The following is a 72,089-nucleotide window of genomic DNA, read 5'->3' as shown; positions in this document are numbered from 1 at the left end:
GTGCTCACCCGGGCTGGGACATTGAGTCCCAACATGGGATCCCATGGGACAGGGCACGCTGGGATTCGCCCCTGCAGCTCCCCAGTGTGTCCAGAGAGACAGCAAGGAGACAGTGACCTCTGTCAGCGGAACCCTCTGAGTGGGACAACCACTGCTGGGGTGGCTGTGCCAGCTCCCCCATGAACCTCCAGCCCTGGGAAGCGGGAGCAAGTGGAAAACACAACTTGGCCAATACTGCCTGTGCCGGAAGCAAATGGAAAGAGAACTGGGGTGTGAAAACCCAAGGCTGTTTATTTACATAAGAACAGCAATGAAAACACAGAACACATTTACTTTTGTAAGAATATTTGTAATAACAACAATTTATAGAAGGTATATTCCTAAGAACATATCTAACAACAATATTTGAAATGTATTTACAGAAGACAAAACGAAGCCCTAAAACCTATATGCCAAAAAGAAGAACAAACTCTAAAAACTATGTACAAAAAGGTGCCATTTCAGTCCAGGATCTCCATCAGTCCGGGAAGAAAAGCAGGTGCCATGGTCACTCCAGTCAGGCACAGAGGGCTCTTCCGTGTGTCCCCAGGCTGGCACACTGGGACTCTGCTGCCAGAGCTGAGGCTGGCTGGGTCTGGGGGCTGGGCCCCAGGCACTGCCATGGGGCTTGTGTGGCCCAAAGCAAGAACAGGACAGGCTGGGCATGGCCACCAGAACCCAAGGCACTGGGTACCACGTTCCTGAGCAGGGACCAGCCAGCCCAATCCCGCCCCAGCCTGGCTGCAGGGAACCCATTGTGCCTGTGGGGACCACATGCCTGTCCTGCTGCTGGCATCACTCTTCATCCCAGGACCATGGCCTCCTCTTCATCTTCCTCATCAATGTCCATCTCCTCGGTGTACTCTTCCATTTCCACGTCCATCTCCTCATCCTCATCAACCTCCATCTCTTCCTCTCCAGACTGTTCTCCATCCACCTCCATCTCCTCCTCCGTATCCATTATGGTGTCCACCTCCATCTCTTCCTCTCCTCTCTCTTCTCCCTCCACTTCCATCTTCTTCTCTCTATCAGTCTGTCTGTCCACCTCCATCTTGTCTTCTCTACCTGCAACAGCCTGCAGAGGTAGCAAAACCTCAGAGTGGGGTCCCTGTCCCACCCCATCCCCCCAGAACTCCAGCCCACACCCGGGCAGCTGGGGGGATCCACCTCCATGGAATGGCACCGTACCTTCCTCAGGACAAATGTGAGCATCCTGCAGGGATGGATGACACAATCCAGGCCTTAGGCAGCTTTTGAGACTGATGAGATGAGGTCTCGGGGGCAGGAACAAGAAGGGTGACAGGGGCAGCAGGAGCAGCGTGCAGCGTGTGCTGAGCCCAGGGCCAACGGCTGTGTTGTGCTGCTTGCTGGCTGCTGGCAGTTCCAGATGGGACATGGATTGTGACATGACCACTGAGCTAGAGAGCCTTTGGTTCCATGCTTAGCAACGTTCCCCCAGACCATGGTGCTCAGAGCCCTGTTCCCAAGGATGGAGCATCCACAGCCTGGGCCAGTGCCTCAGCACCCTCAGTGGAAGAGAGCAGCTTCCTCAGATCCAACTTCAATCAGCCTCCTGCAGCTGAAAGCCGTCCCCCCCTTGTCCTGTTGCCACAGGCCCTGTGGAACACCCTGTCCCAATCTTTCTTGTGGCACCCTTGCAGTCCTGCAGAGCTGCAGTGAGGCCTCCCCAGGGTCTCCTCTTTCCAGGTTGAGCATCCCCAGCCCCACGTGGAAAGCAGGCAGTGTGATCTGGGGGAGTCCAGGCTGGAGTCAAATCGCATCAGGAACTGAGAGACGGAAGCTTTAGGCCCAGGATTGCCTCTCAATGTACAAAATTAATAAGAGTGGAGGGCAAGATGGTGGGACACTGCTTCTGCTCTAATTGGTGAATATAGTCTCTGTTTTTTTCTTTTTTTCTCTCATGCCGTTGCAGTTTTGGCTGTTTGAAAGGAAGCTTGGCACAATATCCATTGTCTTCTCCATTTGTGAATCACTGAGCAGAGTCTGGGCAAGCTGATGTTGCAGAGCAAATCCTGCAAATGGACTGGTCATTCTGAGCCTGGAGAATGCAGTTAAACCCAGCCAAAAGTAATTTCTGGAAAGTCAAGCCTGGTGTACATTCTCTTGACTTCGGCTATGCCAACTTCACCTGAGTCTTATGAAAAAGCAAACAAAAGACTCAAACCAAAACAGACAAAACCTAGAAACAAACGAACCCATGCAAACCAATCAAACAAAGAGACTAAAAAAACCCCAAATAAAACCAAAGGGAATGAAGAGTTAGTATTAGTTTTGAGTTCATCACAGCAGGTAAATGGCTGCTTTCCACAGGATCACCATAAAAAGCCACAGATAACAGCTGCTCCAAAATACACCCAACAGGAGAACCATCAAAGTGATACATAGCAACTCTGGGGGCAGCTCCCCATGAAGGTGAGGGATGAGCACACAGTGCTACAGCTCCAGCCTTCCCCACCCTGCAGGCTGCTCTTTGCTCCTGATGTAAGAGCCTTGCAGGACTGTGGCCCCTCTCGGTGCATTATAAATCATTCCCACAGCTGTCACTGGAGCCACTGGCATGTCCAGAGCGAGATGCAGGCACAATCCTACTGCCCGCTGAGCCTCTCTGGGAGATCCTGAGCATCTTCCTGCCCAGAGCCACAAAAGAGCTCAGGCTCTGCCTGAACTGGGTTTTCAGGGGAGGTTTCCATATCCCTGCAAGATGTGCTCATCCTTCATCAGGCTGTGCCCAGCCTGGATCAGGGCAGGTTGGATGCCACATGGGATCCATCCTTTGCCCTGCCATGTGATCCTCCATGCAGTGGGGATAAAAAGCCCAGCACTGGGGAACCCCAGGTGCTGCAGCAGTGATATTTTTGGGAGAAACACGGAGCTGTGCATGGCCAGCTTGAAGTCTGCACTGCTGTGAGCACCAGGCCTGCCATGCTGAGCCCAGGGCCACAAGCAGTGCTCACCCGGGCTGGGACATTGAGTCCCAACATGGGATCCCATGGGACAGGGCACGCTGGGATTCGCCCCTGCAGCTCCCCAGTGTGTCCAGAGAGACAGCAAGGAGACAGTGACCTCTGTCAGCGGAACCCTCTGAGTGGGACAACCACTGCTGGGGTGGCTGTGCCAGCTCCCCCATGAACCTCCAGCCCTGGGAACCGGGAGGAAGTGGAAAACACAACTTGGCCAATACTGCCTGTGCCGGAAGCAAATGGAAAGAGAACTGGGGTGTGAAAACCCAAGGTTGTTTATTTCCATAAGAACAGCAATGAAAACACAGAACACATTTACTTTTGTAAGAATATTTGTAATAACAACAATTTATAGAATGTATATACCTAAGAACATATCTAACAACAATATTTGAAATGTATTTACAGAAGACAAAACGAAGCCCTAAAACCTTTATGGCAAAAACAAGGGCAAACTCTAAAAACTATGTACAAAAGGGTGCCATTTCAGTCCAGGATCTCCATAAGTCCGGGAAGAAAAGCAGGTGCCATGATCACTCCAGTCAGGCACAGAGGGCTCTTCCGTGTGTCCCCAGGCTGGCACACTGGGACTCTGCTGCCAGAGCTGAGGCTGGCTGGGTCTGGGGGCTGGGCCCCAGGCACTGCCATGGGGCTTGTGTGGCCCAAAGCAAGAACAGGACAGGCTGGGCATGGCCAGCAGAACCCAAGGCACTGGGTACCACGTGCCTGAGCAGGGACCACCCAGCCCAATCCCGCCCCAGCCTGGCTGCAGGGAACCCACTGTGCCTGTGGGGACCACATGCCTGTCCTGCTGCTGGCATCGCTCTTCATCCCAGGACCATGGCCTCCTCTTCATCTTCCTCATCAATGTCCATCTCCTGGGTGTACTCTTCCATTTCCACGTCCATCTCCTCATCCTCATCAACCTCCATCTCTTCCTCTCCAGTCTGTTCTCCATCCACCTCCATCTCCTCCTCCGTATCCATTATGGTGCCCACCTCCATCTCTTCCTCTCCTCTCTTTTCTCCCTCCACTTCCATCTTCTCCTCTCTATCAGTCTGTCTGTCCACCTCCATCTTGTCTTCTCTACCTGCAACAGCCTGCAGAGGTAGCAAAACCTCAGAGTGGGGTCCCTGTCCCACCCCATCCCCCCAGAACTCCAGCCCACACCCGGGCAGCTGGGGGGATCCACCTCCATGGAATGGCACCGTACCTTCCTCAGGACAAATGTGAGCATCCTGCAGGGATGGATGACACAATCCAGGCCTTAGGCAGCTTTTGAGACTGATGAGATGAGGTCTCGGGGGCAGGAACAAGAAGGGTGACAGGAGCAGCAGGAGCAGCGTGCAGCGTGTGCTGAGCCCAGGGCCAACGGCTGTGTTGTGCTGCTTGCTGGCTGCTGGCAGGACCAGATGGGACATGGATTGTGACATGACCACTGAGCTAGAGAGCCTTTGGTTCCATGCTTAGCAACGTTCCCCCAGACCATGGTGCTCAGAGCCCTGTTCCCAAGGATGGAGCATCCACAGCCTGGGCCAGTGCCTCAGCACCCTCAGTGGAAGAGAGCAGCTTCCTCAGATCCAACTTCAATCAGCCTCCTGCAGCTGAAAGCCGTCCCCCCCTTGTCCTGTTGCCACAGGCCCTGTGGAACACCCTGTCCCAATCTTTCTTGTGGCACCCTTGCAGTCCTGCAGAGCTGCAGTGAGGCCTCCCCAGGGTCTCCTCTTTCCAGGCTGAGCATCCCCAGCCCCACGTGGAAAGCAGGCAGTGTGATCTGGGGGAGTCCAGGCTGGAGTCAAATGGCATCAGGAACTGAACGACGGAAGCTTTAGGCCCAGGTTTGCCTCTCAATGTACAAAATTAATAAGAGTGGAGGGCAAGATGGTGGGACACTGCTTCTGCTCTAATTGGTGAATATAGCCTCTGTTTTTTTCTTTTTTTCTCTCATGCCGTTGCAGTTTTGGCTGTTTGAAAGGAAGCTTGGCACAATATCCATTGTCTTCTCCATTTGTGAATCACCGAGCAGAGTCTGGGCAAGCTGATGTTGCAGAGCAAATCCTGCAAATGGACTGGTCATCCTGAGCCTGGAGAATGCAGTTAAACCCAGCCAAAAGTAATTTCTGGAAAGTCAAGCCTGGTGTACATTCTCTTGACTTTGGCTATGCCAACTTCACCCGAGTCTTATGAAAAAGCAAACAAAAGACTCAAACCAAAACAGACAAAACCTAGAAACAAACAAACCCATGCAAACCAATCAAACAAAGAGACTAAAAAAACCCCAAATAAAACCAAAGGGAATGAAGAGTTAGTATTAGTTTTGAGTTCATCACAGCAGGTAAATGGCTGCTTTCCACAGGATCACCATAAAAAGCCACAGATAACAGCTGCTCCAAAATACACCCAACAGGAGAACCATCAAAGTGATACATAGCAACTCTGGGGGCAGCTCCCCATGAAGGTGAGGGATGAGCACACAGTGCTACAGCTCCAGCCTTCCCCACCCTGCAGGCTGCTCTTTGCTCCTGATGTAAGAGCCTTGCAGGACTGTGGCCCCTCTCGGTGCATTATAAATCATTCCCACAGCTGTCACTGGAGCCACTGGCATGTCCAGAGCGAGATGCAGGCACAATCCTACTGCCCGCTGAGCCTCTCTGGGAGATCCTGAGCATCTTCCTGCCCAGAGCCACAAAAGAGCTCAGGCTCTGCCTGAACTGGGTTTTCAGGGGAGGTTTCCATATCCCTGCAAGATGTGCTCATCCTTCATCAGGCTGTGCCCAGCCTGGATCAGGGCAGGTTGGATGCCACATGGGATCCATCCTTTGCCCTGCCATGTGATCCTCCATGCAGTGGGGATAAAAAGCCCAGCACTGGGGAACCCCAGGTGCTGCAGCAGTGATATTTTTGGGAGAAACACGGAGCTGTGCATGGCCAGCTTGAAGTCTGCACTGCTGTGAGCACCAGGCCTGCCATGCTGAGCCCAGGGCCACAACCAGTGCTCACCCGGGCTGGGACATTGAGTCCCAACATGGGATCCCATGGGACAGGGCACGCTGGGATTCGCCCCTGCAGCTCCCCAGTGTGTCCAGAGAGACAGCAAGGAGACAGTGACCTCTGTCAGCGGAACCCTCTGAGTGGGACAACCACTGCTGGGGTGGCTGTGCCAGCTCCCCCATGAACCTCCAGCCCTGGGAACCGGGAGGAAGTGGAAAACACAACTTGGCCAATACTGCCTGTGCCGGAAGCAAATGGAAAGAGAACTGGGGTGTGAAAACCCAAGGTTGTTTATTTCCATAAGAACAGCAATGAAAACACAGAACACATTTACTTTTGTAAGAATATTTGTAATAACAACAATTTATAGAATGTATATATACTTAAGAACATATCTAACAACAATATTTGAAATGTATTTACAGAAGACAAAACGAAGCCCTAAAACCTTTATGGCAAAAACAAGGGCAAACTCTAAAAACTATGTACAAAAGGGTGCCATTTCAGTCCAGGATCTCCATAAGTCCGGGAAGAAAAGCAGGTGCCATGATCACTCCAGTCAGGCACAGAGGGCTCTTCCGTGTGTCCCCAGGCTGGCACACTGGGACTCTGCTGCCAGAGCTGAGGCTGGCTGGGTCTGGGGGCTGGGCCCCAGGCACTGCCATGGGGCTTGTGTGGCCCAAAGCAAGAACAGGACAGGCTGGGCATGGCCAGCAGAACCCAAGGCACTGGGTACCACGTGCCTGAGCAGGGACCACCCAGCCCAATCCCGCCCCAGCCTGGCTGCAGGGAACCCACTGTGCCTGTGGGGACCACATGCCTGTCCTGCTGCTGGCATCACTCTTCATCCCAGGACCATGGCCTCCTCTTCATCTTCCTCATCAATGTCCATCTCCTCGGTGTACTCTTCCATTTCCACGTCCATCTCCTCATCCTCATCAACCTCCATCTCTTCCTCTCCAGTCTGTTCTCCATCCACCTCCATCTCCTCCTCCGTATCCATTATGGTGCCCACCTCCATCTCTTCCTCTCCTCTCTTTTCTCCCTCCACTTCCATCTTCTCCTCTCTATCAGTCTGTCTGTCCACCTCCATCTTGTCTTCTCTACCTGCAACAGCCTGCAGAGGTAGCAAAACCTCAGAGTGGGGTCCCTGTCCCACCCCATCCCCCCAGAATTCCAGCCCACACCCGGGCAGCTGGGGGGATCCACCTCCATGGAATGGCACCGTACCTTCCTCAGGACAAATGTGAGCATCCTGCAGGGATGGATGACACAATCCAGGCCTTAGGCAGCTTTTGAGACTGATGAGATGAGGTCTCGGGGGCAGGAACAAGAAGGGTGACAGGAGCAGCAGGAGCAGCGTGCAGCGTGTGCTGAGCCCAGGGCCAACGGCTGTGTTGTGCTGCTTGCTGGCTGCTGGCAGGACCAGATGGGACATGGATTGTGACATGACCACTGAGCTAGAGAGCCTTTGGTTCCATGCTTAGCAACGTTCCCCCAGACCATGGTGCTCAGAGCCCTGTTCCCAAGGATGGAGCATCCACAGCCTGGGCCAGTGCCTCAGCACCCTCAGTGGAAGAGAGCAGCTTCCTCAGATCCAACTTCAATCAGCCTCCTGCAGCTGAAAGCCGTCCCCCCCTTGTCCTGTTGCCACAGGCCCTGTGGAACACCCTGTCCCAATCTTTCTTGTGGCACCCTTGCAGTCCTGCAGAGCTGCAGTGAGGCCTCCCCAGGGTCTCCTCTTTCCAGGCTGAGCATCCCCAGCCCCACGTGGAAAGCAGGCAGTGTGATCTGGGGGAGTCCAGGCTGGAGTCAAATGGCATCAGGAACTGAACGACGGAAGCTTTAGGCCCAGGTTTGCCTCTCAATGTACAAAATTAATAAGAGTGGAGGGCAAGATGGTGGGACACTGCTTCTGCTCTAATTGGTGAATATAGCCTCTGTTTTTTTCTTTTTTTCTCTCATGCCGTTGCAGTTTTGGCTGTTTGAAAGGAAGCTTGGCACAATATCCATTGTCTTCTCCATTTGTGAATCACCGAGCAGAGTCTGGGCAAGCTGATGTTGCAGAGCAAATCCTGCAAATGGACTGGTCATCCTGAGCCTGGAGAATGCAGTTAAACCCAGCCAAAAGGAATTTCTGGAAAGTCAAGCCTGGTGTACATTCTCTTGACTTTGGCTATGCCAACTTCACCTGAGTCTTATGAAAAAGCAAACAAAAGACTCAAACCAAAACAGACAAAACCTAGAAACAAACAAACCCATGCAAACCAATCAAACAAAGAGACTAAAAAAACCCCAAATAAAACCAAAGGGAATGAAGAGTTAGTATTAGTTTTGAGTTCATCACAGCAGGTAAATGGCTGCTTTCCACAGGATCACCATAAAAAGCCACAGATAACAGCTGCTCCAAAATACACCCAACAGGAGAACCATCAAAGTGATACATAGCAACTCTGGGGGCAGCTCCCCATGAAGGTGAGGGATGAGCACACAGTGCTACAGCTCCAGCCTTCCCCACCCTGCAGGCTGCTCTTTGCTCCTGATGTAAGAGCCTTGCAGGACTGTGGCCCCTCTCGGTGCATTATAAATCATTCCCACAGCTGTCACTGGAGCCACTGGCATGTCCAGAGCGAGATGCAGGCACAATCCTACTGCCCGCTGAGCCTCTCTGGGAGATCCTGAGCATCTTCCTGCCCAGAGCCACAAAAGAGCTCAGGCTCTGCCTGAACTGGGTTTTCAGGGGAGGTTTCCATATCCCTGCAAGATGTGCTCATCCTTCATCAGGCTGTGCCCAGCCTGGATCAGGGCAGGTTGGATGCCACATGGGATCCATCCTTTGCCCTGCCATGTGATCCTCCATGCAGTGGGGATAAAAAGCCCAGCACTGGGGAACCCCAGGTGCTGCAGCAGTGATATTTTTGGGAGAAACACGGAGCTGTGCATGGCCAGCTTGAAGTCTGCACTGCTGTGAGCACCAGGCCTGCCATGCTGAGCCCAGGGCCACAAGCAGTGCTCACCCGGGCTGGGACATTGAGTCCCAACATGGGATCCCATGGGACAGGGCACGCTGGGATTCGCCCCTGCAGCTCCCCAGTGTGTCCAGAGAGACAGCAAGGAGACAGTGACCTCTGTCAGCGGAACCCTCTGAGTGGGACAACCACTGCTGGGGTGGCTGTGCCAGCTCCCCCATGAACCTCCAGCCCTGGGAACCGGGAGGAAGTGGAAAACACAACTTGGCCAATACTGCCTGTGCCGGAAGCAAATGGAAAGAGAACTGGGGTGTGAAAACCCAAGGTTGTTTATTTCCATAAGAACAGCAATGAAAACACAGAACACATTTACTTTTGTAAGAATATTTGTAATAACAACAATTTATAGAATGTATATACCTAAGAACATATCTAACAACAATATTTGAAATGTATTTACAGAAGACAAAACGAAGCCCTAAAACCTTTATGGCAAAAACAAGGGCAAACTCTAAAAACTATGTACAAAAGGGTGCCATTTCAGTCCAGGATCTCCATAAGTCCGGGAAGAAAAGCAGGTGCCATGATCACTCCAGTCAGGCACAGAGGGCTCTTCCGTGTGTCCCCAGGCTGGCACACTGGGACTCTGCTGCCAGAGCTGAGGCTGGCTGGGTCTGGGGGCTGGGCCCCAGGCACTGCCATGGGGCTTGTGTGGCCCAAAGCAAGAACAGGACAGGCTGGGCATGGCCAGCAGAACCCAAGGCACTGGGTACCACGTGCCTGAGCAGGGACCACCCAGCCCAATCCCGCCCCAGCCTGGCTGCAGGGAACCCACTGTGCCTGTGGGGACCACATGCCTGTCCTGCTGCTGGCATCGCTCTTCATCCCAGGACCATGGCCTCCTCTTCATCTTCCTCATCAATGTCCATCTCCTGGGTGTACTCTTCCATTTCCACGTCCATCTCCTCATCCTCATCAACCTCCATCTCTTCCTCTCCAGTCTGTTCTCCATCCACCTCCATCTCCTCCTCCGTATCCATTATGGTGCCCACCTCCATCTCTTCCTCTCCTCTCTTTTCTCCCTCCACTTCCATCTTCTCCTCTCTATCAGTCTGTCTGTCCACCTCCATCTTGTCTTCTCTACCTGCAACAGCCTGCAGAGGTAGCAAAACCTCAGAGTGGGGTCCCTGTCCCACCCCATCCCCCCAGAACTCCAGCCCACACCCGGGCAGCTGGGGGGATCCACCTCCATGGAATGGCACCGTACCTTCCTCAGGACAAATGTGAGCATCCTGCAGGGATGGATGACACAATCCAGGCCTTAGGCAGCTTTTGAGACTGATGAGATGAGGTCTTGGGGGCAGGAACAAGAAGGGTGACAGGAGCAGCAGGAGCAGCGTGCAGCGTGTGCTGAGCCCAGGGCCAACGGCTGTGTTGTGCTGCTTGCTGGCTGCTGGCAGGACCAGATGGGACATGGATTGTGACATGACCACTGAGCTAGAGAGCCTTTGGTTCCATGCTTAGCAACGTTCCCCCAGACCATGGTGCTCAGAGCCCTGTTCCCAAGGATGGAGCATCCACAGCCTGGGCCAGTGCCTCAGCACCCTCAGTGGAAGAGAGCAGCTTCCTCAGATCCAACTTCAATCAGCCTCCTGCAGCTGAAAGCCGTCCCCCCCTTGTCCTGTTGCCACAGGCCCTGTGGAACACCCTGTCCCAATCTTTCTTGTGGCACCCTTGCAGTCCTGCAGAGCTGCAGTGAGGCCTCCCCAGGGTCTCCTCTTTCCAGGCTGAGCATCCCCAGCCCCACGTGGAAAGCAGGCAGTGTGATCTGGGGGAGTCCAGGCTGGAGTCAAATGGCATCAGGAACTGAACGACGGAAGCTTTAGGCCCAGGTTTGCCTCTCAATGTACAAAATTAATAAGAGTGGAGGGCAAGATGGTGGGACACTGCTTCTGCTCTAATTGGTGAATATAGCCTCTGTTTTTTTCTTTTTTTCTCTCATGCCGTTGCAGTTTTGGCTGTTTGAAAGGAAGCTTGGCACAATATCCATTGTCTTCTCCATTTGTGAATCACCGAGCAGAGTCTGGGCAAGCTGATGTTGCAGAGCAAATCCTGCAAATGGACTGGTCATCCTGAGCCTGGAGAATGCAGTTAAACCCAGCCAAAAGTAATTTCTGGAAAGTCAAGCCTGGTGTACATTCTCTTGACTTTGGCTATGCCAACTTCACCCGAGTCTTACGAAAAAGCAAACAAAAGACTCAAACCAAAACAGACAAAACCTAGAAACAAACGAACCCATGCAAACCAATCAAACAAAGAGACTAAAATAACCCCAAATAAAACCAAAGGGAATGAAGAGTTAGTATTAGTTTTGAGTTCATCACAGCAGGTAAATGGCTGCTTTCCACAGGATCACCATAAAAAGCCACAGATAACAGCTGCTCCAAAATACACCCAACAGGAGAACCATCAAAGTGATACATAGCAACTCTGGGGGCAGCTCCCCATGAAGGTGAGGGATGAGCACACAGTGCTACAGCTCCAGCCTTCCCCACCCTGCAGGCTGCTCTTTGCTCCTGATGTAAGAGCCTTGCAGGACTGTGGCCCCTCTCGGTGCATTATAAATCATTCCCACAGCTGTCACTGGAGCCACTGGCATGTCCAGAGCGAGATGCAGGCACAATCCTACTGCCCGCTGAGCCTCTCTGGGAGATCCTGAGCATCTTCCTGCCCAGAGCCACAAAAGAGCTCAGGCTCTGCCTGAACTGGGTTTTCAGGGGAGGTTTCCATATCCCTGCAAGATGTGCTCATCCTTCATCAGGCTGTGCCCAGCCTGGATCAGGGCAGGTTGGATGCCACATGGGATCCATCCTTTGCCCTGCCATGTGATCCTCCATGCAGTGGGGATAAAAAGCCCAGCACTGGGGAACCCCAGGTGCTGCAGCAGTGATATTTTTGGGAGAAACACGGAGCTGTGCATGGCCAGCTTGAAGTCTGCACTGCTGTGAGCACCAGGCCTGCCATGCTGAGCCCAGGGCCACAAGCAGTGCTCACCCGGGCTGGGACATTGAGTCCCAACATGGGATCCCATGGGACAGGGCACGCTGGGATTCGCCCCTGCAGCTCCCCAGTGTGTCCAGAGAGACAGCAAGGAGACAGTGACCTCTGTCAGCGGAACCCTCTGAGTGGGACAACCACTGCTGGGGTGGCTGTGCCAGCTCCCCCATGAACCTCCAGCCCTGGGAACCGGGAGGAAGTGGAAAACACAACTTGGCCAATACTGCCTGTGCCGGAAGCAAATGGAAAGAGAACTGGGGTGTGAAAACCCAAGGTTGTTTATTTCCATAAGAACAGCAATGAAAACACAGAACACATTTACTTTTGTAAGAATATTTGTAATAACAACAATTTATAGAATGTATATACCTAAGAACATATCTAACAACAATATTTGAAATGTATTTACAGAAGACAAAACGAAGCCCTAAAACCTTTATGGCAAAAACAAGGGCAAACTCTAAAAACTATGTACAAAAGGGTGCCATTTCAGTCCAGGATCTCCATAAGTCCGGGAAGAAAAGCAGGTGCCATGATCACTCCAGTCAGGCACAGAGGGCTCTTCCGTGTGTCCCCAGGCTGGCACACTGGGACTCTGCTGCCAGAGCTGAGGCTGGCTGGGTCTGGGGGCTGGGCCCCAGGCACTGCCATGGGGCTTGTGTGGCCCAAAGCAAGAACAGGACAGGCTGGGCATGGCCAGCAGAACCCAAGGCACTGGGTACCACGTGCCTGAGCAGGGACCACCCAGCCCAATCCCGCCCCAGCCTGGCTGCAGGGAACCCACTGTGCCTGTGGGGACCACATGCCTGTCCTGCTGCTGGCATCGCTCTTCATCCCAGGACCATGGCCTCCTCTTCATCTTCCTCATCAATGTCCATCTCCTGGGTGTACTCTTCCATTTCCACGTCCATCTCCTCATCCTCATCAACCTCCATCTCTTCCTCTCCAGTCTGTTCTCCATCCACCTCCATCTCCTCCTCCGTATCCATTATGGTGCCCACCTCCATCTCTTCCTCTCCTCTCTTTTCTCCCTCCACTTCCATCTTCTCCTCTCTATCAGTCTGTCTGTCCACCTCCATCTTGTCTTCTCTACCTGCAACAGCCTGCAGAGGTAGCAAAACCTCAGAGTGGGGTCCCTGTCCCACCCCATCCCCCCAGAACTCCAGCCCACACCCGGGCAGCTGGGGGGATCCACCTCCATGGAATGGCACCGTACCTTCCTCAGGACAAATGTGAGCATCCTGCAGGGATGGATGACACAATCCAGGCCTTAGGCAGCTTTTGAGACTGATGAGATGAGGTCTTGGGGGCAGGAACAAGAAGGGTGACAGGAGCAGCAGGAGCAGCGTGCAGCGTGTGCTGAGCCCAGGGCCAACGGCTGTGTTGTGCTGCTTGCTGGCTGCTGGCAGGACCAGATGGGACATGGATTGTGACATGACCACTGAGCTAGAGAGCCTTTGGTTCCATGCTTAGCAACGTTCCCCCAGACCATGGTGCTCAGAGCCCTGTTCCCAAGGATGGAGCATCCACAGCCTGGGCCAGTGCCTCAGCACCCTCAGTGGAAGAGAGCAGCTTCCTCAGATCCAACTTCAATCAGCCTCCTGCAGCTGAAAGCCGTCCCCCCCTTGTCCTGTTGCCACAGGCCCTGTGGAACACCCTGTCCCAATCTTTCTTGTGGCACCCTTGCAGTCCTGCAGAGCTGCAGTGAGGCCTCCCCAGGGTCTCCTCTTTCCAGGCTGAGCATCCCCAGCCCCACGTGGAAAGCAGGCAGTGTGATCTGGGGGAGTCCAGGCTGGAGTCAAATGGCATCAGGAACTGAACGACGGAAGCTTTAGGCCCAGGTTTGCCTCTCAATGTACAAAATTAATAAGAGTGGAGGGCAAGATGGTGGGACACTGCTTCTGCTCTAATTGGTGAATATAGCCTCTGTTTTTTTCTTTTTTTCTCTCATGCCGTTGCAGTTTTGGCTGTTTGAAAGGAAGCTTGGCACAATATCCATTGTCTTCTCCATTTGTGAATCACCGAGCAGAGTCTGGGCAAGCTGATGTTGCAGAGCAAATCCTGCAAATGGACTGGTCATCCTGAGCCTGGAGAATGCAGTTAAACCCAGCCAAAAGTAATTTCTGGAAAGTCAAGCCTGGTGTACATTCTCTTGACTTTGGCTATGCCAACTTCACCCGAGTCTTACGAAAAAGCAAACAAAAGACTCAAACCAAAACAGACAAAACCTAGAAACAAACGAACCCATGCAAACCAATCAAACAAAGAGACTAAAATAACCCCAAATAAAACCAAAGGGAATGAAGAGTTAGTATTAGTTTTGAGTTCATCACAGCAGGTAAATGGCTGCTTTCCACAGGATCACCATAAAAAGCCACAGATAACAGCTGCTCCAAAATACACCCAACAGGAGAACCATCAAAGTGATACATAGCAACTCTGGGGGCAGCTCCCCATGAAGGTGAGGGATGAGCACACAGTGCTACAGCTCCAGCCTTCCCCACCCTGCAGGCTGCTCTTTGCTCCTGATGTAAGAGCCTTGCAGGACTGTGGCCCCTCTCGGTGCATTATAAATCATTCCCACAGCTGTCACTGGAGCCACTGGCATGTCCAGAGCGAGATGCAGGCACAATCCTACTGCCCGCTGAGCCTCTCTGGGAGATCCTGAGCATCTTCCTGCCCAGAGCCACAAAAGAGCTCAGGCTCTGCCTGAACTGGGTTTTCAGGGGAGGTTTCCATATCCCTGCAAGATGTGCTCATCCTTCATCAGGCTGTGCCCAGCCTGGATCAGGGCAGGTTGGATGCCACATGGGATCCATCCTTTGCCCTGCCATGTGATCCTCCATGCAGTGGGGATAAAAAGCCCAGCACTGGGGAACCCCAGGTGCTGCAGCAGTGATATTTTTGGGAGAAACACGGAGCTGTGCATGGCCAGCTTGAAGTCTGCACTGCTGTGAGCACCAGGCCTGCCATGCTGAGCCCAGGGCCACAAGCAGTGCTCACCCGGGCTGGGACATTGAGTCCCAACATGGGATCCCATGGGACAGGGCACGCTGGGATTCGCCCCTGCAGCTCCCCAGTGTGTCCAGAGAGACAGCAAGGAGACAGTGACCTCTGTCAGCGGAACCCTCTGAGTGGGACAACCACTGCTGGGGTGGCTGTGCCAGCTCCCCCATGAACCTCCAGCCCTGGGAACCGGGAGGAAGTGGAAAACACAACTTGGCCAATACTGCCTGTGCCGGAAGCAAATGGAAAGAGAACTGGGGTGTGAAAACCCAAGGTTGTTTATTTCCATAAGAACAGCAATGAAAACACAGAACACATTTACTTTTGTAAGAATATTTGTAATAACAACAATTTATAGAATGTATATACCTAAGAACATATCTAACAACAATATTTGAAATGTATTTACAGAAGACAAAACGAAGCCCTAAAACCTTTATGGCAAAAACAAGGGCAAACTCTAAAAACTATGTACAAAAGGGTGCCATTTCAGTCCAGGATCTCCATCAGTCCGGGAAGAAAAGCAGGTGCCATGATCACTCCAGTCAGGCACAGAGGGCTCTTCCGTGTGTCCCCAGGCTGGCACACTGGGACTCTGCTGCCAGAGCTGAGGCTGGCTGGGTCTGGGGGCTGGGCCCCAGGCACTGCCATGGGGCTTGTGTGGCCCAAAGCAAGAACAGGACAGGCTGGGCATGGCCAGCAGAACCCAAGGCACTGGGTACCACGTGCCTGAGCAGGGACCAGCCAGCCCAATCCCGCCCCAGCCTGGCTGCAGGGAACCCACTGTGCCTGTGGGGACCACATGCCTGTCCTGCTGCTGGCATCGCTCTTCATCCCAGGACCATGGCCTCCTCTTCATCTTCCTCATCAATGTCCATCTCCTGGGTCTACTCTTCCATTTCCACGTCCATCTCCTCATCCTCATCAACCTCCATCTCTTCCTCTCCAGTCTGTTCTCCATCCACCTCCATCTCCTCCTCCGTATCCATTATGGTGCCCACCTCCATCTCTTCCTCTCCTCTCTTTTCTCCCTCCACTTCCATCTTCTCCTCTCTATCAGTCTGTCTGTCCACCTCCATCTTGTCTTCTCTACCTGCAACAGCCTGCAGAGGTAGCAAAACCTCAGAGTGGGGTCCCTGTCCCACCCCATCCCCCCAGAACTCCAGCCCACACCCGGGCAGCTGGGGGGATCCACCTCCATGGAATGGCACCGTACCTTCCTCAGGACAAATGTGAGCATCCTGCAGGGATGGATGACACAATCCAGGCCTTAGGCAGCTTTTGAGACTGATGAGATGAGGTCTTGGGGGCAGGAACAAGAAGGGTGACAGGAGCAGCAGGAGCAGCGTGCAGCGTGTGCTGAGCCCAGGGCCAACGGCTGTGTTGTGCTGCTTGCTGGCTGCTGGCAGGACCAGATGGGACATGGATTGTGACATGACCACTGAGCTAGAGAGCCTTTGGTTCCATGCTTAGCAACGTTCCCCCAGACCATGGTGCTCAGAGCCCTGTTCCCAAGGATGGAGCATCCACAGCCTGGGCCAGTGCCTCAGCACCCTCAGTGGAAGAGAGCAGCTTCCTCAGATCCAACTTCAATCAGCCTCCTGCAGCTGAAAGCCGTCCCCCCCTTGTCCTGTTGCCACAGGCCCTGTGGAACACCCTGTCCCAATCTTTCTTGTGGCACCCTTGCAGTCCTGCAGAGCTGCAGTGAGGCCTCCCCAGGGTCTCCTCTTTCCAGGTTGAGCATCCCCAGCCCCACGTGGAAAGCAGGCAGTGTGATCTGGGGGAGTCCAGGCTGGAGTCAAATCGCATCAGGAACTGAGAGACGGAAGCTTTAGGCCCAGGATTGCCTCTCAATGTACAAAATTAATAAGAGTGGAGGGCAAGATGGTGGGACACTGCTTCTGCTCTAATTGGTGAATATAGTCTCTGTTTTTTTCTTTTTTTCTCTCATGCCGTTGCAGTTTTGGCTGTTTGAAAGGAAGCTTGGCACAATATCCATTGTCTTCTCCATTTGTGAATCACTGAGCAGAGTCTGGGCAAGCTGATGTTGCAGAGCAAATCCTGCAAATGGACTGGTCATTCTGAGCCTGGAGAATGCAGTTAAACCCAGCCAAAAGTAATTTCTGGAAAGTCAAGCCTGGTGTACATTCTCTTGACTTCGGCTATGCCAACTTCACCTGAGTCTTATGAAAAAGCAAACAAAAGACTCAAACCAAAACAGACAAAACCTAGAAACAAACGAACCCATGCAAACCAATCAAACAAAGAGACTAAAAAAACCCCAAATAAAACCAAAGGGAATGAAGAGTTAGTATTAGTTTTGAGTTCATCACAGCAGGTAAATGGCTGCTTTCCACAGGATCACCATAAAAAGCCACAGATAACAGCTGCTCCAAAATACACCCAACAGGAGAACCATCAAAGTGATACATAGCAACTCTGGGGGCAGCTCCCCATGAAGGTGAGGGATGAGCACACAGTGCTACAGCTCCAGCCTTCCCCACCCTGCAGGCTGCTCTTTGCTCCTGATGTAAGAGCCTTGCAGGACTGTGGCCCCTCTCGGTGCATTATAAATCATTCCCACAGCTGTCACTGGAGCCACTGGCATGTCCAGAGCGAGATGCAGGCACAATCCTACTGCCCGCTGAGCCTCTCTGGGAGATCCTGAGCATCTTCCTGCCCAGAGCCACAAAAGAGCTCAGGCTCTGCCTGAACTGGGTTTTCAGGGGAGGTTTCCATATCCCTGCAAGATGTGCTCATCCTTCATCAGGCTGTGCCCAGCCTGGATCAGGGCAGGTTGGATGCCACATGGGATCCATCCTTTGCCCTGCCATGTGATCCTCCATGCAGTGGGGATAAAAAGCCCAGCACTGGGGAACCCCAGGTGCTGCAGCAGTGATATTTTTGGGAGAAACACGGAGCTGTGCATGGCCAGCTTGAAGTCTGCACTGCTGTGAGCACCAGGCCTGCCATGCTGAGCCCAGGGCCACAAGCAGTGCTCACCCGGGCTGGGACATTGAGTCCCAACATGGGATCCCATGGGACAGGGCACGCTGGGATTCGCCCCTGCAGCTCCCCAGTGTGTCCAGAGAGACAGCAAGGAGACAGTGACCTCTGTCAGCGGAACCCTCTGAGTGGGACAACCACTGCTGGGGTGGCTGTGCCAGCTCCCCCATGAACCTCCAGCCCTGGGAACCGGGAGGAAGTGGAAAACACAACTTGGCCAATACTGCCTGTGCCGGAAGCAAATGGAAAGAGAACTGGGGTGTGAAAACCCAAGGTTGTTTATTTCCATAAGAACAGCAATGAAAACACAGAACACATTTACTTTTGTAAGAATATTTGTAATAACAACAATTTATAGAATGTATATACCTAAGAACATATCTAACAACAATATTTGAAATGTATTTACAGAAGACAAAACGAAGCCCTAAAACCTTTATGGCAAAAACAAGGGCAAACTCTAAAAACTATGTACAAAAGGGTGCCATTTCAGTCCAGGATCTCCATAAGTCCGGGAAGAAAAGCAGGTGCCATGATCACTCCAGTCAGGCACAGAGGGCTCTTCCGTGTGTCCCCAGGCTGGCACACTGGGACTCTGCTGCCAGAGCTGAGGCTGGCTGGGTCTGGGGGCTGGGCCCCAGGCACTGCCATGGGGCTTGTGTGGCCCAAAGCAAGAACAGGACAGGCTGGGCATGGCCAGCAGAACCCAAGGCACTGGGTACCACGTGCCTGAGCAGGGACCACCCAGCCCAATCCCGCCCCAGCCTGGCTGCAGGGAACCCACTGTGCCTGTGGGGACCACATGCCTGTCCTGCTGCTGGCATCGCTCTTCATCCCAGGACCATGGCCTCCTCTTCATCTTCCTCATCAATGTCCATCTCCTGGGTGTACTCTTCCATTTCCACGTCCATCTCCTCATCCTCATCAACCTCCATCTCTTCCTCTCCAGTCTGTTCTCCATCCACCTCCATCTCCTCCTCCGTATCCATTATGGTGCCCACCTCCATCTCTTCCTCTCCTCTCTTTTCTCCCTCCACTTCCATCTTCTCCTCTCTATCAGTCTGTCTGTCCACCTCCATCTTGTCTTCTCTACCTGCAACAGCCTGCAGAGGTAGCAAAACCTCAGAGTGGGGTCCCTGTCCCACCCCATCCCCCCAGAACTCCAGCCCACACCCGGGCAGCTGGGGGGATCCACCTCCATGGAATGGCACCGTACCTTCCTCAGGACAAATGTGAGCATCCTGCAGGGATGGATGACACAATCCAGGCCTTAGGCAGCTTTTGAGACTGATGAGATGAGGTCTCGGGGGCAGGAACAAGAAGGGTGACAGGAGCAGCAGGAGCAGCGTGCAGCGTGTGCTGAGCCCAGGGCCAACGGCTGTGTTGTGCTGCTTGCTGGCTGCTGGCAGGACCAGATGGGACATGGATTGTGACATGACCACTGAGCTAGAGAGCCTTTGGTTCCATGCTTAGCAACGTTCCCCCAGACCATGGTGCTCAGAGCCCTGTTCCCAAGGATGGAGCATCCACAGCCTGGGCCAGTGCCTCAGCACCCTCAGTGGAAGAGAGCAGCTTCCTCAGATCCAGCTTCAATCAGCCTCCTGCAGCTGAAAGCCGTCCCCCCCTTGTCCTGTTGCCACAGGCCCTGTGGAACACCCTGTCCCAATCTTTCTTGTGGCACCCTTGCAGTCCTGCAGAGCTGCAGTGAGGCCTCCCCAGGGTCTCCTCTTTCCAGGCTGAGCATCCCCAGCCCCACGTGGAAAGCAGGCAGTGTGATCTGGGGGAGTCCAGGCTGGAGTCAAATGGCATCAGGAACTGAACGACGGAAGCTTTAGGCCCAGGTTTGCCTCTCAATGTACAAAATTAATAAGAGTGGAGGGCAAGATGGTGGGACACTGCTTCTGCTCTAATTGGTGAATATAGCCTCTGTTTTTTTCTTTTTTTCTCTCATGCCGTTGCAGTTTTGGCTGTTTGAAAGGAAGCTTGGCACAATATCCATTGTCTTCTCCATTTGTGAATCACCGAGCAGAGTCTGGGCAAGCTGATGTTGCAGAGCAAATCCTGCAAATGGACTGGTCATCCTGAGCCTGGAGAATGCAGTTAAACCCAGCCAAAAGTAATTTCTGGAAAGTCAAGCCTGGTGTACATTCTCTTGACTTTGGCTATGCCAACTTCACCCGAGTCTTATGAAAAAGCAAACAAAAGACTCAAACCAAAACAGACAAAACCTAGAAACAAACAAACCCATGCAAACCAATCAAACAAAGAGACTAAAAAAACCCCAAATAAAACCAAAGGGAATGAAGAGTTAGTATTAGTTTTGAGTTCATCACAGCAGGTAAATGGCTGCTTTCCACAGGATCACCATAAAAAGCCACAGATAACAGCTGCTCCAAAATACACCCAACAGGAGAACCATCAAAGTGATACATAGCAACTCTGGGGGCAGCTCCCCATGAAGGTGAGGGATGAGCACACAGTGCTACAGCTCCAGCCTTCCCCACCCTGCAGGCTGCTCTTTGCTCCTGATGTAAGAGCCTTGCAGGACTGTGGCCCCTCTCGGTGCATTATAAATCATTCCCACAGCTGTCACTGGAGCCACTGGCATGTCCAGAGCGAGATGCAGGCACAATCCTACTGCCCGCTGAGCCTCTCTGGGAGATCCTGAGCATCTTCCTGCCCAGAGCCACAAAAGAGCTCAGGCTCTGCCTGAACTGGGTTTTCAGGGGAGGTTTCCATATCCCTGCAAGATGTGCTCATCCTTCATCAGGCTGTGCCCAGCCTGGATCAGGGCAGGTTGGATGCCACATGGGATCCATCCTTTGCCCTGCCATGTGATCCTCCATGCAGTGGGGATAAAAAGCCCAGCACTGGGGAACCCCAGGTGCTGCAGCAGTGATATTTTTGGGAGAAACACGGAGCTGTGCATGGCCAGCTTGAAGTCTGCACTGCTGTGAGCACCAGGCCTGCCATGCTGAGCCCAGGGCCACAAGCAGTGCTCACCCGGGCTGGGACATTGAGTCCCAACATGGGATCCCATGGGACAGGGCACGCTGGGATTCGCCCCTGCAGCTCCCCAGTGTGTCCAGAGAGACAGCAAGGAGACAGTGACCTCTGTCAGCGGAACCCTCTGAGTGGGACAACCACTGCTGGGGTGGCTGTGCCAGCTCCCCCATGAACCTCCAGCCCTGGGAACCGGGAGGAAGTGGAAAACACAACTTGGCCAATACTGCCTGTGCCGGAAGCAAATGGAAAGAGAACTGGGGTGTGAAAACCCAAGGTTGTTTATTTCCATAAGAACAGCAATGAAAACACAGAACACATTTACTTTTGTAAGAATATTTGTAATAACAACAATTTATAGAATGTATATATACTTAAGAACATATCTAACAACAATATTTGAAATGTATTTACAGAAGACAAAACGAAGCCCTAAAACCTTTATGGCAAAAACAAGGGCAAACTCTAAAAACTATGTACAAAAGGGTGCCATTTCAGTCCAGGATCTCCATAAGTCCGGGAAGAAAAGCAGGTGCCATGATCACTCCAGTCAGGCACAGAGGGCTCTTCCGTGTGTCCCCAGGCTGGCACACTGGGACTCTGCTGCCAGAGCTGAGGCTGGCTGGGTCTGGGGGCTGGGCCCCAGGCACTGCCATGGGGCTTGTGTGGCCCAAAGCAAGAACAGGACAGGCTGGGCATGGCCAGCAGAACCCAAGGCACTGGGTACCACGTGCCTGAGCAGGGACCACCCAGCCCAATCCCGCCCCAGCCTGGCTGCAGGGAACCCACTGTGCCTGTGGGGACCACATGCCTGTCCTGCTGCTGGCATCGCTCTTCATCCCAGGACCATGGCCTCCTCTTCATCTTCCTCATCAATGTCCATCTCCTCGGTGTACTCTTCCATTTCCACGTCCATCTCCTCATCCTCATCAACCTCCATCTCTTCCTCTCCAGTCTGTTCTCCATCCACCTCCATCTCCTCCTCCGTATCCATTATGGTGCCCACCTCCATCTCTTCCTCTCCTCTCTTTTCTCCCTCCACTTCCATCTTCTCCTCTCTATCAGTCTGTCTGTCCACCTCCATCTTGTCTTCTCTACCTGCAACAGCCTGCAGAGGTAGCAAAACCTCAGAGTGGGGTCCCTGTCCCACCCCATCCCCCCAGAATTCCAGCCCACACCCGGGCAGCTGGGGGGATCCACCTCCATGGAATGGCACCGTACCTTCCTCAGGACAAATGTGAGCATCCTGCAGGGATGGATGACACAATCCAGGCCTTAGGCAGCTTTTGAGACTGATGAGATGAGGTCTCGGGGGCAGGAACAAGAAGGGTGACAGGAGCAGCAGGAGCAGCGTGCAGCGTGTGCTGAGCCCAGGGCCAACGGCTGTGTTGTGCTGCTTGCTGGCTGCTGGCAGGACCAGATGGGACATGGATTGTGACATGACCACTGAGCTAGAGAGCCTTTGGTTCCATGCTTAGCAACGTTCCCCCAGACCATGGTGCTCAGAGCCCTGTTCCCAAGGATGGAGCATCCACAGCCTGGGCCAGTGCCTCAGCACCCTCAGTGGAAGAGAGCAGCTTCCTCAGATCCAACTTCAATCAGCCTCCTGCAGCTGAAAGCCGTCCCCCCCTTGTCCTGTTGCCACAGGCCCTGTGGAACACCCTGTCCCAATCTTTCTTGTGGCACCCTTGCAGTCCTGCAGAGCTGCAGTGAGGCCTCCCCAGGGTCTCCTCTTTCCAGGCTGAGCATCCCCAGCCCCACGTGGAAAGCAGGCAGTGTGATCTGGGGGAGTCCAGGCTGGAGTCAAATGGCATCAGGAACTGAACGACGGAAGCTTTAGGCCCAGGTTTGCCTCTCAATGTACAAAATTAATAAGAGTGGAGGGCAAGATGGTGGGACACTGCTTCTGCTCTAATTGGTGAATATAGCCTCTGTTTTTTTCTTTTTTTCTCTCATGCCGTTGCAGTTTTGGCTGTTTGAAAGGAAGCTTGGCACAATATCCATTGTCTTCTCCATTTGTGAATCACCGAGCAGAGTCTGGGCAAGCTGATGTTGCAGAGCAAATCCTGCAAATGGACTGGTCATCCTGAGCCTGGAGAATGCAGTTAAACCCAGCCAAAAGGAATTTCTGGAAAGTCAAGCCTGGTGTACATTCTCTTGACTTTGGCTATGCCAACTTCACCTGAGTCTTATGAAAAAGCAAACAAAAGACTCAAACCAAAACAGACAAAACCTAGAAACAAACAAACCCATGCAAACCAATCAAACAAAGAGACTAAAAAAACCCCAAATAAAACCAAAGGGAATGAAGAGTTAGTATTAGTTTTGAGTTCATCACAGCAGGTAAATGGCTGCTTTCCACAGGATCACCATAAAAAGCCACAGATAACAGCTGCTCCAAAATACACCCAACAGGAGAACCATCAAAGTGATACATAGCAACTCTGGGGGCAGCTCCCCATGAAGGTGAGGGATGAGCACACAGTGCTACAGCTCCAGCCTTCCCCACCCTGCAGGCTGCTCTTTGCTCCTGATGTAAGAGCCTTGCAGGACTGTGGCCCCTCTCGGTGCATTATAAATCATTCCCACAGCTGTCACTGGAGCCACTGGCATGTCCAGAGCGAGATGCAGGCACAATCCTACTGCCCGCTGAGCCTCTCTGGGAGATCCTGAGCATCTTCCTGCCCAGAGCCACAAAAGAGCTCAGGCTCTGCCTGAACTGGGTTTTCAGGGGAGGTTTCCATATCCCTGCAAGATGTGCTCATCCTTCATCAGGCTGTGCCCAGCCTGGATCAGGGCAGGTTGGATGCCACATGGGATCCATCCTTTGCCCTGCCATGTGATCCTCCATGCAGTGGGGATAAAAAGCCCAGCACTGGGGAACCCCAGGTGCTGCAGCAGTGATATTTTTGGGAGAAACACGGAGCTGTGCATGGCCAGCTTGAAGTCTGCACTGCTGTGAGCACCAGGCCTGCCATGCTGAGCCCAGGGCCACAAGCAGTGCTCACCCGGGCTGGGACATTGAGTCCCAACATGGGATCCCATGGGACAGGGCACGCTGGGATTCGCCCCTGCAGCTCCCCAGTGTGTCCAGAGAGACAGCAAGGAGACAGTGACCTCTGTCAGCGGAACCCTCTGAGTGGGACAACCACTGCTGGGGTGGCTGTGCCAGCTCCCCCATGAACCTCCAGCCCTGGGAACCGGGAGGAAGTGGAAAACACAACTTGGCCAATACTGCCTGTGCCGGAAGCAAATGGAAAGAGAACTGGGGTGTGAAAACCCAAGGTTGTTTATTTCCATAAGAACAGCAATGAAAACACAGAACACATTTACTTTTGTAAGAATATTTGTAATAACAACAATTTATAGAATGTATATACCTAAGAACATATCTAACAACAATATTTGAAATGTATTTACAGAAGACAAAACGAAGCCCTAAAACCTTTATGGCAAAAACAAGGGCAAACTCTAAAAACTATGTACAAAAGGGTGCCATTTCAGTCCAGGATCTCCATAAGTCCGGGAAGAAAAGCAGGTGCCATGATCACTCCAGTCAGGCACAGAGGGCTCTTCCGTGTGTCCCCAGGCTGGCACACTGGGACTCTGCTGCCAGAGCTGAGGCTGGCTGGGTCTGGGGGCTGGGCCCCAGGCACTGCCATGGGGCTTGTGTGGCCCAAAGCAAGAACAGGACAGGCTGGGCATGGCCAGCAGAACCCAAGGCACTGGGTACCACGTGCCTGAGCAGGGACCACCCAGCCCAATCCCGCCCCAGCCTGGCTGCAGGGAACCCACTGTGCCTGTGGGGACCACATGCCTGTCCTGCTGCTGGCATCGCTCTTCATCCCAGGACCATGGCCTCCTCTTCATCTTCCTCATCAATGTCCATCTCCTGGGTGTACTCTTCCATTTCCACGTCCATCTCCTCATCCTCATCAACCTCCATCTCTTCCTCTCCAGTCTGTTCTCCATCCACCTCCATCTCCTCCTCCGTATCCATTATGGTGCCCACCTCCATCTCTTCCTCTCCTCTCTTTTCTCCCTCCACTTCCATCTTCTCCTCTCTATCAGTCTGTCTGTCCACCTCCATCTTGTCTTCTCTACCTGCAACAGCCTGCAGAGGTAGCAAAACCTCAGAGTGGGGTCCCTGTCCCACCCCATCCCCCCAGAACTCCAGCCCACACCCGGGCAGCTGGGGGGATCCACCTCCATGGAATGGCACCGTACCTTCCTCAGGACAAATGTGAGCATCCTGCAGGGATGGATGACACAATCCAGGCCTTAGGCAGCTTTTGAGACTGATGAGATGAGGTCTTGGGGGCAGGAACAAGAAGGGTGACAGGAGCAGCAGGAGCAGCGTGCAGCGTGTGCTGAGCCCAGGGCCAACGGCTGTGTTGTGCTGCTTGCTGGCTGCTGGCAGGACCAGATGGGACATGGATTGTGACATGACCACTGAGCTAGAGAGCCTTTGGTTCCATGCTTAGCAACGTTCCCCCAGACCATGGTGCTCAGAGCCCTGTTCCCAAGGATGGAGCATCCACAGCCTGGGCCAGTGCCTCAGCACCCTCAGTGGAAGAGAGCAGCTTCCTCAGATCCAACTTCAATCAGCCTCCTGCAGCTGAAAGCCGTCCCCCCCTTGTCCTGTTGCCACAGGCCCTGTGGAACACCCTGTCCCAATCTTTCTTGTGGCACCCTTGCAGTCCTGCAGAGCTGCAGTGAGGCCTCCCCAGGGTCTCCTCTTTCCAGGCTGAGCATCCCCAGCCCCACGTGGAAAGCAGGCAGTGTGATCTGGGGGAGTCCAGGCTGGAGTCAAATGGCATCAGGAACTGAACGACGGAAGCTTTAGGCCCAGGTTTGCCTCTCAATGTACAAAATTAATAAGAGTGGAGGGCAAGATGGTGGGACACTGCTTCTGCTCTAATTGGTGAATATAGCCTCTGTTTTTTTCTTTTTTTCTCTCATGCCGTTGCAGTTTTGGCTGTTTGAAAGGAAGCTTGGCACAATATCCATTGTCTTCTCCATTTGTGAATCACCGAGCAGAGTCTGGGCAAGCTGATGTTGCAGAGCAAATCCTGCAAATGGACTGGTCATCCTGAGCCTGGAGAATGCAGTTAAACCCAGCCAAAAGTAATTTCTGGAAAGTCAAGCCTGGTGTACATTCTCTTGACTTTGGCTATGCCAACTTCACCCGAGTCTTACGAAAAAGCAAACAAAAGACTCAAACCAAAACAGACAAAACCTAGAAACAAACGAACCCATGCAAACCAATCAAACAAAGAGACTAAAATAACCCCAAATAAAACCAAAGGGAATGAAGAGTTAGTATTAGTTTTGAGTTCATCACAGCAGGTAAATGGCTGCTTTCCACAGGATCACCATAAAAAGCCACAGATAACAGCTGCTCCAAAATACACCCAACAGGAGAACCATCAAAGTGATACATAGCAACTCTGGGGGCAGCTCCCCATGAAGGTGAGGGATGAGCACACAGTGCTACAGCTCCAGCCTTCCCCACCCTGCAGGCTGCTCTTTGCTCCTGATGTAAGAGCCTTGCAGGACTGTGGCCCCTCTCGGTGCATTATAAATCATTCCCACAGCTGTCACTGGAGCCACTGGCATGTCCAGAGCGAGATGCAGGCACAATCCTACTGCCCGCTGAGCCTCTCTGGGAGATCCTGAGCATCTTCCTGCCCAGAGCCACAAAAGAGCTCAGGCTCTGCCTGAACTGGGTTTTCAGGGGAGGTTTCCATATCCCTGCAAGATGTGCTCATCCTTCATCAGGCTGTGCCCAGCCTGGATCAGGGCAGGTTGGATGCCACATGGGATCCATCCTTTGCCCTGCCATGTGATCCTCCATGCAGTGGGGATAAAAAGCCCAGCACTGGGGAACCCCAGGTGCTGCAGCAGTGATATTTTTGGGAGAAACACGGAGCTGTGCATGGCCAGCTTGAAGTCTGCACTGCTGTGAGCACCAGGCCTGCCATGCTGAGCCCAGGGCCACAAGCAGTGCTCACCCGGGCTGGGACATTGAGTCCCAACATGGGATCCCATGGGACAGGGCACGCTGGGATTCGCCCCTGCAGCTCCCCAGTGTGTCCAGAGAGACAGCAAGGAGACAGTGACCTCTGTCAGCGGAACCCTCTGAGTGGGACAACCACTGCTGGGGTGGCTGTGCCAGCTCCCCCATGAACCTCCAGCCCTGGGAACCGGGAGGAAGTGGAAAACACAACTTGGCCAATACTGCCTGTGCCGGAAGCAAATGGAAAGAGAACTGGGGTGTGAAAACCCAAGGTTGTTTATTTCCATAAGAACAGCAATGAAAACACAGAACACATTTACTTTTGTAAGAATATTTGTAATAACAACAATTTATAGAATGTATATACCTAAGAACATATCTAACAACAATATTTGAAATGTATTTACAGAAGACAAAACGAAGCCCTAAAACCTTTATGGCAAAAACAAGGGCAAACTCTAAAAACTATGTACAAAAGGGTGCCATTTCAGTCCAGGATCTCCATCAGTCCGGGAAGAAAAGCAGGTGCCATGATCACTCCAGTCAGGCACAGAGGGCTCTTCCGTGTGTCCCCAGGCTGGCACACTGGGACTCTGCTGCCAGAGCTGAGGCTGGCTGGGTCTGGGGGCTGGGCCCCAGGCACTGCCATGGGGCTTGTGTGGCCCAAAGCAAGAACAGGACAGGCTGGGCATGGCCAGCAGAACCCAAGGCACTGGGTACCACGTGCCTGAGCAGGGACCAGCCAGCCCAATCCCGCCCCAGCCTGGCTGCAGGGAACCCACTGTGCCTGTGGGGACCACATGCCTGTCCTGCTGCTGGCATCGCTCTTCATCCCAGGACCATGGCCTCCTCTTCATCTTCCTCATCAATGTCCATCTCCTGGGTCTACTCTTCCATTTCCACGTCCATCTCCTCATCCTCATCAACCTCCATCTCTTCCTCTCCAGTCTGTTCTCCATCCACCTCCATCTCCTCCTCCGTATCCATTATGGTGCCCACCTCCATCTCTTCCTCTCCTCTCTTTTCTCCCTCCACTTCCATCTTCTCCTCTCTATCAGTCTGTCTGTCCACCTCCATCTTGTCTTCTCTACCTGCAACAGCCTGCAGAGGTAGCAAAACCTCAGAGTGGGGTCCCTGTCCCACCCCATCCCCCCAGAACTCCAGCCCACACCCGGGCAGCTGGGGGGATCCACCTCCATGGAATGGCACCGTACCTTCCTCAGGACAAATGTGAGCATCCTGCAGGGATGGATGACACAATCCAGGCCTTAGGCAGCTTTTGAGACTGATGAGATGAGGTCTTGGGGGCAGGAACAAGAAGGGTGACAGGAGCAGCAGGAGCAGCGTGCAGCGTGTGCTGAGCCCAGGGCCAACGGCTGTGTTGTGCTGCTTGCTGGCTGCTGGCAGGACCAGATGGGACATGGATTGTGACATGACCACTGAGCTAGAGAGCCTTTGGTTCCATGCTTAGCAACGTTCCCCCAGACCATGGTGCTCAGAGCCCTGTTCCCAAGGATGGAGCATCCACAGCCTGGGCCAGTGCCTCAGCACCCTCAGTGGAAGAGAGCAGCTTCCTCAGATCCAACTTCAATCAGCCTCCTGCAGCTGAAAGCCGTCCCCCCCTTGTCCTGTTGCCACAGGCCCTGTGGAACACCCTGTCCCAATCTTTCTTGTGGCACCCTTGCAGTCCTGCAGAGCTGCAGTGAGGCCTCCCCAGGGTCTCCTCTTTCCAGGCTGAGCATCCCCAGCCCCACGTGGAAAGCAGGCAGTGTGATCTGGGGGAGTCCAGGCTGGAGTCAAATGGCATCAGGAACTGAACGACGGAAGCTTTAGGCCCAGGTTTGCCTCTCAATGTACAAAATTAATAAGAGTGGAGGGCAAGATGGTGGGACACTGCTTCTGCTCTAATTGGTGAATATAGCCTCTGTTTTTTTCTTTTTTTCTCTCATGCTGTTGCAGTTTTGGCTGTTTGAAAGGAAGCTTGGCACAATATCCATTGTCTTCTCCATTTGTGAATCACCGAGCAGAGTCTGGGCAAGCTGATGTTGCAGAGCAAATCCTGCAAATGGACTGGTCATCCTGAGCCTGGAGAATGCAGTTAAACCCAGCCAAAAGTAATTTCTGGAAAGTCAAGCCTGGTGTACATTCTCTTGACTTTGGCTATGCCAACTTCACCTGAGTCTTATGAAAAAGCAAACAAAAGACTCAAACCAAAACAGACAAAACCTAGAAACAAACAAACCCATGCAAACCAATCAAACAAAGAGACTAAAAAAACCCCAAATAAAACCAAAGGGAATGAAGAGTTAGTATTAGTTTTGAGTTCATCACAGCAGGTAAATGGCTGCTTTCCACAGGATCACCATAAAAAGCCACAGATAACAGCTGCTCCAAAATACACCCAACAGGAGAACCATCAAAGTGATACATAGCAACTCTGGGGGCAGCTCCCCATGAAGGTGAGGGATGAGCACACAGTGCTACAGCTCCAGCCTTCCCCACCCTGCAGGCTGCTCTTTGCTCCTGATGTAAGAGCCTTGCAGGACTGTGGCCCCTCTCGGTGCATTATAAATCATTCCCACAGCTGTCACTGGAGCCACTGGCATGTCCAGAGCGAGATGCAGGCACAATCCTACTGCCCGCTGAGCCTCTCTGGGAGATCCTGAGCATCTTCCTGCCCAGAGCCACAAAAGAGCTCAGGCTCTGCCTGAACTGGGTTTTCAGGGGAGGTTTCCATATCCCTGCAAGATGTGCTCATCCTTCATCAGGCTGTGCCCAGCCTGGATCAGGGCAGGTTGGATGCCACATGGGATCCATCCTTTGCCCTGCCATGTGATCCTCCATGCAGTGGGGATAAAAAGCCCAGCACTGGGGAACCCCATGTGCTGCAGCAGTGATATTTTTGGGAGAAACACGGAGCTGTGCATGGCCAGCTTGAAGTCTGCACTGCTGTTAGCACCAGGCCTGCCATGCTGAGCCCAGGGCCACAACCAGTGCTCACCCGGGCTGGGACATTGAGTCCCAACATGGGATCCCATGGGACAGGGCACGCTGGGATTCGCCCCTGCAGCTCCCCAGTGTGTCCAGAGAGACAGCAAGGAGACAGTGACCTCTGTCAGCGGAACCCTCTGAGTGGGACAACCACTGCTGGGGTGGCTGTGCCAGCTCCCCCATGAACCTCCAGCCCTGGGAAGCGGGAGCAAGTGGAAAACACAACTTGGCCAATACTGCCTGTGCCGGAAGCAAATGGAAAGAGAACTGGGGTGTGAAAACCCAAGGTTGTTTATTTCCATAAGAACAGCAATGAAAACACAGAACACATTTACTTTTGTAAGAATATTTGTAATAACAACAATTTATAGAATGTATATTCCTAAGAACATATCTAACAACAATATTTGAAATGTATTTACAGAAGACAAAACGAAGCCCTAAAACCTATATGCCAAAAAGAAGAACAAACTCTAAAAACTATGTACAAAAAGGTGCCATTTCAGTCCAGGATCTCCATCAGTCCGGGAAGAAAAGCAGGTGCCATGGTCACTCCAGTCAGGCACAGAGGGCTCTTCCGTGTGTCCCCAGGCTGGCACACTGGGACTCTGCTGCCAGAGCTGAGGCTGGCTGGGTCTGGGGGCTGGGCCCCAGGCACTGCCATGGGGCTTGTGTGGCCCAAAGCAAGAACAGGACAGGCTGGGCATGGCCAGCAGAACCCAAGGCACTGGGTACCACGTGCCTGAGCAGGGACCACCCAGCCCAATCCCGCCCCAGCCTGGCTGCAGGGAACCCACTGTGCCTGTGGGGACCACATGCCTGTCCTGCTGCTGGCATCGCTCTTCATCCCAGGACCATGGCCTCCTCTTCATCTTCCTCATCAATGTCCATCTCCTGGGTCTACTCTTCCATTTCCACGTCCATCTCCTCATCCTCATCAACCTCCATCTCTTCCTCTCCAGTCTGTTCTCCATCCACCTCCATCTCCTCCTCCGTATCCATTATGGTGCCCACCTCCATCTCTTCCTCTCCTCTCTTTTCTCCCTCCACTTCCATCTTCTCCTCTCTATCAGTCTGTCTGTCCACCTCCATCTTGTCTTCTCTACCTGCAACAGCCTGCAGAGGTAGCAAAACCTCAGAGTGGGGTCCCTGTCCCACCCCATCCCCCCAGAACTCCAGCCCACACCCGGGCAGCTGGGGGGATCCACCTCCATGGAATGGCACCGTACCTTCCTCAGGACAAATGTGAGCATCCTGCAGGGATGGATGACACAATCCAGGCCTTAGGCAGCTTTTGAGACTGATGAGATGAGGTCTTGGGGGCAGGAACAAGAAGGGTGACAGGAGCAGCAGGAGCAGCGTGCAGCGTGTGCTGAGCCCAGGGCCAACGGCTGTGTTGTGCTGCTTGCTGGCTGCTGGCAGGACCAGATGGGACATGGATTGTGACATGACCACTGAGCTAGAGAGCCTTTGGTTCCATGCTTAGCAACGTTCCCCCAGACCATGGTGCTCAGAGCCCTGTTCCCAAGGATGGAGCATCCACAGCCTGGGCCAGTGCCTCAGCACCCTCAGTGGAAGAGAGCAGCTTCCTCAGATCCAACTTCAATCAGCCTCCTGCAGCTGAAAGCCGTCCCCCCCTTGTCCTGTTGCCACAGGCCCTGTGGAACACCCTGTCCCAATCTTTCTTGTGGCACCCTTGCAGTCCTGCAGAGCTGCAGTGAGGCCTCCCCAGGGTCTCCTCTTTCCAGGCTGAGCATCCCCAGCCCCACGTGGAAAGCAGGCAGTGTGATCTGGGGGAGTCCAGGCTGGAGTCAAATGGCATCAGGAACTGAACGACGGAAGCTTTAGGCCCAGGTTTGCCTCTCAATGTACAAAATTAATAAGAGTGGAGGGCAAGATGGTGGGACACTGCTTCTGCTCTAATTGGTGAATATAGCCTCTGTTTTTTTCTTTTTTTCTCTCATGCCGTTGCAGTTTTGGCTGTTTGAAAGGAAGCTTGGCACAATATCCATTGTCTTCTCCATTTGTGAATCACCGAGCAGAGTCTGGGCAAGCTGATGTTGCAGAGCAAATCCTGCAAATGGACTGGTCATCCTGAGCCTGGAGAATGCAGTTAAACCCAGCCAAAAGTAATTTCTGGAAAGTCAAGCCTGGTGTACATTCTCTTGACTTTGGCTATGCCAACTTCACCCGAGTCTTACGAAAAAGCAAACAAAAGACTCAAACCAAAACAGACAAAACCTAGAAACAAACGAACCCATGCAAACCAATCAAACAAAGAGACTAAAATAACCCCAAATAAAACCAAAGGGAATGAAGAGTTAGTATTAGTTTTGAGTTCATCACAGCAGGTAAATGGCTGCTTTCCACAGGATCACCATAAAAAGCCACAGATAACAGCTGCTCCAAAATACACCCAACAGGAGAACCATCAAAGTGATACATAGCAACTCTGGGGGCAGCTCCCCATGAAGGTGAGGGATGAGCACACAGTGCTACAGCTCCAGCCTTCCCCACCCTGCAGGCTGCTCTTTGCTCCTGATGTAAGAGCCTTGCAGGACTGTGGCCCCTCTCGGTGCATTATAAATCATTCCCACAGCTGTCACTGGAGCCACTGGCATGTCCAGAGCGAGATGCAGGCACAATCCTACTGCCCGCTGAGCCTCTCTGGGAGATCCTGAGCATCTTCCTGCCCAGAGCCACAAAAGAGCTCAGGCTCTGCCTGAACTGGGTTTTCAGGGGAGGTTTCCATATCCCTGCAAGATGTGCTCATCCTTCATCAGGCTGTGCCCAGCCTGGATCAGGGCAGGTTGGATGCCACATGGGATCCATCCTTTGCCCTGCCATGTGATCCTCCATGCAGTGGGGATAAAAAGCCCAGCACTGGGGAACCCCAGGTGCTGCAGCAGTGATATTTTTGGGAGAAACACGGAGCTGTGCATGGCCAGCTTGAAGTCTGCACTGCTGTGAGCACCAGGCCTGCCATGCTGAGCCCAGGGCCACAAGCAGTGCTCACCCGGGCTGGGACATTGAGTCCCAACATGGGATCCCATGGGACAGGGCACGCTGGGATTCGCCCCTGCAGCTCCCCAGTGTGTCCAGAGAGACAGCAAGGAGACAGTGACCTCTGTCAGCGGAACCCTCTGAGTGGGACAACCACTGCTGGGGTGGCTGTGCCAGCTCCCCCATGAACCTCCAGCCCTGGGAACCGGGAGGAAGTGGAAAACACAACTTGGCCAATACTGCCTGTGCCGGAAGCAAATGGAAAGAGAACTGGGGTGTGAAAACCCAAGGTTGTTTATTTCCATAAGAACAGCAATGAAAACACAGAACACATTTACTTTTGTAAGAATATTTGTAATAACAACAATTTATAGAATGTATATACCTAAGAACATATCTAACAACAATATTTGAAATGTATTTACAGAAGACAAAACGAAGCCCTAAAACCTTTATGGCAAAAACAAGGGCAAACTCTAAAAACTATGTACAAAAGGGTGCCATTTCAGTCCAGGATCTCCATCAGTCCGGGAAGAAAAGCAGGTGCCATGATCACTCCAGTCAGGCACAGAGGGCTCTTCCGTGTGTCCCCAGGCTGGCACACTGGGACTCTGCTGCCAGAGCTGAGGCTGGCTGGGTCTGGGGGCTGGGCCCCAGGCACTGCCATGGGGCTTGTGTGGCCCAAAGCAAGAACAGGACAGGCTGGGCATGGCCAGCAGAACCCAAGGCACTGGGTACCACGTGCCTGAGCAGGGACCAGCCAGCCCAATCCCGCCCCAGCCTGGCTGCAGGGAACCCACTGTGCCTGTGGGGACCACATGCCTGTCCTGCTGCTGGCATCGCTCTTCATCCCAGGACCATGGCCTCCTCTTCATCTTCCTCATCAATGTCCATCTCCTGGGTCTACTCTTCCATTTCCACGTCCATCTCCTCATCCTCATCAACCTCCATCTCTTCCTCTCCAGTCTGTTCTCCATCCACCTCCATCTCCTCCTCCGTATCCATTATGGTGCCCACCTCCATCTCTTCCTCTCCTCTCTTTTCTCCCTCCACTTCCATCTTCTCCTCTCTATCAGTCTGTCTGTCCACCTCCATCTTGTCTTCTCTACCTGCAACAGCCTGCAGAGGTAGCAAAACCTCAGAGTGGGGTCCCTGTCCCACCCCATCCCCCCAGAACTCCAGCCCACACCCGGGCAGCTGGGGGGATCCACCTCCATGGAATGGCACCGTACCTTCCTCAGGACAAATGTGAGCATCCTGCAGGGATGGATGACACAATCCAGGCCTTAGGCAGCTTTTGAGACTGATGAGATGAGGTCTTGGGGGCAGGAACAAGAAGGGTGACAGGAGCAGCAGGAGCAGCGTGCAGCGTGTGCTGAGCCCAGGGCCAACGGCTGTGTTGTGCTGCTTGCTGGCTGCTGGCAGGACCAGATGGGACATGGATTGTGACATGACCACTGAGCTAGAGAGCCTTTGGTTCCATGCTTAGCAACGTTCCCCCAGACCATGGTGCTCAGAGCCCTGTTCCCAAGGATGGAGCATCCACAGCCTGGGCCAGTGCCTCAGCACCCTCAGTGGAAGAGAGCAGCTTCCTCAGATCCAACTTCAATCAGCCTCCTGCAGCTGAAAGCCGTCCCCCCCTTGTCCTGTTGCCACAGGCCCTGTGGAACACCCTGTCCCAATCTTTCTTGTGGCACCCTTGCAGTCCTGCAGAGCTGCAGTGAGGCCTCCCCAGGGTCTCCTCTTTCCAGGCTGAGCATCCCCAGCCCCACGTGGAAAGCAGGCAGTGTGATCTGGGGGAGTCCAGGCTGGAGTCAAATGGCATCAGGAACTGAACGACGGAAGCTTTAGGCCCAGGTTTGCCTCTCAATGTACAAAATTAATAAGAGTGGAGGGCAAGATGGTGGGACACTGCTTCTGCTCTAATTGGTGAATATAGCCTCTGTTTTTTTCTTTTTTTCTCTCATGCCGTTGCAGTTTTGGCTGTTTGAAAGGAAGCTTGGCACAATATCCATTGTCTTCTCCATTTGTGAATCACCGAGCAGAGTCTGGGCAAGCTGATGTTGCAGAGCAAATCCTGCAAATGGACTGGTCATCCTGAGCCTGGAGAATGCAGTTAAACCCAGCCAAAAGTAATTTCTGGAAAGTCAAGCCTGGTGTACATTCTCTTGACTTTGGCTATGCCAACTTCACCTGAGTCTTATGAAAAAGCAAACAAAAGACTCAAACCAAAACAGACAAAACCTAGAAACAAACAAACCCATGCAAACCAATCAAACAAAGAGACTAAAAAAACCCCAAATAAAACCAAAGGGAATGAAGAGTTAGTATTAGTTTTGAGTTCATCACAGCAGGTAAATGGCTGCTTTCCACAGGATCACCATAAAAAGCCACAGATAACAGCTGCTCCAAAATACACCCAACAGGAGAACCATCAAAGTGATACATAGCAACTCTGGGGGCAGCTCCCCATGAAGGTGAGGGATGAGCACACAGTGCTACAGCTCCAGCCTTCCCCACCCTGCAGGCTGCTCTTTGCTCCTGATGTAAGAGCCTTGCAGGACTGTGGCCCCTCTCGGTGCATTATAAATCATTCCCACAGCTGTCACTGGAGCCACTGGCATGTCCAGAGCGAGATGCAGGCACAATCCTACTGCCCGCTGAGCCTCTCTGGGAGATCCTGAGCATCTTCCTGCCCAGAGCCACAAAAGAGCTCAGGCTCTGCCTGAACTGGGTTTTCAGGGGAGGTTTCCATATCCCTGCAAGATGTGCTCATCCTTCATCAGGCTGTGCCCAGCCTGGATCAGGGCAGGTTGGATGCCACATGGGATCCATCCTTTGCCCTGCCATGTGATCCTCCATGCAGTGGGGATAAAAAGCCCAGCACTGGGGAACCCCATGTGCTGCAGCAGTGATATTTTTGGGAGAAACACGGAGCTGTGCATGGCCAGCTTGAAGTCTGCACTGCTGTTAGCACCAGGCCTGCCATGCTGAGCCCAGGGCCACAACCAGTGCTCACCCGGGCTGGGACATTGAGTCCCAACATGGGATCCCATGGGACAGGGCACGCTGGGATTCGCCCCTGCAGCTCCCCAGTGTGTCCAGAGAGACAGCAAGGAGACAGTGACCTCTGTCAGCGGAACCCTCTGAGTGGGACAACCACTGCTGGGGTGGCTGTGCCAGCTCCCCCATGAACCTCCAGCCCTGGGAAGCGGGAGCAAGTGGAAAACACAACTTGGCCAATACTGCCTGTGCCGGAAGCAAATGGAAAGAGAACTGGGGTGTGAAAACCCAAGGTTGTTTATTTCCATAAGAACAGCAATGAAAACACAGAACACATTTACTTTTGTAAGAATATTTGTAATAACAACAATTTATAGAATGTATATTCCTAAGAACATATCTAACAACAATATTTGAAATGTATTTACAGAAGACAAAACGAAGCCCTAAAACCTATATGCCAAAAAGAAGAACAAACTCTAAAAACTATGTACAAAAAGGTGCCATTTCAGTCCAGGATCTCCATCAGTCCGGGAAGAAAAGCAGGTGCCATGGTCACTCCAGTCAGGCACAGAGGGCTCTTCCGTGTGTCCCCAGGCTGGCACACTGGGACTCTGCTGCCAGAGCTGAGGCTGGCTGGGTCTGGGGGCTGGGCCCCAGGCACTGCCATGGGGCTTGTGTGGCCCAAAGCAAGAACAGGACAGGCTGGGCATGGCCAGCAGAACCCAAGGCACTGGGTACCACGTGCCTGAGCAGGGACCACCCAGCCCAATCCCGCCCCAGCCTGGCTGCAGGGAACCCACTGTGCCTGTGGGGACCACATGCCTGTCCTGCTGCTGGCATCACTCTTCATCCCAGGACCATGGCCTCCTCTTCATCTTCCTCATCAATGTCCATCTCCTCGGTGTACTCTTCCATTTCCACGTCCATCTCCTCATCCTCATCAACCTCCATCTCTTCCTCTCCAGACTGTTCTCCATCCACCTCCATCTCCTCCTCCGTATCCATTATGGTGTCCACCTCCATCTCTTCCTCTCCTCTCTCTTCTCCCTCCACTTCCATCTTCTTCTCTCTATCAGTCTGTCTGTCCACCTCCATCTTGTCTTCTCTACCTGCAACAGCCTGCAGAGGTAGCAAAACCTCAGAGTGGGGTCCCTGTCCCACCCCATCCCCCCAGAACTCCAGCCCACACCCGGGCAGCTGGGGGGATCCACCTCCATGGAATGGCACCGTACCTTCCTCAGGACAAATGTGAGCATCCTGCAGGGATGGATGACACAATCCAGGCCTTAGGCAGCTTTTGAGACTGATGAGATGAGGTCTCGGGGGCAGGAACAAGAAGGGTGACAGGGGCAGCAGGAGCAGCGTGCAGCGTGTGCTGAGCCCAGGGCCAACGGCTGTGTTGTGCTGCTTGCTGGCTGCTGGCAGTTCCAGATGGGACATGGATTGTGACATGACCACTGAGCTAGAGAGCCTTTGGTTCCATGCTTAGCAACGTTCCCCCAGACCATGGTGCTCAGAGCCCTGTTCCCAAGGATGGAGCATCCACAGCCTGGGCCAGTGCCTCAGCACCCTCAGTGGAAGAGAGCAGCTTCCTCAGATCCAACTTCAATCAGCCTCCTGCAGCTGAAAGCCGTCCCCCCCTTGTCCTGTTGCCACAGGCCCTGTGGAACACCCTGTCCCAATCTTTCTTGTGGCACCCTTGCAGTCCTGCAGAGCTGCAGTGAGGCCTCCCCAGGGTCTCCTCTTTCCAGGTTGAGCATCCCCAGCCCCACGTGGAAAGCAGGCAGTGTGATCTGGGGGAGTCCAGGCTGGAGTCAAATGGCATCAGGAACTGAACGACGGAAGCTTTAGGCCCAGGTTTGCCTCTCAATGTACAAAATTAATAAGAGTGGAGGGCAAGATGGTGGGACACTGCTTCTGCTCTAATTGGTGAATATAGTCTCTGTTTTTTTCTTTTTTTCTCTCATGCCGTTGCAGTTTTGGCTGTTTGAAAGGAAGCTTGGCACAATATCCATTGTCTTCTCCATTTGTGAATCACTGAGCAGAGTCTGGGCAAGCTGATGTTGCAGAGCAAATCCTGCAAATGGACTGGTCATTCTGAGCCTGGAGAATGCAGTTAAACCCAGCCAAAAGTAATTTCTGGAAAGTCAAGCCTGGTGTACATTCTCTTGACTTTGGCTATGCCAACTTCACCTGAGTCTTATGAAAAAGCAAACAAAAGACTCAAACCAAAACAGACAAAACCTAGAAACAAACAAACCCATGCAAACCAATCAAACAAAGAGACTAAAAAAACCCCAAATAAAACCAAAGGGAATGAAGAGTTAGTATTAGTTTTGAGTTCATCACAGCAGGTAAATGGCTGCTTTCCACAGGATCACCATAAAAAGCCACAGATAACAGCTGCTCCAAAATACACCCAACAGGAGAACCATCAAAGTGATACATAGCAACTCTGGGGGCAGCTCCCCATGAAGGTGAGGGATGAGCACACAGTGCTACAGCTCCAGCCTTCCCCACCCTGCAGGCTGCTCTTTGCTCCTGATGTAAGAGCCTTGCAGGACTGTGGCCCCTCTCGGTGCATTATAAATCATTCCCACAGCTGTCACTTGAGCCACTGGCATGTCCAGAGCGTGATGCAGGCACAATCCTACTGCCCGCTGAGCCTCTCTGGGAGATCCTGAGCATCTTCCTGCCCAGAGCCACAAAAGAGCTCAGGCTCTGCCTGAACTGGGTTTTCAGGGGAGGTTTCCATATCCCTGCAAGATGTGCTCATCCTTCATCAGGCTGTGCCCAGCCTGGATCAGGGCAGGTTGGATGCCACATGGGATCCATCCTTTGCCCTGCCATGTGATCCTCCATGCAGTGGGGATAAAAAGCCCAGCACTGGGGAACCCCATGTGCTGCAGCAGTGATATTTTTGGGAGAAACACGGAGCTGTGCATGGCCAGCTTGAAGTCTGCACTGCTGTGAGCACCAGGCCTGCCATGCTGAGCCCAGGGCCACAACCAGTGCTCACCCGGGCTGGGACATTGAGTCCCAACATGGGATCCCATGGGACAGGGCACGCTGGGATTCGCCCCTGCAGCTCCCCAGTGTGTCCAGAGAGACAGCAAGGAGACAGTGACCTCTGTCAGCGGAACCCTCTGAGTGGGACAACCACTGCTGGGGTGGCTGTGCCAGCTCCCCCATGAACCTCCAGCCCTGGGAACCGGGCGGAAGTGGAAAACACAACTTGGCCAATACTGCCTGTGCCGGAAGCAAATGGAAAGAGAACTGGGGTGTGAAAACCCAAGGTTGTTTATTTCCATAAGAACAGCAATGAAAACACAGAACACATTTACTTTTGTAAGAATATTTGTAATAACAACAATTTATAGAATGTATATACCTAAGAACATATCTAACAACAATATTTGAAATGTATTTACAGAAGACAAAACGAAGCCCTAAAACCTTTATGGCAAAAACAAGGGCAAACTCTAAAAACTATGTACAAAAGGGTGCCATTTCAGTCCAGGATCTCCATAAGTCCGGGAAGAAAAGCAGGTGCCATGATCACTCCAGTCAGGCACAGAGGGCTCTTCCGTGTGTCCCCAGGCTGGCACACTGGGACTCTGCTGCCAGAGCTGAGGCTGGCTGGGTCTGGGGGCTGGGCCCCAGGCACTGCCATGGGGCTTGTGTGGCCCAAAGCAAGAACAGGACAGGCTGGGCATGGCCAGCAGAACCCAAGGCACTGGGTACCACGTGCCTGAGCAGGGACCAGCCAGCCCAATCCCGCCCCAGCCTGGCTGCAGGGAACCCACTGTGCCTGTGGGGACCACATGCCTGTCCTGCTGCTGGCATCGCTCTTCATCCCAGGACCATGGCCTCCTCTTCATCTTCCTCATCAATGTCCATCTCCTCGGTGTACTCTTCCATTTCCACGTCCATCTCCTCATCCTCATCAACCTCCATCTCTTCCTCTCCAGTCTGTTCTCCATCCACCTCCATCTCCTCCTCCGTATCCATTATGGTGCCCACCTCCATCTCTTCCTCTCCTCTCTTTTCTCCCTCCACTTCCATCTTCTCCTCTCTATCAGTCTGTCTGTCCACCTCCATCTTGTCTTCTCTACCTGCAACAGCCTGCAGAGGTAGCAAAACCTCAGAGTGGGGTCCCTGTCCCACCCCATCCCCCCAGAACTCCAGCCCACACCCGGGCAGCTGGGGGGATCCACCTCCATGGAATGGCACCGTACCTTCCTCAGGACAAATGTGAGCATCCTGCAGGGATGGATGACACAATCCAGGCCTTAGGCAGCTTTTGAGACTGATGAGATGAGGTCTTGGGGGCAGGAACAAGAAGGGTGACAGGAGCAGCAGGAGCAGCGTGCAGCGTGTGCTGAGCCCAGGGCCAACGGCTGTGTTGTGCTGCTTGCTGGCTGCTGGCAGTTCCAGATGGGACATGGATTGTGACATGACCACTGAGCTAGAGAGCCTTTGGTTCCATGCTTAGCAACGTTCCCCCAGACCATGGTGCTCAGAGCCCTGTTCCCAAGGATGGAGCATCCACAGCCTGGGCCAGTGCCTCAGCACCCTCAGTGGAAGAGAGCAGCTTCCTCAGATCCAACTTCAATCAGCCTCCTGCAGCTGAAAGCCGTCCCCCCCTTGTCCTGTTGCCACAGGCCCTGTGGAACACCCTGTCCCAATCTTTCTTGTGGCACCCTTGCAGTCCTGCAGAGCTGCAGTGAGGCCTCCCCAGGGTCTCCTCTTTCCAGGTTGAGCATCCCCAGCCCCACGTGGAAAGCAGGCAGTGTGATCTGGGGGAGTCCAGGCTGGAGTCAAATGGCATCAGGAACTGAGAGACGGAAGCTTTAGGCCCAGGTTTGCCTCTCAATGTACAAAATTAATAAGAGTGGAGGGCAAGATGGTGGGACACTGCTTCTGCTCTAATTGGTGAATATAGTCTCTGTTTTTTTCTTTTTTTCTCTCATGCCGTTGCAGTTTTGGCTGTTTGAAAGGAAGCTTGGCACAATATCCATTGTCTTCTCCATTTGTGAATCACTGAGCAGAGTCTGGGCAAGCTGATGTTGCAGAGCAAATCCTGCAAATGGACTGGTCATTCTGAGCCTGGAGAATGCAGTTAAACCCAGCCAAAAGTAATTTCTGGAAAGTCAAGCCTGGTGTACATTCTCTTGACTTCGGCTATGCCAACTTCACCTGAGTCTTATGAAAAAGCAAACAAAAGACTCAAACCAAAACAGACAAAACCTAGAAACAAACAAACCCATGCAAACCAATCAAACAAAGAGACTAAAAAAACCCCAAATAAAACCAAAGGGAATGAAGAGTTAGTATTAGTTTTGAGTTCATCACAGCAGGTAAATGGCTGCTTTCCACAGGATCACCATAAAAAGCCACAGATAACAGCTGCTCCAAAATACACCCAACAGGAGAACCATCAAAGTGATACATAGCAACTCTGGGGGCAGCTCCCCATTAAGGTGAGGGATGAGCACACAGTGCTACAGCTCCAGCCTTCCCCACCCTGCAGGCTGCTCTTTGCTCCTGATGTAAGAGCCTTGCAGGACTGTGGCCCCTCTCGGTGCATTATAAATCATTCCCACAGCTGTCACTTGAGCCACTGGCATGTCCAGAGCGAGATGCAGGCACAATCCTACTGCCCGCTGAGCCTCTCTGGGAGATCCTGAGCATCTTCCTGCCCAGAGCCACAAAAGAGCTCAGGCTCTGCCTGAACTGGGTTTTCAGGGGAGGTTTCCATATCCCTGCAAGATGTGCTCATCCTTCATCAGGCTGTGCCCAGCCTGGATCAGGGCAGGTTGGATGCCACATGGGATCCATCCTTTGCCCTGCCATGTGATCCTCCATGCAGTGGGGATAAAAAGCCCAGCACTGGGGAACCCCAGGTGCTGCAGCAGTGATATTTTTGGGAGCAACACGGAGCTGTGCATGGCCAGCTTGAAGTCTGCACTGCTGTGAGCACCAGGCCTGCCATGCTGAGCCCAGGGCCACAAGCAGTGCTCACCCGGGCTGGGACATTGAGTCCCAACATGGGATCCCATGGGACAGGGCACGCTGGGATTCGCCCCTGCAGCTCCCCAGTGTGTCCAGAGAGACAGCAAGGAGACAGTGACCTCTGTCAGCGGAACCCTCTGAGTGGGACAACCACTGCTGGGGTGGCTGTGCCAGCTCCCCCATGAACCTCCAGCCCTGGGAACCGGGCGGAAGTGGAAAACACAACTTGGCCAATACTGCCTGTGCCGGAAGCAAATGGAAAGAGAACTGGGGTGTGAAAACCCAAGGTTGTTTATTTCCATAAGAACAGCAATGAAAACACAGAACACATTTACTTTTGTAAGAATATTTGTAATAACAACAATTTATAGAATGTATATACCTAAGAACATATCTAACAACAATATTTGAAATGTATTTACAGAAGACAAAACGAAGCCCTAAAACCTTTATGGCAAAAACAAGGGCAAACTCTAAAAACTATGTACAAAAGGGTGCCATTTCAGTCCAGGATCTCCATAAGTCCGGGAAGAAAAGCAGGTGCCATGATCACTCCAGTCAGGCACAGAGGGCTCTTCCGTGTGTCCCCAGGCTGGCACACTGGGACTCTGCTGCCAGAGCTGAGGCTGGCTGGGTCTGGGGGCTGGGCCCCAGGCACTGCCATGGGGCTTGTGTGGCCCAAAGCAAGAACAGGACAGGCTGGGCATGGCCAGCAGAACCCAAGGCACTGGGTACCACGTGCCTGAGCAGGGACCAGCCAGCCCAATCCCGCCCCAGCCTGGCTGCAGGGAACCCACTGTGCCTGTGGGGACCACATGCCTGTCCTGCTGCTGGCATCGCTCTTCATCCCAGGACCATGGCCTCCTCTTCATCTTCCTCATCAATGTCCATCTCCTCGGTGTACTCTTCCATTTCCACGTCCATCTCCTCATCCTCATCAACCTCCATCTCTTCCTCTCCAGTCTGTTCTCCATCCACCTCCATCTCCTCCTCCGTATCCATTATGGTGCCCACCTCCATCTCTTCCTCTCCTCTCTTTTCTCCCTCCACTTCCATCTTCTCCTCTCTATCAGTCTGTCTGTCCACCTCCATCTTGTCTTCTCTACCTGCAACAGCCTGCAGAGGTAGCAAAACCTCAGAGTGGGGTCCCTGTCCCACCCCATCCCCCCAGAACTCCAGCCCACACCCGGGCAGCTGGGGGGATCCACCTCCATGGAATGGCACCGTACCTTCCTCAGGACAAATGTGAGCATCCTGCAGGGATGGATGACACAATCCAGGCCTTAGGCAGCTTTTGAGACTGATGAGATGAGGTCTTGGGGGCAGGAACAAGAAGGGTGACAGGAGCAGCAGGAGCAGCGTGCAGCGTGTGCTGAGCCCAGGGCCAACGGCTGTGTTGTGCTGCTTGCTGGCTGCTGGCAGGACCAGATGGGACATGGATTGTGACATGACCACTGAGCTAGAGAGCCTTTGGTTCCATGCTTAGCAACGTTCCCCCAGACCATGGTGCTCAGAGCCCTGTTCCCAAGGATGGAGCATCCACAGCCTGGGCCAGTGCCTCAGCACCCTCAGTGGAAGAGAGCAGCTTCCTCAGATCCAACTTCAATCAGCCTCCTGCAGCTGAAAGCCGTCCCCCCCTTGTCCTGTTGCCACAGGCCCTGTGGAACACCCTGTCCCAATCTTTCTTGTGGCACCCTTGCAGTCCTGCAGAGCTGCAGTGAGGCCTCCCCAGGGTCTCCTCTTTCCAGGCTGAGCATCCCCAGCCCCACGTGGAAAGCAGGCAGTGTGATCTGGGGGAGTCCAGGCTGGAGTCAAATGGCATCAGGAACTGAACGACGGAAGCTTTAGGCCCAGGTTTGCCTCTCAATGTACAAAATTAATAAGAGTGGAGGGCAAGATGGTGGGACACTGCTTCTGCTCTAATTGGTGAATATAGCCTCTGTTTTTTTCTTTTTTTCTCTCATGCCGTTGCAGTTTTGGCTGTTTGAAAGGAAGCTTGGCACAATATCCATTGTCTTCTCCATTTGTGAATCACCGAGCAGAGTCTGGGCAAGCTGATGTTGCAGAGCAAATCCTGCAAATGGACTGGTCATCCTGAGCCTGGAGAATGCAGTTAAACCCAGCCAAAAGTAATTTCTGGAAAGTCAAGCCTGGTGTACATTCTCTTGACTTTGGCTATGCCAACTTCACCTGAGTCTTATGAAAAAGCAAACAAAAGACTCAAACCAAAACAGACAAAACCTAGAAACAAACAAACCCATGCAAACCAATCAAAGAAAGAGACTAAAAAAACCCCAAATAAAACCAAAGGGAATGAAGAGTTAGTATTAGTTTTGAGTTCATCACAGCAGGTAAATGGCTGCTTTCCACAGGATCACCATAAAAAGCCACAGATAACAGCTGCTCCAAAATACACCCAACAGGAGAACCATCAAAGTGATACATAGCAACTCTGGGGGCAGCTCCCCATTAAGGTGAGGGATGAGCACACAGTGCTACAGCTCCAGCCTTCCCCACCCTGCAGGCTGCTCTTTGCTCCTGATGTAAGAGCCTTGCAGGACTGTGGCCCCTCTCGGTGCATTATAAATCATTCCCACAGCTGTCACTGGAGCCACTGGCATGTCCAGAGCGAGATCCAGGCACAATCCTACTGCCCGCTGAGCCTCTCTGGGAGATCCTGAGCATCTTCCTGCCCAGAGCCACAAAAGAGCTCAGGCTCTGCCTGAACTGGGTTTTCAGGGGAGGTTTCCATATCCCTGCAAGATGTGCTCATCCTTCATCAGGCTGTGCCCAGCCTGGATCAGGGCAGGTTGGATGCCACATGGGATCCATCCTTTGCCCTGCCATGTGATCCTCCATGCAGTGGGGATAAAAAGCCCAGCACTGGGGAACCCCAGGTGCTGCAGCAGTGATATTTTTGGGAGAAACACGGAGCTGTGCATGGCCAGCTTGAAGTCTGCACTGCTGTGAGCACCAGGCCTGCCATGCTGAGCCCAGGGCCACAAGCAGTGCTCACCCGGGCTGGGACATTGAGTCCCAACATGGGATCCCATGGGACAGGGCACGCTGGGATTCGCCCCTGCAGCTCCCCAGTGTGTCCAGAGAGACAGCAAGGAGACAGTGACCTCTGTCAGCGGAACCCTCTGAGTGGGACAACCACTGCTGGGGTGGCTGTGCCAGCTCCCCCATGAACCTCCAGCCCTGGGAACCGGGCGGAAGTGGAAAACACAACTTGGCCAATACTGCCTGTGCCGGAAGCAAATGGAAAGAGAACTGGGGTGTGAAAACCCAAGGTTGTTTATTTCCATAAGAACAGCAATGAAAACACAGAACACATTTACTTTTGTAAGAATATTTGTAATAACAACAATTTATAGAATGTATATACCTAAGAACATATCTAACAACAATATTTGAAATGTATTTACAGAAGACAAAACGAAGCCCTAAAACCTTTATGGCAAAAACAAGGGCAAACTCTAAAAACTATGTACAAAAGGGTGCCATTTCAGTCCAGGATCTCCATAAGTCCGGGAAGAAAAGCAGGTGCCATGATCACTCCAGTCAGGCACAGAGGGCTCTTCCGTGTGTCCCCAGGCTGGCACACTGGGACTCTGCTGCCAGAGCTGAGGCTGGCTGGGTCTGGGGGCTGGGCCCCAGGCACTGCCATGGGGCTTGTGTGGCCCAAAGCAAGAACAGGACAGGCTGGGCATGGCCAGCAGAACCCAAGGCACTGGGTACCACGTGCCTGAGCAGGGACCACCCAGCCCAATCCCGCCCCAGCCTGGCTGCAGGGAACCCACTGTGCCTGTGGGGACCACATGCCTGTCCTGCTGCTGGCATCGCTCTTCATCCCAGGACCATGGCCTCCTCTTCATCTTCCTCATCAATGTCCATCTCCTCGGTGTACTCTTCCATTTCCACGTCCATCTCCTCATCCTCATCAACCTCCATCTCTTCCTCTCCAGTCTGTTCTCCATCCACCTCCATCTCCTCCTCCGTATCCATTATGGTGCCCACCTCCATCTCTTCCTCTCCTCTCTTTTCTCCCTCCACTTCCATCTTCTCCTCTCTATCAGTCTGTCTGTCCACCTCCATCTTGTCTTCTCTACCTGCAACAGCCTGCAGAGGTAGCAAAACCTCAGAGTGGGGTCCCTGTCCCACCCCATCCCCCCAGAACTCCAGCCCACACCCGGGCAGCTGGGGGGATCCACCTCCATGGAATGGCACCGTACCTTCCTCAGGACAAATGTGAGCATCCTGCAGGGATGGATGACACAATCCAGGCCTTAGGCAGCTTTTGAGACTGATGAGATGAGGTCTTGGGGGCAGGAACAAGAAGGGTGACAGGAGCAGCAGGAGCAGCGTGCAGCGTGTGCTGAGCCCAGGGCCAACGGCTGTGTTGTGCTGCTTGCTGGCTGCTGGCAGGACCAGATGGGACATGGATTGTGACATGACCACTGAGCTAGAGAGCCTTTGGTTCCATGCTTAGCAACGTTCCCCCAGACCATGGTGCTCAGAGCCCTGTTCCCAAGGATGGAGCATCCACAGCCTGGGCCAGTGCCTCAGCACCCTCAGTGGAAGAGAGCAGCTTCCTCAGATCCAACTTCAATCAGCCTCCTGCAGCTGAAAGCCGTCCCCCCCTTGTCCTGTTGCCACAGGCCCTGTGGAACACCCTGTCCCAATCTTTCTTGTGGCACCCTTGCAGTCCTGCAGAGCTGCAGTGAGGCCTCCCCAGGGTCTCCTCTTTCCAGGCTGAGCATCCCCAGCCCCACGTGGAAAGCAGGCAGTGTGATCTGGGGGAGTCCAGGCTGGAGTCAAATGGCATCAGGAACTGAACGACGGAAGCTTTAGGCCCAGGTTTGCCTCTCAATGTACAAAATTAATAAGAGTGGAGGGCAAGATGGTGGGACACTGCTTCTGCTCTAATTGGTGAATATAGCCTCTGTTTTTTTCTTTTTTTCTCTCATGCCGTTGCAGTTTTGGCTGTTTGAAAGGAAGCTTGGCACAATATCCATTGTCTTCTCCATTTGTGAATCACCGAGCAGAGTCTGGGCAAGCTGATGTTGCAGAGCAAATCCTGCAAATGGACTGGTCATCCTGAGCCTGGAGAATGCAGTTAAACCCAGCCAAAAGTAATTTCTGGAAAGTCAAGCCTGGTGTACATTCTCTTGACTTTGGCTATGCCAACTTCACCTGAGTCTTATGAAAAAGCAAACAAAAGACTCAAACCAAAACAGACAAAACCTAGAAACAAACAAACCCATGCAAACCAATCAAAGAAAGAGACTAAAAAAACCCCAAATAAAACCAAAGGGAATGAAGAGTTAGTATTAGTTTTGAGTTCATCACAGCAGGTAAATGGCTGCTTTCCACAGGATCACCATAAAAAGCCACAGATAACAGCTGCTCCAAAATACACCCAACAGGAGAACCATCAAAGTGATACATAGCAACTCTGGGGGCAGCTCCCCATTAAGGTGAGGGATGAGCACACAGTGCTACAGCTCCAGCCTTCCCCACCCTGCAGGCTGCTCTTTGCTCCTGATGTAAGAGCCTTGCAGGACTGTGGCCCCTCTCGGTGCATTATAAATCATTCCCACAGCTGTCACTGGAGCCACTGGCATGTCCAGAGCGAGATCCAGGCACAATCCTACTGCCCGCTGAGCCTCTCTGGGAGATCCTGAGCATCTTCCTGCCCAGAGCCACAAAAGAGCTCAGGCTCTGCCTGAACTGGGTTTTCAGGGGAGGTTTCCATATCCCTGCAAGATGTGCTCATCCTTCATCAGGCTGTGCCCAGCCTGGATCAGGGCAGGTTGGATGCCACATGGGATCCATCCTTTGCCCTGCCATGTGATCCTCCATGCAGTGGGGATAAAAAGCCCAGCACTGGGGAACCCCATGTGCTGCAGCAGTGATATTTTTGGGAGAAACACGGAGCTGTGCATGGCCAGCTTGAAGTCTGCACTGCTGTGAGCACCAGGCCTGCCATGCTGAGCCCAGGGCCACAACCAGTGCTCACCCGGGCTGGGACATTGAGTCCCAACATGGGATCCCATGGGACAGGGCACGCTGGGATTCGCCCCTGCAGCTCCCCAGTGTGTCCAGAGAGACAGCAAGGAGACAGTGACCTCTGTCAGCGGAACCCTCTGAGTGGGACAACCACTGCTGGGGTGGCTGTGCCAGCTCCCCCATGAACCTCCAGCCCTGGGAACCGGGAGCAAGTGGAAAACACAACTTGGCCAATACTGCCTGTGCCGGAAGCAAATGGAAAGAGAACTGGGGTGTGAAAACCCAAGGTTGTTTATTTACATAAGAACAGCAATGAAAACACAGAACACATTTACTTTTGTAAGAATATTTGTAATAACAACAATTTATAGAATGTATATACCTAAGAACATATCTAACAACAATATTTGAAATGTATTTACAGAAGACAAAACGAAGCCCTAAAACCTTTATGGCAAAAACAAGGGCAAACTCTAAAAACTATGTACAAAAGGGTGCCATTTCAGTCCAGGATCTCCATCAGTCCGGGAAGAAAAGCAGGTGCCATGATCACTCCAGTCAGGCACAGAGGGCTCTTCCGTGTGTCCCCAGGCTGGCACACTGGGACTCTGCTGCCAGAGCTGAGGCTGGCTGGGTCTGGGGGCTGGGCCCCAGGCACTGCCATGGGGCTTGTGTGGCCCAAAGCAAGAACAGGACAGGCTGGGCATGGCCAGCAGAACCCAAGGCACTGGGTACCACGTGCCTGAGCAGGGACCACCCAGCCCAATCCCGCCCCAGCCTGGCTGCAGGGAACCCACTGTGCCTGTGGGGACCACATGCCTGTCCTGCTGCTGGCATCGCTCTTCATCCCAGGACCATGGCCTCCTCTTCATCTTCCTCATCAATGTCCATCTCCTCGGTGTACTCTTCCATTTCCACGTCCATCTCCTCATCCTCATCAACCTCCATCTCTTCCTCTCCAGTCTGTTCTCCATCCACCTCCATCTCCTCCTCCGTATCCATTATGGTGCCCACCTCCATCTCTTCCTCTCCTCTCTTTTCTCCCTCCACTTCCATCTTCTCCTCTCTATCAGTCTGTCTGTCCACCTCCATCTTGTCTTCTCTACCTGCAACAGCCTGCAGAGGTAGCAAAACCTCAGAGTGGGGTCCCTGTCCCACCCCATCCCCCCAGAACTCCAGCCCACACCCGGGCAGCTGGGGGGATCCACCTCCATGGAATGGCACCGTACCTTCCTCAGGACAAATGTGAGCATCCTGCAGGGATGGATGACACAATCCAGGCCTTAGGCAGCTTTTGAGACTGATGAGATGAGGTCTTGGGGGCAGGAACAAGAAGGGTGACAGGAGCAGCAGGAGCAGCGTGCAGCGTGTGCTGAGCCCAGGGCCAACGGCTGTGTTGTGCTGCTTGCTGGCTGCTGGCAGTTCTAGATGGGACATGGATTGTGACATGACCACTGAGCTAGAGAGCCTTTGGTTCCATGCTTAGCAACGTTCCCCCAGACCATGGTGCTCAGAGCCCTGTTCCCAAGGATGGAGCATCCACAGCCTGGGCCAGTGCCTCAGCACCCTCAGTGGAAGAGAGCAGCTTCCTCAGATCCAACTTCAATCAGCCTCCTGCAGCTGAAAGCCGTCCCCCCCTTGTCCTGTTGCCACAGGCCCTGTGGAACACCCTGTCCCAATCTTTCTTGTGGCACCCTTGCAGTCCTGCAGAGCTGCAGTGAGGCCTCCCCAGGGTCTCCTCTTTCCAGGCTGAGCATCCCCAGCCCCACGTGGAAAGCAGGCAGTGTGATCTGGGGGAGTCCAGGCTGGAGTCAAATGGCATCAGGAACTGAACGACGGAAGCTTTAGGCCCAGGTTTGCCTCTCAATGTACAAAATTAATAAGAGTGGAGGGCAAGATGGTGGGACACTGCTTCTGCTCTAATTGGTGAATATAGCCTCTGTTTTTTTCTTTTTTTCTCTCATGCCGTTGCAGTTTTGGCTGTTTGAAAGGAAGCTTGGCACAATATCCATTGTCTTCTCCATTTGTGAATCACCGAGCAGAGTCTGGGCAAGCTGATGTTGCAGAGCAAATCCTGCAAATGGACTGGTCATCCTGAGCCTGGAGAATGCAGTTAAACCCAGCCAAAAGTAATTTCTGGAAAGTCAAGCCTGGTGTACATTCTCTTGACTTTGGCTATGCCAACTTCACCTGAGTCTTATGAAAAAGCAAACAAAAGACTCAAACCAAAACAGACAAAACCTAGAAACAAACAAACCCATGCAAACCAATCAAACAAAGAGACTAAAAAAACCCCAAATAAAACCAAAGGGAATGAAGAGTTAGTATTAGTTTTGAGTTCATCACAGCAGGTAAATGGCTGCTTTCCACAGGATCACCATAAAAAGCCACAGATAACAGCTGCTCCAAAATACACCCAACAGGAGAACCATCAAAGTGATACATAGCAACTCTGGGGGCAGCTCCCCATGAAGGTGAGGGATGAGCACACAGTGCTACAGCTCCAGCCTTCCCCACCCTGCAGGCTGCTCTTTGCTCCTGATGTAAGAGCCTTGCAGGACTGTGGCCCCTCTCGGTGCATTATAAATCATTCCCACAGCTGTCACTGGAGCCACTGGCATGTCCAGAGCGAGATGCAGGCACAATCCTACTGCCCGCTGAGCCTCTCTGGGAGATCCTGAGCATCTTCCTGCCCAGAGCCACAAAAGAGCTCAGGCTCTGCCTGAACTGGGTTTTCAGGGGAGGTTTCCATATCCCTGCAAGATGTGCTCATCCTTCATCAGGCTGTGCCCAGCCTGGATCAGGGCAGGTTGGATGCCACATGGGATCCATCCTTTGCCCTGCCATGTGATCCTCCATGCAGTGGGGATAAAAAGCCCAGCACTGGGGAACCCCATGTGCTGCAGCAGTGATATTTTTGGGAGAAACACGGAGGTGTGCATGGCCAGCTTGAAGTCTGCACTGCTGTGAGCACCAGGCCTGCCATGCTGAGCCCAGGGCCACAACCAGTGCTCACCCGGGCTGGGACATTGAGTCCCAACATGGGATCCCATGGGACAGGGCACGCTGGGATTCGCCCCTGCAGCTCCCCAGTGTGTCCAGAGAGACAGCAAGGAGACAGTGACCTCTGTCAGCGGAACCCTCTGAGTGGGACAACCACTGCTGGGGTGGCTGTGCCAGCTCCCCCATGAACCTCCAGCCCTGGGAAGCGGGAGCAAGTGGAAAACACAACTTGGCCAATACTGCCTGTGCCGGAAGCAAATGGAAAGAGAACTGGGGTGTGAAAACCCAAGGTTGTTTATTTCCATAAGAACAGCAATGAAAACACAGAACACATTTACTTTTGTAAGAATATTTGTAATAACAACAATTTATAGAATGTATATTCCTAAGAACATATCTAACAACAATATTTGAAATGTATTTACAGAAGACAAAACGAAGCCCTAAAACCTATATGGCAAAAACAAGAACAAACTCTAAAAACTATGTACAAAAGGGTGCCATTTCAGTCCAGGATCTCCATCAGTCCGGGAAGAAAAGCAGGTGCCATGGTCACTCCAGTCAGGCACAGAGGGCTCTTCCGTGTGTCCCCAGGCTGGCACACTGGGACTCTGCTGCCAGAGCTGAGGCTGGCTGGGTCTGGGGGCTGGGCCCCAGGCACTGCCATGGGGCTTGTGTGGCCCAAAGCAAGAACAGGACAGGGTGGGCATGGCCAGCAGAACCCAAGGCACTGGGTACCACGTTCCTGAGCAGGGACCAGCCAGCCCAATCCCGCCCCAGCCTGGCTGCAGGGAACCCACTGTGCCTGTGGGGACCACATGCCTGTCCTGCTGCTGGCATCACTCTTCATCCCAGGACCATGGCCTCCTCTTCATCTTCCTCATCAATGTCCATCTCCTGGGTGTACTCTTCCATTTCCACGTCCATCTCCTCATCCTCATCAACCTCCATCTCTTCCTCTCCAGTCTGTTCTCCATCCACCTCCATCTCCTCCTCCGTATCCATTATGGTGTCCACCTCCATCTCTTCCTCTCCTCTCTCTTCTCCCTCCACTTCCATCTTCTTCTCTCTATCAGTCTGTCTGTCCACCTCCATCTTGTCTTCTCCACCTGCAACAGCCTGCAGAGGTAGCAAAACCTCAGAGTGGGGTCCCTGTCCCACCCCATCCCCCCAGAACTCCAGCCCACACCCGGGCAGCTGGGGGGATCCACCTCCATGGAATGGCACCGTACCTTCCTCAGGACAAATGTGAGCATCCTGCAGGGATGGATGACACAATCCAGGCCTTAGGCAGCTTTTGAGACTGATGAGATGAGGTCTCGGGGGCAGGAACAAGAAGGGTGACAGGGGCAGCAGGAGCAGCGTGCAGCGTGTGCTGAGCCCAGGGCCAACGGCTGTGTTGTGCTGCTTGCTGGCTGCTGGCAGTTCCAGATGGGACATGGATTGTGACATGACCACTGAGCTAGAGAGCCTTTGGTTCCATGCTTAGCAACGTTCCCCCAGACCATGGTGCTCAGAGCCCTGTTCCCAAGGATGGAGCATCCACAGCCTGGGCCAGTGCCTCAGCACCCTCAGTGGAAGAGAGCAGCTTCCTCAGATCCAACTTCAATCAGCCTCCTGCAGCTGAAAGCCGTCCCCCCCTTGTCCTGTTGCCACAGGCCCTGTGGAACACCCTGTCCCAATCTTTCTTGTGGCACCCTTGCAGTCCTGCAGAGCTGCAGTGAGGCCTCCCCAGGGTCTCCTCTTTCCAGGCTGAGCATCCCCAGCCCCACGTGGAAAGCAGGCAGTGTGATCTGGGGGAGTCCAGGCTGGAGTCAAATGGCATCAGGAACTGAGAGACGGAAGCTTTAGGCCCAGGTTTGCCTCTCAATGTACAAAATTAATAAGAGTGGAGGGCAAGATGGTGGGACACTGCTTCTGCTCTAATTGGTGAATATAGTCTCTGTTTTTTTCTTTTTTTCTCTCATGCCGTTGCAGTTTTGGCTGTTTGAAAGGAAGCTTGGCACAATATCCATTGTCTTCTCCATTTGTGAATCACTGAGCAGAGTCTGGGCAAGCTGATGTTGCAGAGCAAATCCGGCAAATGGACTGGTCATTCTGAGCCTGGAGAATGCAGTTAAACCCAGCCAAAAGTAATTTCTGGAAAGTCAAGCCTGGTGTACATTCTCTTGACTTTGGCTATGCCAACTTCACCTGAGTCTTATGAAAAAGCAAACAAAAGACTCAAACCAAAACAGACAAAACCTAGAAACAAACAAACCCATGCAAACCAATCAAACAAAGAGACTAAAAAAACCCCAAATAAAACCAAAGGGAATGAAGAGTTAGTATTAGTTTTGAGTTCATCACAGCAGGTAAATGGCTGCTTTCCACAGGATCACCATAAAAAGCCACAGATAACAGCTGCTCCAAAATACACCCAACAGGAGAACCATCAAAGTGATACATAGCAACTCTGGGGGCAGCTCCCCATTAAGGTGAGGGATGAGCACACAGTGCTACAGCTCCAGCCTTCCCCACCCTGCAGGCTGCTCTTTGCTCCTGATGTAAGAGCCTTGCAGGACTGTGGCCCCTCTCGGTGCATTATAAATCATTCCCACAGCTCTCACTTGAGCCACTGGCATGTCCAGAGCGAGATGCAGGCACAATCCTACTGCCCGCTGAGCCTCTCTGGGAGATCCTGAGCATCTTCCTGCCCAGAGCCACAAAAGAGCTCAGGCTCTGCCTGAACTGGGTTTTCAGGGGAGGTTTCCATATCCCTGCGAGATGTGCTCATCCTTCATCAGGCTGTGCCCAGCCTGGATCAGGGCAGGTTGGATGCCACATGGGATCCATCCTTTGCCCTGCCATGTGATCCTCCATGCAGTGGGGATAAAAAGCCCAGCACTGGGGAACCCCAGGTGCTGCAGCAGTGATATTTTTGGGAGAAACACGGAGCTGTGCATGGCCAGCTTGAAGTCTGCACTGCTGTGAGCACCAGGCCTGCCATGCTGAGCCCAGGGCCACAAGCAGTGCTCACCCGGGCTGGGACATTGAGTCCCAACATGGGATCCCATGGGACAGGGCACGCTGGGATTCGCCCCTGCAGCTCCCCAGTGTGTCCAGAGAGACAGCAAGGAGACAGTGACCTCTGTCAGCGGAACCCTCTGAGTGGGACAACCACTGCTGGGGTGGCTGTGCCAGCTCCCCCATGAACCTCCAGCCCTGGGAACCGGGAGGAAGTGGAAAACACAACTTGGCCAATACTGCCTGTGCCGGAAGCAAATGGAAAGAGAACTGGGGTGTGAAAACCCAAGGTTGTTTATTTACATAAGAACAGCAATGAAAACACAGAACACATTTACTTTTGTAAGAATATTTGTAATAACAACAATTTATAGAATGTATATACCTAAGAACATATCTAACAACAATATTTGAAATGTATTTACAGAAGACAAAACGAAGCCCTAAAACCTACATGCCAAAAACCAGAACAAACTCTAAAAACTATGTACAAAAAGGTGCCATTTCAGTCCAGGATCTCCATAAGTCCGGGAAGAAAAGCAGGTGCCATGGTCACTCCAGTCAGGCACAGAGGGCTCTTCCGTGTGTCCCCAGGCTGGCACACTGGGACTCTGCTGCCAGAGCTGAGGCTGGCTGGGTCTGGGGGCTGGGCCCCAGGCACTGCCATGGGGCTTGTGTGGCCCAAAGCAAGCACAGGACAGGCTGGGCATGGCCACCAGAACCCAAGGCACTGGGTACCACGTTCCTGAGCAGGGACCAGCCAGCCCAATCCCGCCCCAGCCTGGCTGCAGGGAACCCACTGTGCCTGTGGGGACCACATGCCTGTCATGCTGCTGGCATTGCTCTTCATCCCAGGACCATGGCCTCCTCTTCATCTTCCTCATCAATGTCCATCTCCTCGGTGTACTCTTCCATTTCCACGTCCATCTCCTCATCCTCATCCTCATCAACCTCCATCTCTTCCTCTCCAGTCTGTTCTCCATCCACCTCCATCTCCTCCTCCGTATCCATTATTGTGTCCACCTCCATCTCTTCCTCTCTGTGAGAACCCCAGCCTTGTTTTGGGGCCACATGTGGTGGTGAAATTCCTCCTCCAACCCGTGCCTCCAAAGAAAAACTCTGCAGGCTTAGCTGTTCGGTCTCAAGGCAGTTTATTGCTAGTTATCTAACAGATTATGTTGTTGGACTGCAGCTATTTGATCAGTGGCCTGGGTAGAGGCACACACACACCCTGACATCCTCTCTATCTGCTGTCTTCTTCGTCTCTCTCCCTGCCCAGGGCTGCTGCTATCTTTTATAAGATATATTACGTATAACATGTTTACAATTATTCCCCAATACCTACTACCTACGTTGCCAAGTGTTTTTCTACTCTAAACCAATCTGTGAGTGCCAACATCACCAAGAACATGGAGGCAAGGAAGAAGAAGGAAGAAGGATGGGTTCAGCCCACTTTCCTCCATCTTAGAACTTCCGACCCCCATGTACAAAGTGAAAACCCCCCTGTACATGTGCTAAAACCCCCCTGTACAATACTAAAAAAAATTCCCCTCTACTTTGTAACTACTTTTACTATACTATCTAACCTTTTGTGATTGCTTGTTCCACCTCCAAAGTTGGTAATTCATTCCATGGCTCAAACTCAAAATCACAGTTGTTTTACAGCTCTCTGCCAGGGTCTAGAATGCTTCTGACCAAGGCCTGGAACCTCTAAAAATGTCTGAGAGACATTTTGAGTTCCCACATCTCCCCTCCCTGTTTGAACCAGAAACACCTGCTTTGCCATGTTGTTCAAGGCTCTTTGAATGCACATGAAAATGCATGGCAGAACAAGTAGAACTATAAACGCTATAAGAATATATAACACTATTTTAAAAAGTTTTTCCACAATGGTGAAAGATTAAAAAAGCCAATGAAATCATTTCACCAGAATCTTGTAAGTTTCTTTTTTCTCAATTTGCTGATACTACTTTGCATTTGTTTCATATTTTCATGAATAGATTTTGAATGATCAAGCAAGTTCATGCAGCATGTCCCCTCAAATTTTTCACATCTGTGCCCGTGTGACAGCAGCAAATAACCAACTGCCGCCTTGTTCTGAAGCACCGCTTGTCTTGCACTGCTGATATCTGTTAACATGTCACTCAGTGCAGATGAAATGGCACGATTATGTTTACTCAATCCAGCATGCTATGTGGTCCAATTGTGTCAAGGTCACCCCCAACGCTGTTTTTGGGGTGAGAAAATTGCAACTGCAATTCTCCGAGCCTTGTCCCAAATACAGACATCATTATCACAATTTGGCTATATTGTTCAAAGGACCTTTTCTCTTTCCTGTGTGTCTGCTCCTTTAAAGTTTTCAAATCAGGTGTTATCAATGAGAGCTCCTCAATGCTGCATGGACTGCTTTTGACTTTTGCAGGGATAGCAGGCCAAATTCTGTCCCCGCAAATGAAAAAACACTCCCTTCGGTAAAGTGGCTGGGTGTTGAAGGGATAGTTTGCTCATCGCTTTGGTGTGATTGCACCAGGCATTTTTATGAAAGAACTGATTTGGAATGATATCTACTATCTGATTATCTATCTTTGCCACTCTCAATGGATTGAATTCGGTACCAAATCCCATTTTTGTCGATCCAAAAATTTCCAACTCTGGAGGTTCAAAGTGAGCCATAGGAAGGAACTGTGTCCAGACACGCCATCCCTCCATAGGATCCGAAAAGGACTTCAGAACCTTTTTGGAAGGGTGTCCCCTGGAATTGGACATTCCTTCACTGGCACACCTACCAAGCATGTCAAAAATTGTTCCCCCAGTTCTGAATGGGTCAGGCAAATGCTGTCCAGACCCGCTGCCTTTGCCAAAGTCTCCCACACCTTTTCCCTTGGTTGTCTCATGGGAAAGCCTGTCCCATTGCCCAAGGCAACAAGCAAAGGAATGAAGCACATGAACACTATCTGTCTGAACCCCATGTCCATGTCCCCAACCTCTGTGAAAAACCCCGCAATGCAGCAACATCCAAACAACACTTGATTCCCCAGAAAAACCCCAAGTCTCTGAGTTCCCAATCGTTGTCTGATGAGACGTCTGCAGCGTTGCTGTCCATCTTTGTCTGCGTGCTTGCTTCTCTGCTTCTCTGGTCCATGTTCACTGGCATCTGTACCCGATGAGGTTTCACGTGCCTTGTCGACACCCACTTCGATCCTCGTTCTATAGAAACACAAACAAAACCCTTGCCCCAAGTTATTAATGTAAATGAACTTTCAATTTGTCCTGACTCTGGGTTTTTGACCAAAACTGAAGAATTTTCCCTTAGCACTGCTCGTGCACTGTTTGTAAAATGTCTGACAATTCACATACAAAATTTTGTTCAACTGCATGTGAGATGTTGCTTCTGTCTCCTCCTTTTCTGTTTATCCAAATGGATTTCAAGGTATGATATATTCTGTGGTTTCTCCTGTATGTCATGATCCAAAAATTGCTCCTGAAAATGTGTGAACTGAAACATAAATGTGAAAACATATCAACTGAAACACAAATGTTTTCAAGGTTCTCAAAAAATGCATATTTTGTGACATCAGTTTGCCACAGCTGAAGACTTTTTTCAAACCTCTCAAATTGGTCACTCCTGTAAATACAGGACGCTGTACAAACTGACACTCTGACAAGCGTTGATGATTTCCTTTGCCTGACCTTTAGAAAGCGAAAGGATTCCATCAATGTTTGTATACTTTTGTGAAAAAATGCATGGCTCAATTTTTCTTGCTCAAAAATGTCTGGCAGTGTTTGTGAGATGGACACTGTGAATCTGTCTACATGAACATTTACTTTTACTAAAAACCTCAGAAATGAAGAATGCATTCTGATGTGCATAACAAAATATTTATGTTCTCTGTCTTTTAGGATTATTTTCATACATAATAGATACGAATATAAAACTTCATTGTCCATATGTTTTTAAAGTAATTCCTCTAATTGTTTGGCCACATTTGCAATATACACTGAATCTGTGATCAGATTGATGGCTTCTGAAATAACTGAAAAACCATGACTATTACTACTAATTTTACAATTTGTGGTGAGTCTTTTACCATTTTTTACATATGATTCCCATTTCTCTATTTTTGGAATTTTCCATGTGATTTGTGAGTTTTCCTTGAACTATCAGTAAACACTGTCATCTTTTCTACTAATTCTTAACTTATTTTTGATTTTTCTCTAAAACTTATTTTTGCATTTAACGTATTGTGAGCTAAAAAATGAACTGTGCAAACTTCTGGGTATTCTAACAACGTGATTAAAAATCTTGTGACTTTGGATTATCCACTCAAAATATTTTTTCTTTCTTTAAATGTAAATGAATGATTAGGAAATCTCTGCCTGACATTGTCAGCAACCCAGTGTTTGCCTTAACAATGATCTGAGCCATTATCTCTATAAGAACACTTTTTGAGGGCCTGTAAGATAAAAACAAAGATCTATTTTAAACTTCATGAAAACATTACCACGATCCTTGCTCAAAGTTGTTAACTTGACTGATTTTTTCAATTTGATCCGTCCAGTGTCTGGCACTCTCCTCATATTTTCCTCGACAATCAGTGAAATCAAATCTACAAAAGAACAATCTCAAAAGATTAAAATATACAAAATTTTCATTGCTTATTCCAGCCTTATTTCAGGCACTTCTTCACTTCTCTTCTTTTCTCTCTTTACACCTTTTTTCTTTTTTCTCTCTTTCTCTTTTGAAACAAGAAGGTTAAAATATAAAACATAATATAGAACAAGACAAAATATCGTAATAATAAAATGCAGAAAACTTATCAAAATCAATAACAATTCAAAAGAGTTCAAAAGAAAGATTCTAAATAACATATATAAAATTGAACAAAGCATAATTATCAGAAACATTGTGCCAGTGGTTCAGAGTCTGCAAACAGCTGAAACACTTGTTTCAGTGAAACTTGACATTCCCTTCCTGGGCAGGGCTGACAAGTCTCACTCCAAAGCTGTGTCAGCTGTCAAATTTGTAGGATCGAATTGATGGATCAAAATGATCTATACAACATTCATTTTTGTGCAAAAACCTCTGAATTTTGCTGGCAAACTCATCCGTCCAAGTTAAAATCAGGGCCTGGCCAAAACCCAAACTTTAAATTGGAGTGATGCTCTTTATCATACTATCTTAAACAAAGCTTATACTAACATTACATATATGATACCTAAAACATAACAACTTATTATAACATTTTCATATAAAATAAACACTCAAAGTTCAAACTAATAAATTGATCAAATGACACGAGGATTCATTCTTCTTGAAACTCCTTTGAAGGAAACAGATGTTTTTTCAATTGAAAGAAACCATAAAATAAACATTGATAAAACATTGTCAGAATGCTTCAGGCATTTGTCTCTGAGATTTTCTAAAAAACATTCAAGAGTGTTAAAAAATAGAAATGCAATGATTCCACTCACGAGAAATATAAAAACAAACCAGAGAGTTCACCTAGAAAAATGCACAACATAGTTAAAGTCCAAAATGAAACTTCAGAATGACATGTAACCTGGATGAGATTACAAAAACAACAATAAAACATATGAAAATTCGCTATGAAATAACAAAGCACAGAGCTTCACCTGATATCATGATAAAATTTCTTAACAATAACATTTATAAAATACTTAAATAGTTAAACGCAAAAGAAAGAATTTGGAAACAAACACTCTTTGTATCATTACACAAAGAAATATCAAAATAAACAAGTGATCATTAAACAATGAAATCAATCTCAGAAAAACTCAGAATAAATTTCCTCAAGACTCTTATACACTGATAAACTTACAATAAAACAGAAAAGACTAAAATAAAACCAAAAATCCGATAGACTGTTTTCCCTTTAACTTAATATTCATTATCATCTCATAAACTCTTTCAGTCAAAACCTTATTATTCTTAAAGAAAAACAACTAAACTTTGTTAATTAAACAAACTTAACCTTTGAAAAACTTAAAATAATTTTTTGAATTAAACACTACTTAAACTTAACATATAAAATATTGGTAAAAAAATCCCTAAATTATATTAACTTTATGAAACCTATATATATATATCAAATTAACAATATATAAATTAATTATTAATTAAACACTTATAAACTTATCTTTTTCAGGGCCCAAACTAAGATAAACTTAAAGTGATATACTCTAATTAAACAATACTTAAACTTAAATTAAACTATATATAAAATTCAATTCTATTATTAATAAAATGCTAAAATACAACTTAACTTAAACCTTAACATAATAAATTACTAAAGTTTCATGCTATTCAATTCTCTATCTCAATTCTCATTATACTATCTCTTTTTCACATTATGTTCTATAAACAATATCACTTCACCACACCGGATGGGTGCATGTGCTGATCAATTCTGTCACCTAACTAAAAAATCTGGGGTTAGCATTTAGAAACATTGGAGAAGTTAGAAGGAGACCCTTGATTTCAAGTGGCGACTTAGCTGTATCTTATTTTTTGGGTGAATGTTGGAATTCCATCTCATCATTGCTGTGGGACATTTGGTGTAATAGATGTGATTGCAAAAAGTTATTTACTTTGGCTGCTGTGGTTTCTGGGCTGTGCCGTGTATTTGTTGTTAATATTTGGATGTGCACTGCAGTGGAAAAAGCCTCAGCATCTGTCACACCGCAGCTCTGCTGTGGAGAGGCAGCAACCGAGGAAATCCCTGCCTTGGCTCTGCCCAGTCCCCGCTCACGCCCAGCGTCGGCTGTGCTGGACCCATTCCTGCAATCTGTCCCTCTCTGACACTTCTGCGTTCGCTTTAACTTCTGCAAACGCAGTGTGCATTCTGGATTCACCCGTCTCTGTCTGTGTCACCATGGGAACGAGAGAAGGAACACCAGCCCCGACTGCGCCCCGCCGCGCCGACCCCGGCCACGGCCAGGGGCTCGGGAATGTCCCCTCTCACGCCTGACTGAACCCGGCACCATTCCAGTCCCAGTCTGGGTCGTCCCGCCCAGCCCCGGTGTCTGTCCCTGTCTCAGCGTGGTTCGGCGCTCTGCTGACGTCATCAGCGCGCGACCGCCGCTTCCCGCCGCCGCCGCGCCCCGCGCCGCGTCCCGCGCTCGGGATTCCCCCCCGCGCGGTCACCGCGCAGCCTGTGGGCACTTGGCTGGCTGGCGGCCGCCGCCGCCACTGACGCTGTCAGTGCCTGTGCCGCGCTCGAGATGCGAAAGACCCCGCTCTACCGTTCGGCGCACTTCGCTCTCCAATATGTACTTCCGACAATTGATTTACATTCGCAAACCCCGTACTAATTCCTGATAAACTTTCAGTCTAACATTTCTTCTAACAACCGATTCATGTGTAACTAATTTTTGATGCAATAACTATTCTGTTCTGGCCGTGTCTGAAGCTGGCAGGGGTGGCTGTGGGTTTGTGCTGGCTGTTGCCATGGGAACCGCAACGGACCCGTGCCCTGAGTCATCCTGGCCACGCCCCGTCCCTGGCTGTGTCACCCCGGGGGTGAGGATGCTCCTGCTCTGGTCCCGGCCGTGCTTTCGCCTAACTCTGGCTCGCAGCGCCTGGTTCAGAGCCACTGCCGTCCCCCCCGGGCTGACGCAATCACACTCTCTGTTCCCATTCCGGTCCCGATGTTTCCCATCTCGCTTTGCCCCTCTCCTGACTGTCCCAGCACCCACAGCCCGTGCGCACCGGCCCCGCCCCGCCTGCGCCCGTCCCACGCGTTCCAGATGCGAGAAATTCCTTGCACCCGTGGCTCTCGGGCTTTGCTCAACCTTCACGCGCGTGCCCGCCGCCTGAGCTGCAGCAAGGGACGCCTCTCGCTGTCCCTCTGCTATTTCCTCAGCGGGACTGGCTGCCGCGGTCCGGGAGCTGCCCCCCGCCTCTTGGGTGGCCGCTCTTGCGGCTTCACATATTCTGGACACCGAACGCGTCACGGGACGCTCGGGACGCCTGGCCGCTGCACCCGCGCCCCTGCCGCTCTGTGTCTGCACTGTTCCTGCTGTCCCCTCTCGCCTGCACCGCGGGCTGTTTTGGACTCCCAGCCCGAGCAGCCACGAGAGATTTCTCCTCTCCCCTTCTCTTCCCTCTCTGCTCTGCACTCACTCTGCACCCTCCCCCACCGGAGACGCCGCCGCCGCCGCTGCCCCTCCCGCCGCGGGTTTGGACTCGAGCAGCGCTTGGTCCCTTCCCCCACCGGGGGCTGCGGCTGTGCTTGGCTTATCTCTCTGTCTGGGGGATTTGCATTGGAGGAGCTCAGGGATTGAGGTTCGAGGGAAACTGAGGAACAGCGGGAACCCGGACACACAGGGCATGATGACAGACCATCCCCTGATTGTCCATGGAAGGCAGTCCTGCTTTCCCTGGATCTGTGGTGAGGAAAACCCCCAAGCTGCTGGCTGGACGATCTTCCCCCTTTGTGCTCCCATAGAAACCCCAGCTGTCCGGCTGTACGTGCCGTGCTGTAGAGCTGGCTATAATATTGTCCTTGTTAAAAGCAAAAGTTTTGCAGCAGTCTTATCTTTTTGTCCTTTTGTGGCTCAGTAATAAAGTTACTTATTGATCCTTTGCCAAAAATTCAATCCCAAGAAAAAATATATATCTGTGTGCGAGTGACTACACCGCACCTATGATAACAAAGCTTTCATTTCATTTGGGCTGTCTCTACTTGATGGGTAGAAGTTTTGCCCTATAGGGCTAAAAAATATCTTTGGTATGTCCTTGGGAAAATTCCTTCCCTCCCCATGTTTTTAATTTCAACCATTCTCACCAAAAGCTGAGTCAGCATGAAGTCAGTCCGGAGATGGCACTGTCCGTCGTCCAGCAGGTCACAGGCGAGGAATCCCAGGCGCGCTTCTGGTTTCTCTCCCCCTGGCTGTCCTCCAGATGAAATGCCTTGGTGAAGGTCAAGTTCTTATCTTGAGCTTTCCGGCCCTCTCTTCTTGAAAATGCGGAGAGTGTGTACTGCGCTTCTTTTTTTTTTTTTTTTTCTTATTTCTTTTTCTGCCGATGAAGGTTGGAGGTTGTTTGATGTGTCTTTTTCTTCGTTTTGTTGATGGCCCACCCAGGGGACGCCAGATGTGAGAACCCCAGCCTTGTTTTGGGGCCACATGTGGTGGTGAAATTCCTCCTCCAACCCGTGCCTCCAAAGAAAAACTCTGCAGGTTTAGCTGTTCGGTCTCAAGGCAGTTTATTGCTAGTTATCTAACAGATTATGTTCTTGGACTGCAGCTATTTGATCAGTGGCCTGGGTAGAGGCACACACACACCCTGACATCCTCTCTATCTGCTGTCTTCTTCGTCTCTCTCCCCGCCCAGGGCTGCTGCTATCTTTTATAAGATATATTACGTATAACATGTTTACAATTATTCCCCAATACCTACTACCTACGTTGCCAAGTGTTTTTCTACTCTAAACCAATCTGTGAGTGCCAACATCACCAAGAACATGGAGGCAAGGAAGAAGAAGGAAGAAGGATGGGTTCAGCCCACTTTCCTCCATCTTAGAACTTCCGACCCCCATGTACAAAGTGAAAACCCCCCTGTACATGTGCTAAAACCCCCCTGTACAATACTAAAAAAAATTCCCCTCTACTTTGTAACTACTTTTACTATACTATCTAACCTTTTGTGATTGCTTGTTCCACCTCCAAAGTTGGTAATTCATTCCATGGCTGAAACTCAAAATCACAGTTGTTTTACAGCTCTCTGCCAGGGTCTAGAATGCTTCTGACCAAGGCCTGGAACCTCTAAAAATGTCTGAGAGACATTTTGAGTTCCCACACCTCTCCTCTCTTTTCTCCCTCCACTTCCATCTTCTCCTCTCTATCAGTCTGTCTGTCCACCTCCATCTTGTCTTCTCTACCTGCAACAGCCTGCAGAGGAAGCAAAACCTCAGAGTGGGGTCCCTGTCCCACCCCATCCCCCCAGAACTCCAGCCCACACCCGGGCAGCTGGGGGAATCCACCTCCATGGAATGGCACCGTACCTTCCTCAGGACAAATGTGAGCATCCTGCAGGGATGGATGACACAATCCAGGCCTTAGGCAGCTTTTGAGTCTGATGAGATGAGGTCTCGGGGGCAGGAACAAGAAGGGTGACAGGAGCAGCAGGAGCAGCGTGCAGCGTGTGCTGAGCCCAGGGCCAACGGTTGTGTTGTGCTGCTTGCTGGCTGCTGGCAGTTCCAGATGGGACATGGATTATGACATGACCATTGAGCTAGAGAGCCTTTGGTTCCATGCTTAGCAACGTTCCCCCAGACCATGGTGCTCAGAGCCCTGTTCCCAAGGATGGAGCATCCACAGCCTGGGCCAGTGCCTCAGCACCCTCAATGGAAGAGAGCAGCTTCCTCAGATCCAACTTCAATCAGCCTCCTGCAGCTGAAAGCCGCCCCCCCTTGTCCTGTTGCCACAGGCCCTGTGGAACACCCTGTCCCAATCTTTCTTGTGGCACCCTTGCAGTCCTGCAGAGCTGCAGTGAGGCCTCCCCAGGGTCTCCTCTTTCCAGGCTAAGCATCCCCAGCCCCACGTGGAAAGCAGGCAGTGTGATCAGGGGGAGTCCAGGCTGGAGTCAAATGGCATCAGGAACTGAGAGACGGAAGCTTTAGGCCCAGGATTGCCTCTCAATGTACAAAATTAATAAGAGTGGAGGGCAAGATGGTGGGACACTGCTTCTGCTCTAATTGGTGAATATAGTCTCTGTTTTTTTCTTTTTTTCTCTCATGCCGTTGCAGTTTTGGCTGTTTGAAAGGAAGCTTGGCACAATATCCATTGTCTTCTCCATTTGTGAATCACCGAGCAGAGTCTGGGCAAGCTGATGTTGCAGAGCAAATCCTGCAAATGGACTGGTCATCCTGAGCCTGGAGAATGCAGTTAAACCCAGCCAAAAGGAATTTCTGGAAAGTCAAGCCTGGTGTACATTCTCTTGACTTTGGCTATGCCAACTTCACCCGAGTCTTACGAAAAAGCAAACAAAAGACTCAAACCAAAACAGACAAAACCTAGAAACAAACAAACCCATGCAAACCAATCAAACAAAGAGACTAAAAAAACCCCAAATAAAACCAAAGGGAATGAAGAGTTAGTATTAGTTTTGAGTTCATCACAGCAGGTAAATGGCTGCTTTCCACAGGATCACCATAAAAAGCCACAGATAACAGCTGCTCCAAAATACACCCAACAGGAGAACCATCAAAGTGATACATAGCAACTCTGGGGGCAGCTCCCCATTAAGGGGAGGGATGAGCACACAGTGCTACAGCTCCAGCCTTCCCCACCCTGCAGGCTGCTCTTTGCTCCTGATGTAAGAGCCTTGCAGGACTGTGGCCCCTCTCGGTGCATTATAAATCATTCCCACAGCTCTCACTTGAGCCACTGGCATGTCCAGAGCGAGATGCAGGCACAATCCTACTGCCCGCTGAGCGTCTCTGGGAGATCCTGAGCATCTTCCTGCCCAGAGCCACAAAAGAGCTCAGGCTCTGCCTGAACTGGGTTTTCAGGGGAGGTTTCCATATCCCTGCGAGATGTGCTCATCCTTCATCAGGCTGTGCCCAGCCTGGATCAGGGCAGGTTGGATGCCACATGGGATCCATCCTTTGCCCTGCCATGTGATCCTCCATGCAGTGGGGATAAAAAGCCCAGCACTGGGGAACCCCAGGTGCTGCAGCAGTGATATTTTTGGGAGAAACACGGAGCTGTGCATGGCCAGCTTGAAGTCTGCACTGCTGCGAGCACCAGGCCTGCCATGCTGAGCCCAGGGCCACAACCAGTTCTCACCCGGGCTGGGACATTGAGTCCCAACATGGGATCCCATGGGACAGAGCACGCTGGGATTCGCCCCTGCAGCTCCCCAGTGTGTCCAGAGAGACAGCAAGGAGACAGTGACCTCTGTCAGCGGGACCCTCTGAGTGGGACAACCACTGCTGAGGTGGCTGTGCCAGCTCCCCCATGAACCTCCAGCCCTGGGAACCGGGAGCAAGTGGAAAACACAACTTGGCCAATACTGCCTGTGCCGGAAGCAAATGGAAAGAGAACTGGGGTGTGAAAACCCAAGGTTGTTTATTTACATAAGAACAGCAATGAAAACACAGAACACATTTACTTTTGTAAGAATATTTGTAATAACAACAATTTATAGAATGTATATACCTAAGAACATATCTAACAACAATATTTGAAATGTATTTACAGAAGACAAAACGAAGCCCTAAAACCTATATGGCAAAAACAAGAACAAACTCTAAAAACTATGTACAAAAAGGTGCCATTTCAGTCCAGGATCTCCATAAGTCCGGGAAGAAAAGCAGGTGCCATGGTCACTCCAGTCAGGCACAGAGGGCTCTTCCGTGTGTCCCCAGGCTGGCACACTGGGACTCTGCTGCCAGAGCTGAGGCTGGCTGGGTCTGGGGGCTGGGCCCCAGGCACTGCCATGGGGCTTGTGTGGCCCAAAGCAAGAACAGGACAGGCTGGGCATGGCCACCAGAACCCAAGGCACTGGGTACCACGTGCCTGAGCAGGGACCACCCAGCCCAATCCCGCCCCAGCCTGGCTGCAGGGAACCCACTGTGCCTGTGGGGACCACATGCCTGTCGTGCTGCTGGCATTGCTCTTCATCCCAGGACCATGGCCTCCTCTTCATCTTCCTCATCAATGTCCATCTCCTCGGTGTACTCTTCCATTTCCACGTCCATCTCCTCATCCTCATCAACCTCCATCTCTTCCTCTCCAGTCTGTTCTCCATCCACCTCCATCTCCTCCTCCGTATCCATTATTGTGTCCACCTCCATCTCTTCCTCTCCTCTCTTTTCTCCCTCCACTTCCATCTTCTCCTCTCTATCAGTCTGTCTGTCCACCTCCATCTTGTCTTCTCTACCTGCAACAGCCTGCAGAGGTAGCAAAACCTCAGAGTGGGGTCCCTGTCCCACCCCATCCCCCCAGAACTCCAGCCCACACCCGGGCAGCTGGGGGGATCCACCTCCATGGAATGGCACCGTACCTTCCTCAGGACAAATGTGAGCATCCTGCAGGGATGGATGACACAATCCAGGCCTTAAGCAGCTTTTGAGACTGATGAGATGAGGTCTCGGGGACAGGAACAAGAAGGGTGACAGGAGCAGCAGGAGCAGCGTGCAGCGTGTGCTGAGCCCAGGGCCAACGGCTGTGTTGTGCTGCTTGCTGGCTGCTGGCAGGACCAGATGGGACATGGATTGTGACATGACCACTGAGCTAGAGAGCCTTTGGTTCCATGCTTAGCAACGTTCCCCCAGACCATGGTGCTCAGAGCCCTGTTCCCAAGGATGGAGCATCCACAGCCTGGGCCAGTGCCTCAGCACCCTCAGTGGAAGAGAGCAGCTTCCTCAGATCCAACTTCAATCAGCCTCCTGCAGCTGAAAGCCGTCCCCCCCTTGTCCTGTTGCCACAGGCCCTGTGGAACACCCTGTCCCAATCTTTCTTGTGGCACCCTTGCAGTCCTGCAGAGCTGCAGTGAGGCCTCCCCAGGGTCTCCTCTTTCCAGGCTGAGCATCCCCAGCCCCACGTGGAAAGCAGGCAGTGTGATCTGGGGGAGTCCAGGCTGGAGTCAAATGGCATCAGGAACTGAAAGACGGAAGCTTTAGGCCCAGGTTTGCCTCTCAATGTACAAAATTAATAAGAGTGGAGGGCAAGATGGTGGGACAATGATTCTGCTCTAATTGGTGAATATAGTCTTTGTTTTTTTTCTTTTTTTCTCTCATGCCGTTGCAGTTTTGTCTGTTTGAAAGGAAGCTTGGCACAATATCCATTGTCTTCTCCATTTGTGAATCACCGAGCAGAGTCTGGGCAAGCTGATGTTGCAGAGCAAATCCTGCAAATGGACTGGTCATCCTGAGCCTGGAGAATGCAGTTAAACCCAGCCAAAAGGAATTTCTGGAAAGTCAAGCCTGGTGTACATTCTCTTGACTTTGGCTATGCCAACTTCACCCGAGTCTTACGAAAAAGCAAACAAAAGACTCAAACCAAAACAGACAAAACCTAGAAACAAACAAACCCATGCAAACCAATCAAACAAAGAGACTAAAAAAACCCCAAATAAAACCAAAGGGAATGAAGAGTTAGTATTAGTTTTGAGTTCATCACAGCAGGTAAATGGCTGCTTTCCACAGGATCACCATAAAAAGCCACAGATAACAGCTGCTCCAAAATACACCCAACAGGAGAACCATCAAAGTGATACATAGCAACTCTGGGGGCAGCTCCCCATTAAGGGGAGGGATGAGCACACAGTGCTACAGCTCCAGCCTTCCCCACCCTGCAGGCTGCTCTTTGCTCCTGATGTAAGAGCCTTGCAGGACTGTGGCCCCTCTCGGTGCATTATAAATCATTCCCACAGCTCTCACTTGAGCCACTGGCATGTCCAGAGCGAGATCCAGGCACAATCCTACTGCCCGCTGAGCCTCTCTGGGAGATCCTGAGCATCTTCCTGCCCAGAGCCACAAAAGAGCTCAGGCTCTGCCTGAACTGGGTTTTCAGGGGAGGTTTCCATATCCCTGAGAGATGTGCTCATCCTTCATCAGGCTGTGCCCAGCCTGGATCAGGGCATGGTGGATGCCACATGGGATCCATCCTTTGCCCTGCCATGTGATCCTCCATGCAGTGGGGATAAAAAGCCCAGCACTGGAGAACCCCAGGTGCTGCAGTAGTGATAGTTTTGGGAGAAACACGGAGCTGTGCATGGCCAGCTTGAAGTCTGCACTGCTGTGAGCACCAGGCCTGCCATGCTGAGCCCAGGGCCACAACCAGTGCTCACCCGGGCTGGGACATTGAGTCCCAACATGGGATCCCATGGGACAGGGCACGCTGGGATTCGCCCCTGCAGCTCCCCAGTGTGTCCAGAGAGACAGCAAGGAGACAGTGACCTCTGTCAGCGGAACCCTCTGAGTGGGACAACCACTGCTGGGGTGGCTGTGCCAGCTCCCCCATGAACCTCCAGCCCTGGGAACCGGGAGCAAGTGGAAAACACAACTTGGCCAATACTGCCTGTGCCGGAAGCAAATGGACAGAGAACTGGGGTGTTGAAACCCAAGGTTGTTTATTTACATAAGAACAGCAATGAAAACACAGAACACATTTACTTTTGTAAGAATATTTGTAATAACAACAATTTATAGAATGTATATACCTAAGAACATATCTAACAACAATATTTGAAATGTATTTACAGAAGACAAAACGAAGCCCTAAAACCTACATGCCAAAAACCAGAACAAACTCTAAAAACTATGTACAAAATGGTGCCATTTCAGTCCAGGATCTCCATCAGTCCGGGATGAAAAGCAGGTGCCGTGGTCATTCCAGTCAGGCACAGAGGGCTCTTCCGTGTCTCCCCAGGCTGGCACACTGGGACTCTGCTGCCAGAGCTGAGGCTGGCTGGGTCTGGGGGCTGGGCCCCAGGCACTGACATGGGGCTTGTGTGGCCCAAAGCAAGAACAGGACAGGCTGGGCATGGCCAGCAGAACCCAAGGCACTGGGTACCACGTGCCTGAGCAGGGACCACCCAGCCCAATCCCGCCCCAGCCTGGCTGCAGGGAACCCACTGTGCCTGTGGGGACCACATGCCTGTCCTGCTGCTGGCATTGCTCTTCATCCCAGGACCATGGCCTCCTCTTCATCTTCCTCATCAATGTCCATCTCCTGGGTGTACTCTTCCATTTCCACGTCCATCTCCTCATCCTCATCAACCTCCATCTCTTCCTCTCCAGTCTGTTCTCCATCCACCTCCATCTCCTCCTCCGTATCCATTATGGTGTCCACCTCCATCTCTTCCTCTCCTCTCTTTTCTCCCTCCACTTCCATCTTCTCCTCTCTATCAGTCTGTCTGTCCACCTCCACCTTGTCTTCTCTACCTGCAACAGCCTGCAGAGGTAGCAAAACCTCAGAGTGGGGTCCCTGTCCCACCCCATCCCCCCAGAACTCCAGCCCACACCCGGGCAGCTGGGGGGATCCACCTCCATGGAATGGCACCGTACCTTCCTCAGGACAAATGTGAGCATCCTGCAGGGATGGATGACACAATCCAGGCCTTAAGCAGCTTTTGAGACTGATGAGATGAGGTCTCGGGGGCAGGAACAAGAAGGGTGACAGGAGCAGCAGGAGCAGCGTGCAGCGTATGCTGAGCCCAGGGCCAACGGTTGTGTTGTGCTGCTTGCTGGCTGCTGGCAGTTCCAGATGGGACATGGATTATGACATGACCATTGAGCTAGAGAGCCTTTGGTTCCATGCTTAGCAACGTCCCCCAGACCATGGTGCTCAGAGCCCTGTTCCCAAGGATGGAGCATCCACAGCCTGGGCCAGTGCCTCAGCACCCTCAATGGAAGAGAGCAGCTTCCTCAGATCCAACTTCAATCAGCCTCCTGCAGCTGAAAGCCGTCCCCCCCTTGTCCTGTTGCCACAGGCCCTGTGGAACACCCTGTCCCAATCTTTCTTGTGGCACCCTTGCAGTCCTGCAGAGCTGCAGTGAGGCCTCCCCAGGGTCTCCTCTTTCCAGGCTAAGCATCCCCAGCCCCACGTGGAAAGCAGGCAGTGTGATCTGGGGGAGTCCAGGCTGGAGTCAAATGGCATCAGGAACTGAAAGACGGAAGCTTTAGGCCCAGGTTTGCCTCTCAATGTACAAAATTAATAAGAGTGGAGGGCAAGATGGTGGGACACTGCTTCTGCTCTAATTGGTGAATATAGTCTCTGTTTTTTTCTTTTTTTCTCTCATGCTCTTGCACTTTTGGCTGTTTGAAAGGAAGCTTGGCACAATATCCATTGTCTTCTCCATTTGTGAATCACCGAGCAGAGTCTGGGCAAGCTGATGTTGCAGAGCAAATCCTGCAAATGGACTGGTCATCCTGAGCCTGGAGAATGCAGTTAAACCCAGCCAAAAGTAATTTCTGGAAAGTCAAGCCTGGTGTACATTCTCTTGACTTTGGCTATGCCAACTTCACCTGAGTCTTATGAAAAAGCAAACAAAAGACTCAAACCAAAACAGACAAAACCTAGAAACAAACGAACCCATGCAAACCAATCAAAGAAAGAGACTAAAAAAACCCCAAATAAAACCAAAGGGAATGAAGAGCTAGTATTAGTTTTGAGTTCATCACAGCAGGTAAATGGCTGCTTTCCACAGGATCACCATAAAAAGCCACAGATAACAGCTGCTCCAAAATACACCCAACAGGAGAACCATCAAAGTGATACATAGCAACTCTGGGGGCAGCTCCCCATGAAGGTGAGGGATGAGCACACAGTGCTACAGCTCCAGCCTTCCCCACCCTGCAGGCTGCTCTTTGCTCCTGATGTAAGAGCCTTGCAGGACTGTGGCCCCTCTCGGTGCATTATAAATCATTCCCACAGCTCTCACTTGAACCACTGGCATGTCCAGAGCGAGATCCAGGCACAATCCTACTGCCCGCTGAGCCTCTCTGGGAGATCCTGAGCATCTTCCTGCCCAGAGCCACAAAAGAGCTCAGGCTCTGCTTGAACTGGGTTTTCAGGGGAGGTTTCCATATCCCTGAGAGATGTGCTCATCCTTCTTCAGGCTGTGCCCAGCCTGGATCAGGGCAGGTTGGATGCCACATGGGATCCATCCTTTGCCCTGCCATGTGATCCTCCATGCAGTGGGGATAAAAAGCCCAGCACTGGAGAACCCCAGGTGCTGCAGTAGTGATAGTTTTGGTAGAAACACGGAGCTGTGCATGGCCAGCTTGAAGTCTGCACTGCTGTGAGCACCAGGCCTGCCATGCTGAGCCCAGGGCCACAAGCAGTGCTCACCCGGGCTGGGACATTGAGTCCCAACATGGGATCCCATGGGACAGGGCACGCTGGGATTCGCCCCTGCAGCTCCCCAGTGTGTCCAGAGAGACAGCAAGGAGACAGTGACCTCTGTCAGCGGAACCCTCTGAGTGGGACAACCACTGCTGGGGTGGCTGT

Source organism: Lonchura striata, chromosome 33 (genome assembly GCF_050655825.1).
Source record: "Lonchura striata isolate lonStrDom1 chromosome 33, ASM5065582v1, whole genome shotgun sequence".
Taxonomy (NCBI): domain Eukaryota; kingdom Metazoa; phylum Chordata; class Aves; order Passeriformes; family Estrildidae; genus Lonchura; species Lonchura striata.
The sequence above is the reverse complement of the archived record's forward strand: the minus strand, read 5'-3'. Positions refer to the sequence as shown.